Source organism: Curcuma longa, unplaced genomic scaffold (assembly GCF_044706935.1).
Source record: "Curcuma longa cultivar G26 ecotype Majalengka, Jawa Barat unplaced genomic scaffold, ITB_CL_G26_1.1 contig_994, whole genome shotgun sequence".
Lineage (NCBI taxonomy): Eukaryota > Viridiplantae > Streptophyta > Magnoliopsida > Zingiberales > Zingiberaceae > Curcuma > Curcuma longa.
The window spans coordinates 1-59909 of NW_027435578.1; the positions used below are offsets into that span (position 1 = coordinate 1).

Genomic DNA, 59909 nt, shown 5'->3' on the forward strand with positions numbered 1-59909 from the left:
GAGATCAGAATCCAACCTCAAGTGCATCTTGGCTAGATATCTAGAAAGCAAATTATAACCACTAATCTATCTAAAGCCGTTCTTGGTAATTTTTTGGCACAAACTAGCAAACAAGTGGTCATTAGGTAATTTGGATCCCTATCTTCTACACCATTCCTTGAGGACAAAATTATGTTGAAGTCTAACTAGCTGAATTCCACTAAGTGTGTCCATAACATACATTTGTTAAGTAAGCATAACATGCATTTACATAAACAATCATCTTGATTTATGCACTAAAAGCAGTGATTATCAAATAAAGGAGAAAAAAAAGGTAGTGGACAAATAGAAGAATACAAACTGAAATGATGGAGAAAGACAACATGGATAAATTTCCAAAAGCAACAAGGAAGTTAGCATCAATGAACTTATTCCCACCCTAGGCATCCTCTCTTGAAGCAAAACTTCGTAAATGGAATGCATATATAAACCCATGTCTTATGATTAAGGACACATAAGCAACATTGATATTCCTAGGTAAATTTGCTGACAGCAAGTAGAGCACATTGAGAGCTCACCTAACAAGTGACTACACACGTGCAAAGAGTAGCAAAAACATTGAATCACATGAAAAGGAACTACTATTAAATCGATGCTAAAAAGAACAATTCAAAGGTTAAAGTACAAGACAATGTCATTTGCATCATGAAAAAATGGCAAGACTGAAAAGTAGTACCTTTGCAGGCAAATTGAAGAGCTCGAAGTCACTTTCGCGCAACAATTACAACAATTTAATTGAAAGGGAATACCCGAACAAGCGCAGCAGGTGATGTTCATCCCCTTATGGTGAGGGAGGAAGAAAACAGTGTTCTCTGACGTTGGTCAGAAAGAGGCTAGGCTAGGGTTATTAGCGAAGAATGAGCTCGTCGGAGGATCAAGGAGGCAGGTAGTAGGCTAGGCTAGGGTTAGGGCTCGATGCGGGGATGAATGGAAGGAAGCACTGACAGAGGTTGAGATGAATGCTAAGATTTCGCTCGACCAAAGGAAGAATACAACGAGATCACCGGGATGGCTTCGAATCATCGTCGCCGCTGTTAGAGAAGGGAGCAAGCGGAAGCAGACAGGAGAGGGCTTCACTTGCGATCAGGGATGGGAGAGGGTTTCGCTCGCGATAGGGGACGGGGAGAGGGTTTCGCTCGTGATCGGGGACGGGAGAGGAGGGTTTCGCTCGCTATTGGGGACGGGAGCGCTCGCAGAGAGTAAGCGGACGGGTTCGAGGGTTAATTTTGTAAAGAAAATTACTTTAACCCCGGAATCAAGAAAAACCTAAGGGGGCGTTTGGTTTGGAAAATTTTTTCTATTTTTTATTTTTTATTTTCTATTTCTATTTTTAATTTTCTGATCTAGTTTTTAGAAAACAGAAAATACGTTTGGTATGATATACTATTTTCTATTTTCTAAAAAATAAAACTAAAAAACATGTTTGGTTTATTAATATAAAAAATTATAAATAAAATAAATTTTTTAATAAAAATATCATCTTATTATGGAAATGAAAAAATCATACAAGAAGGTAATCAACAATATCAGAAAGGAGTCAAACCTGACCTTCTAATACAGCATTACATAACTTCAAATGTACTGTGAAATCTAATTAAAATCAAATTAATTAATTTAATAAATTTTAATTTAAATATTTATAAATTTAAAAAATAAATTATTTTAAATTTTAAAAATAAAATTAATGAATTATATATATTTATTAATTTAATGAATTATTTTATTAAAATAATTATTTTAATGGAGTATTTTATTAATATATATAAATTTATTTTAAATTTTAAAAAATAAAATTAATAAATTATATTTATTAATTTAATGAATTATTTTATTAAAATAATTATTTTTAATGAACTATTTTATTAAAATAAAATTATTAAAATATATTTATTATTTCAATGAATTATTTTATTAAAATAAATATAAATTTAAAAAAATAAAATTAAAGAATTATATTTATTAATTTAATTAAAAAATAATTAATTTATTAATATATATAAATTTATTATAAATTTTAAAAAATTAACAAATTATATTTATTAATTTAAATAAATTATTTTATTAAAATAAAATTATCAAATTATATTTATTAATTTAACTAATTATTTTATTAAAATAATTATTTTAATAAACTATTTTATTAAAATAAATATAAATTTGCTTTAAATTTAAAAAAATAAAATTAAGGAATTATATTTATTAATTTAATGAATTATTTTATTGAAATAATTATTTTTATAAATTATTTTATTAAAATATATAAATTTATTTTAAATTTTAAAAGATAAAATTTAAAAATTATATTTATTAATTTAATAAATTATTTTATTAAAATAATCGTGCGATCAGGAGGTGGACGGTATTATAGCCACCTTTTCTCATTTTCTATTTTTCGGTCACAGTTTTCATTCTCTATAGAAAATGATATTTTATCATTTTATGTTTTCTTAGAAAATGACTTCTAATTTTCTAGAAAATAAGATTGGAAAACACAAAGCAAACAGTAACTTCTAGAAAATAAGAAAATGAAAATAGAAAATAACCAAACCAAACGCCCCTAAGTTTTCCTTGGTTTTCCAATTCTGGGTTAGATGCCCTCTTTTACTGACGTATGCTGACGTGTCAGGCATGAAGCATTACTTGGAAATCATCGATTACCTAAATCAAACAAGGTTTTGATTGATAACTTTGGATGGATAACTAAGGTAATCACATATTACCTCCAACCAAATGCACCTTTATGATTAACAAGGATGTCCTAAGAGAGTGTCTAGTTGAGGAGGAGAGTATTCTTGAAAGACCTGATTTTCAATAGACCTTTTGAAAAACCTTTTAATTTTTTTTTGAAAACTCATGTTTTATAAAGTATTTTGAATATTATTCTTTTGACTTGGAACACCCCCTAAGACACATTGGGAGATTGTCTTATAGTTAACAAGGAGCCCTAAAGGAGTGTAAGAATTAGGGGAGTCCAAACTTAAAAATTCAATTAAAAAATCATATTTTGAAAGTTTTTGAAAAATCACAAGTTATTTACTCTATTGATTTAGATTAACCTCTAAGACACTTAGGAAGTTTGTCTTATGATTAACAAGAAGCCTTAAGGAAGTGTCAGATTTAGGGGAGGTACAAATTGAAAGAGCAAAACTATTTTAAAATTATTTTTTATAAACCCTTTAAAATTAGTTTTTTAAAACATATTTTAACATCATATTTCAAAACTATTTCAAAATCATATTTTAAAATTATTTTAAATATTATCCATTATCCTTTTGATTTGGGTCATACTCTAAAATACGTAGGGAGATTGTTTTATGATTAACAAAGAGCCCTAAAGACGTGTCAAGTTAAAGGGAGAGATTCTGATTTAAAAGGATAATAACTAGTTTTTCAAAACCATCTATTTTGGAACTAACTTTAAAAAAAAATATTTCAAAATCTGTTTTAAAAATTCTCCTGCAAAACTATTATGAAATATTTTGATATTTTAAAACTTATGTTTGAAAAACTCTTTCAAAAAAATTCTTTCAGAACTCATTTGAAAATCCTTTGAAAAATTAATTTAAAAAATTTTGTTGCAAACTTATTTTGAAAATCTTTTTTTTTAACTTGTGTTGAAAAATTCTTTGAAAAAGTATTTTAAAATCATTTTGAAAACTATTGTGGTCTTTCATGAACTGTCCAGACTAAGTTGTGACCATAGAAAAACTATTATTGTTGGTGCAAAACTTAATCAATCTTTTTGATGTATGAAAAGGGGAAGAAAGACTTAAGTTAAAAATCTAGATTTCTCCCAAACTAATAAACTTTGACCTGAATTAACTTAAGAAATTGTCAAACATCAAAAAGAAAGAGATTGTTGGTGCAAGGAGCACTAGGTCTGACTCTAGAGTTTCAGTATTTGACAATACACCTAGGTCTGGTTTGTTTAATTAAGAGTTGATCTAAACAGAATCTAATATTTGGATATGAGTGAAGTCTAGTCAGGTCAGTTTGACCAAAAGACTGGTGAGACGTCCTAATTGAGGTTAGTGACGCCGGATGGGATAGTGATTATCCCGAGGACAATATTAAATTTGTTGGTTCGACTGCGAACGTCAAAAATAATCTTCTAAAACTTATTATTCAGAAGAATAATAGGAGATAGGAAAATAAACGACATTGCTGAAATTATTATTAAACCAAAACTTCTTCTTCTAAAATATCAATTCATAAGATGTTTATATAGACACAAACTCTAAGAAAGATTTCTCATAAAAAGAAATTTTTTTTAACAAACTCTAAAAGAAAGATTCCTCATAAAAAAGGAAAATTTCTTAACAAACTCAATCCTAAAAATCCTAAATGGATTTAAAAAATTCTAAAATAAAAAAATAGAACTTTTCAAATAAATACCAAAAACTCTAAAAATAAAAATTATCAAAATTAATAATAAAAATCTTTGGATGCTCCTGCATCAGTCGCCCCAGGTTGAAAGAAACTCATCCTCGAGTTTAGAGTAGTGTCAGGTGGTTGCCCAGGAAGAAGATCATCTTGTACCAAATCAATAAAATTCATTAGTAATTGCTAGGCTTTAGAAATTCTCGTCGATCCGCTGACGAATATAACATCAGGAGGTCACGGGTTGATCATCTTCCTTGTTGGTAGCCTCAATCGTCCTTCTTCAAAGCCCGAAAGAGAGATTGATAGACTCGATTTCTTCTCATTATAGCTCAAAGGGGAATATAGTTGTATCGGAAGACATAAACTAATCATGTTGCTAGATGCTTCTGCATCAGATGCCCCGGATTGAAAAAAACTCGTCCTCGAGTTTAGAATAATATCATGTGGTCGTCCAAGAGGAAGATCCTCTGACATCAATTCGAGAGAATCTTCTAATAGTTGTTACACTTTAGGAATTTTCGTCGATCCGCTAATAAGCATGACATCGTGGATGCTGCTCTTGTCCATCTTCGCAATCCCCAAGCACTTCTTTTCCTTACAAATTGCTTCTGACTGTGATGATACCAATTTGTTCTTTTTAATTTTAATGGGATCCGCAATGCCCCCAAACATGATTGTCCAAGGAGGCTCCAGTGGATCACAAAAAAACTCTTCTATGATGATAACCTTGGTGCTGTCATAAGACAATGACCATTTTGGAGAACTTCACATATGCTGAAACGATGTTCTTGTGAACTTAAATCTATTTCAAAAGAAGCTCCAATTGACTATGATAAAAAATGTTAGAGAAGTCTACGAAATTTGTATTATTTTCCAGAGCTATGGAGATAGTTTCAACCCAATTAATTGTCCTGTAAAGATCTATGTTAAGATCTGGATCCTATGAAGTTTGTAGTTGTTCCTTTTCCTTTTCAAGTTGATGATCAAAGGTTTGTTTCATGACTGCTTGCTTTCTCAAGTCAAGATCTTTCTAGTCATACTTCAAGATGTGATGCTCATCTTTCATCACTGCAATCTCCGCACGTTTTTTCTCCGTCTTATCTTTGTTCACCTTTAGCCCCAGTTCAATGTTTGGGTCACGTAGATTGTGATAGGGGTTAAAGACATTAAAGTCATCCCTCTCCAGAGATAGCTTTCTAGGATGGAGAGCCATAAGATCAAACTTGAACTTTTCGTCGATGTCATCAATATCAAAATCTTGACGCTCATCCATATCAGCATCTTTAGTTTGTTGTGCTTCTTCCTGAATTTGAAGATCCACACCAACTTTATTGACAACTTCATCCACTTCATCATCATTTTGAACAAAACTTGAACATAGAAGCTCTTTTCCAACAACGGTGCCTCCATTAAGGGAATTCTCAGTGTTCAAAACCTGCAACACATAGTCACCATCTTCATTGATAAATTTATCATCATAAAGTAACTCATCATATATTGGACCTCCAATTAACTCAGTCTTATTTTCTTCATGCTGAATGAATTGGGATGCCGAATCAATGCAAGTTGAGGCAATGGAGATTTGGACTTCATCGATAGATGAACCATGCTGTTGATTGTCGTCGGACAAAGTGAGCTTCTGATCTTCGATCAACACTTCGTCCAGGTCTATCTCTTCTTCGTTAGCATCGTCATAAACTGGATCACTAAATATTTCGATCTTATCATCATTTTCGTTGCCTCCTGTGATCGGACGATCGAGAGAGTAGGACTGATCATACTTGATGTTGTTGAGGTCCTCATCTTCATGGTTGTTCTCATCGTCGTAGGAGGAAGGAGGAACATAGAGGTGTTGTAGAGCCGGTGTTCTTTTGAAGTTGTAGGTGGTGGGGTGGTTGATCCCAAATCCTTCAATCAACTGGTAAAACTCCTTCGTGGGATCATTGACTGATCTTGCATTCTGCCTCAACGTCTAATATCGTTGAAACATCGTCTGAGTATAGTCGAAAGGAAGAAAATAACTCTTCATCTTCTTCTTCATTTTCTCCCAGTTGGTGATCTTGGTTTTGCCTCGTTTCTCTCATGAGCGCCATAGTTGTTTCCACCAAGTGGATGCTCGGCCCTTGAGTTAGATGACAACCAACTTTACTTTCATTCGATCAGATACCTTATTGTAATCAAAAATACTTTCTATTTCGTTGAGCCAATCAACGAATTCTTCTACTTGAAAAGTTCCTGAAAACTCAGGTAGATCAATTTGAAAACTGAAGTCTACATACCGTTATTCTCGACCTCGACGATCCGTGACCTTATCGGGGTGGTGGTAAGGATTGCCAAAGGTAGATGCGGAATTAGAAGCACGGTCATAGCTCCTTCAATCTTCAAAACCCTGCGTTACCAGACACTGGGTTAATTCTATGACTTGCCTCTGTAAATCCTCAATCGTCTTCTCTTGCATGGTACGAGCTTCCTCTATCAGAACCTGATGGATGCGATCGCAACTGCCACATCCACGATCACGACGACCCTCCATCGGATTTGATGCGCTCTGATACCAACTGACATCAGGCGAGATAGCGATTATTCCGGGGGCAATATTGAATCCGTTGCTTCGACTGTGAACGTCGAAAATAATCTTCTAAAACCTATTAATTCAGAAAAATAACAGGAGATAGGGAAATAAACGACATTGCTGAAATTATTATTAAACCAAAACTTCTCCTAAAACATCAACTCATAAGATGTTTATATAGACCTAAACTCTAAGAAAGATTTCTGATAAAAAGAAAAATTTATTAACAAACTCTAAAAGAAAGATTCCTCATAAAAAAAGAAAATTTCTTAACAAACTCAATCCTAAAAATCCTAAATGGATTTAAAAAATTCTAAAATAAAAAATAGAACTTTTCAAAACTGCTCTAAATACCAAAAACTCTAAAAATAAAAATTATCAAAATTAATAATAAAAATATCTGGATGCTCTTGCATCAGTTAGGCAAGGAGAAGTCCTAGTTGGAGGCTAGGCAAGGAAAGCCCTAGTTGGAGGCTAGGCAAGGAAAGTCTTAGTTGGAGGCTAGGCACTACAAAAATACAGGCCATTTGGGACGAATTTTGCGACGAAAAAACTAAATATTTTCGTCGCAAAAATAATTAGCGACGAATTTGGCGACGAAACCATTTCTGTTGCAAATAGGTCGTCGCAACATTTTGCGACGAAAATTTCCTAATTCGTCGCAAATTTTGCGACAAATTTTGAAATTGGCGTCGCAAAGATTGGCGACAAAAAATAATTGCCGTCCCAAAATTTGGCGACGAATTATTTTTTCGTCGCAAACTTGGCAACGAAAATAATTTTTTCGTCGCCAACGGGGACGAGGCAGCCAGCAAAGAGGGATGCAGTGGCTGGCCAACTTTGCGACGAAAAAAGTAAATTCGTCGCCAAAATATCTCTTTTTTGCGACGAAACACAAATATTTGTCGGAAGCTTTTGCGACGAAAACTCAAATTTCGTCGCCAAGTATAACTAATTAAACTAGAATAATCACTACGATACGTTGGCGACGAAAACCCATTTTTCGTCGCAAATTGGCGACGAAAATTGGGATTTCGTCGCAAATTGGCGACGAAAAATGGGTTTTCGTCGCAAATTGGCGACGAAAAAGGGGTTTTCGTCGCCAACGAGCAAACGAACAGTGTTTTTCGATAATTTTGCGACGAAAACAGGTTTCGTCGCAAAAGTCGTCGCAATTTAAAAAAAAATTTGACAGCTTCATTCTGTTTTTGTTAATATGAAACCTGTTTACATATATATCGCATCCACATACATCCAAAAATAAACATACTCACATCCACACACAACAAACATCTAAAATATCACATATAACAAACTTCATTAAAAGATAACAAGCTACCAACATTCATATACAAGCAAAGAACATCCATATCCAAAAACAAACAGTATCAAACAAACTCTAAAAGTTTCATATCCAAACAACTAACATCCATATCGAAGCAACATAAAAAAGTATCAAACAAACCAACATCCATATCCAATCTCCATCAACTCCATAAATAAATACATCCATGATAAAGTATCTAAAGACCAGAAAAAAATATATGCAAAAATATCACCGTCCACGGCGGCCTCGGGTGATACTTTCTGCGTCACTGATCGCTTCTTCATCAAAATTGTTTTTTCTTTTCCTACATTAGCAAACAAAAATATTAGAAATATTAGAAAATTTATTTTTTACAAATAAAGTATAAAATATAAAAATTTACTTTTTCGCCGTCCTTGGATGAACCCCTGTTGAAAATAAAATAAAAATATTAATTAGTAAACAATTAAATAGTTACAAAAACACAAAACTAAAAGTAATATTAAATGCGAGGAAAATTAAAATAATACACAACTAGGCTATGAAGAAGCGTCGTCATCACCGGCATCATGGGGAGGCTGATCAGGCAACTGACTCGGAGCGGAGTCTAACTGAAAATGCGCGAAAAGCAAATCCTGTCGTCTGCGCATTTCTCTCATTTCTTCATCCCTTTGCAAAATTATTCCTTTTAAATGAGAGACTTCTTCAGTTAGACTGTTTATTTGTGCCCTCATTGCTGGTTGGCTGGAAGAAGAAGAGGTGGTAGGAACTCGATGAGTTCTGCTCAGAGAACCCAATCCCAATATCCTCCCTCCCTTCGATCCTCCAGTCACCTCCAACCAAATATTCAGGTCATTTCCTACGGAGGGCTCAGATCCATCAGCAGTACTAGCACTTGAACTTCTCTGTGCTAGCTCGAGCTCATCATATTTTTCCTGTATTGAAATATAAATACATTTAATAAGTTAAAGAAGATACATAACTTTTAAAATTCATTTAAGTTAAATATTAAAATTTAAACCTTTAGTGTTCTAGCTCTTTCCCCGCTCCAAGTCTTATCTTTTTTCTGGAAAGTGCGGGTAAATGTCTCCATAAATACTGGCTCCTTTCCCATCTCCTGAGTCTAAAAAAGCATTGTTAGAAATAGAGAAATAAAGTAAATTTAATTAATAACATAGTGTGTAAAAAATTTTACTAATCTGCGCGCGTGTTCCTCTACGTTGATGGAGCCTCCCGCATATGTAGCAGATGATTCACCAGAATTAACTTTTTGGTTTGCCTTATTTTTTTCACTTTTTTGTTTGCTTTCCTCGGTTTGCCAAACAGCGAGGATCTTTGTCCAATTTTCATCAGTAATGCACGGTGGTTTTTTATTTCTGGTCTTGGCATGATTGAGCGTATGCCGAATATGATCCCCACATTTTTTTAAAAAAATTCTCTTGATTTCCAATTCATGTGCGGGATCCCATGTAAATGCACGCTGAAATAAAAAAATCATAAATACTTAGATATATTCAATTTGATTTGATATAACAATTAAATTAAGAAAACATATACCTTGAATTCACTCCACCATAAATCCTTTGTGGAGTCTGGAGTGCTGGTATAAGTGAATGAAGCTCCTCCCCAATGATTATTGACGATTCTATTAACTTTGCGAATAATTGATACTGAATTTTGGAAACTATAAAAAATTTCAAACAAACATTATTAGTAAAAAAAAAAATTTAATCTAAAATTAACAAAATTGATATATACTTACGAATCGCCCTCAGGAACTACAACCTCGCGAGGTTGGTTTGTAGTGGACTGTACCGGAGAAGGGTTTGGAGACTGTAACGTCGACGGCTGTGGTGGCGAAGGTGTATGGGAAGGTCCTGCAGCAATGGGCGGTGAAGGTGCAGCAATGGGCGGTGAAGGTGCAGCAATGGGAGGTGAAGGTGCAGCACTGGACGGTGAAGGTGCAGCACTAGGGGAAGCAGACTGTCGAGGTGCTGAAGCTGACTGGTCAGCAGGACTACTACGTCTATGTCCACCTCGACGAAACTGTGAAACAAAATTGTTATAAGATCAAATAATAAATAATGTTAACAATAAAAGGAATATGAAAAAACTTACCATATGTGCTAGGTATGAGATCAGTAGATATCAAACAGCTAGAAAATATAAATACTCTGACCTGTAAGAACATATAAGAAAAAATACAGTGCATCAATAGTGTATAAACAAGTAAAGAAGCAACAAGTTATATAAATATGCCGAATAAAACTAAATAACTCATAACAAATTTTCTTACCATTTATAAAAAAGCTTGTTTTTTATATAAAATCAAAATCCTCATTTTCATTGTCATTATCATCGTCGTTGTCGTCTTCGTCGTCGTCGTCGTCGTCGTCGTCGTCGTCGTCGTCATCGTCGTTCTCAGCGTCTTCATTAATATTATCATTAATTTCACTTGCATCAACATTAATTACAATTCCGCTGGGATCTCGTAATGTTGAAATAACATGTTCTTCAGTCTCAAATGTGTTTCTAACTTCTTCTTGTTGATATGCAATGTCTTCCCAACGTTCCTCAATTTTTGTCCGTGCTTTAGTTTTACATACAACCCACCAATCAATTTTGTCACGTCTCAAACTAGGATACGAAGCATAGAAAACCTGAATAGCTTGTTGTGCCAACACAAATGGTTCATATCGTCTATAAAACTTCTTATGATTTATTTCAACCAACTTGTATTGTGGATGCACCTTCATTCCTCTGATTGGGTCAAACCAGCGACACATAAACAAAATAACTCGCATTTCAGGTCCCGGGTATTCTACCTCTATAATTTCATCGAGCAAACCATAAAAATCATTACTTGCACTACCTCTATCATTTTCTGATGACTGAACGCATACCCCACTATTCATTGTACTTTTTCCCATTCCATATTCCTGAGTATGAAAAATATATCCATTTATGAAATATGCTGGCCATGTGCGTACTAATGCTTTCGGACCCCAAGAAAGATAAAATAGAAATTCCTGCTCAAGGTGAGCTTGATTGTCATGAACCTAAAATCCAAAAAACATGTTTAAAAATTTTCATATGTATATATATAACTGATAGTATAAGTTAGATTGACTAATACTTACATATGATTTGAACCACGGTGCAAATTCTTCATCACAATATCGATCAAAGTCTTGAGCCGACATTTCAGAATATAATTGTTGAAAAATCCTTCAAAAAAATTAAATGACAATCACACATGTGCCAAAATATAAGAGATTACCAACATAAAAATTATATACTTACTCAAAATATGGCGCGACTTCTGGACAATTCAGTAAAATATATGTCTGAGCTGCACGCCATTCTTGACCAGTTAAATATCTCTCCTTACATTGTCCACTTGGTCGACCAAGATAGTTAAAAATTGAAAATGACTTTAAATTTTGATCAATAGGACCTTCATCATTTCTTCCTGGTCTCTGCCTTTTGCTTTTAACGTGAGGCTCAAAATAATATGATGCAAAAGTTGTTACTTCCTCTACGATATATGCATTGACAATAGAGGCTTCAACATGTGCTTTATTTTTAACCTTTCTCTTCAAATGATATAAAAATCTGCTTATCATATAAGAAATCATATTATAAACCAAAATATATAATAATTAAGATCAATCACTATTTTGTCATTAATCGAAATTCAAAATTGTACCTTTCAAATGGATACATCCATCGATAATGGACAGGACCACCAACTTTAGCTTCATATGGCAAATGAACCAAAAGATGTTCCATGGAGTCAAAAAATGACGGTGGAAAAATCCTTTCTAAATTGCACAAAATGATTGGAATATTTTTCTCTAAAGTCTCCATGTGTGAATGTCTCAAAACTGTTGAGCAAAGATCGTGAAGAAAAATACTTAACTCTGAAATTGCACCCCAGACAAAATTTGGTAACAGCTCCTTAAATGCAATAGGAATAAGTCTTTCCATGAATATATGACAATCATGACTTTTCAAACCAATTAATTTGTATTCTTTCAAATCAACACATCTTCCAATATTAGAGACATAACCATCTGGAAATTTCAAAGATTTTAGCCATTCACAAACAATACGTCTCTGCTCTCTATTTAATGTATAAATTGCCTTTGGCTTTGGCCCTCTACTATTTTCATCGACATCAAGACTGGGTCTTTTACAAATCAGTCGCATATCTTTTCTTGCATTCAAATTATCTTTTGTTTTTCCAGGGATATCCATGACTGTATTTATCAGATTATCAAAAATATTTTTCTCAATATGCATCACATCTAGATTATGATTTAGTAAATGACTGTACCAGTACGGTAGCTCCCAAAATATACTCCGTTTAGTCCATTTATGTGTGCTCCCATATTCATAAGGTGTACCATGTGGATCTTCAATAACAGAAGGAAAGTTATAAACTCTGTACCAAAGCTGTTGACCTGATAATCTCATTGGTGGAGGTGTTCTTTCAACTCTATTTTTAGTGAATTCATCTTTATTCCTTCTGAATTTATGATTTGCTGGTAAAAATTGTCTATGACAATCAAAATAGCTGGCTTTCCTTCCATGTTTCAATCTGAATGATTTGGATCTTTCCATACATATTGGGCATCCTAAAATTCCTGCAGTACTCCATCCTGATAACATGCCATAAGCTGGAAAATCATTTATCGTCCAAAGCAGTGCAGCCTTCATTACAAACGTCTGATTAGTATGAATATCATATGTAGGGAAACCATCATTCCATAATTGTTTCAGCTCTGCAATCAGTGGTTGCATGTAAACATCAATTAACTTTTTCGGATTTTGAGGGCCAGGCACAACCAATGTTAAAAACATATACGGTGTTTTCATACACATCCCAGGTGGCAGATTATACGGAGTTAATATAACTGGCCAACAAGAATAATTTCTTCCTGATTTACCAAATGGAGCAAATCCATCAGCACATAGACCCAATCTTATATTCCGAATTTCCTTCGCAAAATCAGGATATGTTCTATCAAAATTTTTCCATGCCTCTGCATCTGATGGATGACACATTAGATCATGTTCTGTTTGATGATTAGCATGCCAAGTCATATGTTCAGCAGTGGCTTCTGATGCATACAATCTTTGTAACCTAGGAGTCAAAGGCAAATAAAATAGCTGACTGTATGCTTTACGTCGTTGTTGAGGCTTATTGGTTCTCTTGTACCTAGCTTGATTACAGAATTTGCAAATATCTGCATTTTGATCTTCTCCCCAATATATCATACAACCATCTCTACAAGCATCAATCCTTTCCACCGGAAGACCTAAGTCTTTCACAAGTTTTTTCATACTATAAAAATCAGTAGGCAAGTTGTGATCACGCGGAAGTGCCTCTCCCATAACTTGAACAAAATCATTAAAACAATTTTCAGACACATTATGCTCTGCTTTTACATTCAATAATCTTGCAGTGAGAGATAATTTAGTATGAGTGTCACAACCAGCCCACACAGGTTCATCTGCAGCACTTAGCATTTCTTGAAATTGTTCATATGTCTGATTATTTAAATTCTCATAAACATTTTGTTCTTGTACCCCCTCAAATGGTGATGTATGAGCAGAAAATATTTGTTCATCGGTTGGAGGACAACTAGAGCTTGCAAAACTCGGATCAGAAAATAAATTATGACCTCCTGGACTCTGATATGGATTGAATTGATTATAAGTACTTTGATCACCACTCATTGACGCTTGTATATTTTGTCCATAATATTCCTCGTCAGGTATAAATGGTTCACCATGGCATGTCCAATTATAATAATTCGGAGTAAAACCAAATCTACACAGATGTTCCTGAACTTTGTCACATTTTAAAAATTTACCATTGTGACATTTTCTACACGGACATCGTATCTTTTCTCCATCCATAAATTCAACATGAGAGGTTGCAAATTCTAAAAACTGTTGCATTCCAACAATATACTCATCAGTTAAACCTTGACGGTTAGGTTTGTTCTTTCTATACATCCAACCCCTTTGGTTCTGCATTTTTAATTTCCTGTTTTCAATTTAATAAATTAATAAACTAAACTATAACATATAAAACATAAACCTAATTACATAAAAAACAACTATGACATATAAAACATAAAGCTAACATATCATAAGACATACAAAACATTTCATAATTAATCTCTATAACAATCATAAAATATATAAAATTATACGAAATAGTCCATAATTACTTGATCTATTTAACTACAGTGATCGGAAATTACATGGCATTTTTTTTTGCACAATAAAAAATATCATGTAATTCCGATCACTATAGTTAAATAGAAATGATAGTAATCATGGATATATATCAATTAATAATAAAAAATTTATACTTACAACACGTGAGCGCAGGAGTATGCGTAGGACCTTCACACCTCAAAGTAGGACCTGCACAATAAAATAATAACAATGTTATATTATATAACCAAGATAATTACTTAAAAGATATTAAAAATAATTAAATTAAGATACACTAACCCTAACCCTAAACCCTAATCCTATTCAATAACCCAAACCCTAAACATCAATCACTAATCCTAACTTTAAACCCTAATGTTATTCAATAACTCTAACCCTAAACATCGATCACAAACCCTAATTAACCCAAAATCCTAATGCTATTCAATAACCTTATCTTTAACCCTAATTTTAAAATTAACCACTAATCCTAATCCTAAAAACATAGTCTAACCCTAACTCTAACCCTAAACCCTAACCCTAAACTCTAATCCTAATCAATAACCTTAATTTTACAATTAACCACTAATCCTAAAAACATATTTTAACCCTAACCCTAACCCTAACCCTAATCAAACATAGATATAACCCTAAAACCCCCCACACTGCCAACTCCAACAATGGCCGGGCCAGCACCCACCCAGCACCCCATCAGTGGATGGCCGGCCGGCCAACACACCACCAGTGGTCGGCCGGCCGGCAAACAACCCTAGATCTGCCGGCCACCCACCTCCACCAACCTCCGCGCGCCAACAGACCGCAGCCAACGGGCCGCCGCCACACCAACGCCCGGCCAACCAACCGACGGCGGCCGACCACCATTTCCAGCCCTACTGCAAAGAAATAACCGGAAAACACCAAAAAAAATCAAGATCTTACCCTAAAATACGCCCTTCGCCGGCCGGTGTCGTCGCCGTTGCAGTCGGAGGGCCGATCGGAGAGGAAGGAACAGGCGGGAGCAGCAGAGGTCGCGAATCGCAGCGGAGAAGCGGAGAAAGGGGAGAAAATGGCGAGGAAGAAGAAAAGGGATCGGGGCGGAAAGATAAGTTAGGGCATTTTGCGACGAATTTAATTCGTCGCAAATATTGTCGCCAATTTGCGACAAATAAGGTTTTTCGTCGCCAAATTGGCGACGACTTTACTTTTTCGTCGCCAAATGCATTAAGTTAACAGGGCCCACCGAGGCGCACGCGGGTTTTTAGGCGATTTAGGCGCCAAATTGGCGACGAAAATGGAAATTCGTCGCCAAATGCATTAAGCGACGTCCACCGTGGCCACTTTTTCGTCAGGGCCCATTTGGCGACGAAAATGGGTTTTTAGGCAATTTGGCGACGAAAATGGATATTCGTCGCCAAAGTTTTTTGGCGACGAAAATGGACGAATTTGTTTTTCGTCGCCAATTTGGCGACGAATTTCCATTTTCGTCGCCAATTTGGCGACGAATATCCATTTTCGTCGCCAACTGACATAAGTTTACAAGGGTCGGGCGTGGCCACGTGGCTATTTTTGTCACATTTGGCGACAAATTTCGGTTTTGTCGCAAAATTTGCGACGAATAATATTATTTGTCGCAAAAATTGCAACGAATTAATTTATTTGTCGCAGATTAGCGACGAATTTGGCGACAATAAATTTTTCATTCCAAATTGGCAACAAAAAATTATCTGTCGCCAAATTTGTCGCTAATCTGCAACAAATACAGTTTTCGTCGCAAAATTTGTCCCTAATTTGCGACGAATTTATTTCGTCGCTAAATTGCGTCGCAAATAGGCAGTATTTTTGTAGTGTCTTGTTGCAAAAGTCACTGATTCAGGATGGCCATCGACTACACGATTACTTGATTTAGCCTGCTTCCCTTTATTTTTTATTATTTTAAGTAATTTTTCACACTTACATTCAACTGCATGTTCTCCAATATTAGCTCCTAATTCGATTGCTAGAATGATGCAAATAAGACATTCATTATTACTTTGGCATCCAACTTCTATGCCATTTGTGATGTCTCCAATGGACGTGAAGTATCATCAACAAATCAAGTTTCTCAAGTAATGTAATTTCATATTGGGTAAGGATTAGTTCGATAATAACCTATCAAATTATAAAAATAAATCTTAGAAACTAGATATTAACCTAAGTTAGGCTACAGTCTTCGATATTTACCTCTTCAGGTGAAACTTAGTCGAACAAGGTTTTCATCTTACTAATATGTGAAGAAATATTCCTCAACTTATTTATTCGTACTCTTTCATTATTGTATGGTTTTTGAATTGGAACATGCTCTATAAACCATGCCTAATTCATCATAAAAAGTGTTACATACTCATAAGTATATATAAAATATTATCAAATTTAACATTAAGAATAAACTCACAGCTAGAAAGACCAACAAATCCCTTCAGATAAGGGAGTGTGGTGTTGGATTGATTTGTTTGAGTAAATAAAAATAGGTGCCCAAACTTAGGTAATTATGGAACCATAAATTGATGGATGGCTTCAACCCAGTTGAATCTACTAAGATTGTCAAAATCATCTACTATATCTACCAAACCTAAATAAATCTTATATGTACTAAAAAAAATAAGACACAAACAAATATATACAAAATGTATAATTTGTAAAACACTAAAACATCATCATCTACTTCAAATATATGAGAATAAAATTTAAGCAACTCCTAGATTTTTGATTCGGTAAGTTCTTTAGTTGAATTCATAAGAACTGTAGTACCTCGATTTGCAATATCAAACAACCAAGGCATGTCTCTTCTAGTGAAGGCAACCAGTACACCTAAAAATCTAAAATGATTAGTTATCTTTTACAATATATTGTCTACTGACCAAAATGAAAAAATATTAAGTTTCTTCAACTATTTGATTTTACTAAAGTACTTACTATTTCATGCTTAAGTTTCACAATTGAAAATTGTACTTGAGAATCTAAAGGTTTCAGATGTTAATCTCAATTTTAAAATATATTAACTAATATACCATGGATGTGTTGCATATCTTGTATGCCCAAGAAAATACCAAAGGAGAGTTGTTTGATAATCACTATGTGTCTATCATGTAAACGAACAGAACTACGATGTCTTTCTTTCAATGTTGATGCTCCAAAAAAATTGTTAAAGTGACCTAACACACTATTCCAATGCAATTTCTATCCAAGATCAACTGAAGCCTATAAGTTTTTGATATTGAAATTACTAACAAATAAATACACGCCGATGGAGGTTTTCCAAATTCAAATGAACATTGTTATGAATATATCCAGTACAATAGTAATGCTATTTTGGAATCCAACGAAATTTACATCATAATTCATTAATGAAATTATAGACTTCAACAAATCAATGTATTTATTAAAAACAACGGCATCCAAACTCAGTGCAGATGAACACAAACACTAAAAATTAAATATATCCATGTTACATACCTTTGCGGATGATTGAGAACCAGAAATTGAAATATCTGTCACACCTTCTTGCGCCATTCTAAAATGAGAATATAAATGACAAATAAAATCCTAAACTCGAATGCAAAGACAATAAGGTCAGTATGTGGATTTCATCGAAAATCCTAAGTGAGTTGTCGATATTATAGGTATAGTTTATACTTTATACCCATAAAATTGGGAAGTAATAAGAATTATTTATGTGACAGATAGATTTTTAAGAAGTGGGTGAGCTAGGAATTTTATCATAGATTTAGAAGAAAAACATTTTTATTTTTTTGAAAAAATGGATGCCTTCTAATTTTCACCCCAAATTATTTTATAAATAATTGGAAGTATAATAATGGCTGTGACGACGACCAAGGAGATAATGATCCATGGGCTTACGTTATCTAACCTTATACACTTCAGCAAAACTCTACGGTTTCACCAAGGAACACATGGCGATACCCTCCAATATACCCGAATGTCTTCCTGTGTCGTTCTATTTGTGGGCTCCATTTATCGTCAAATCGCATGGTGGGTAGGAAAGGTCTTGCCTGTGAACAAGTTGCATACGCATTCGCAAGAGCATCCGTAACGCGCGTTAATAGGGTGATGTGAAAGAAAGAGGAAAGGACGTGGAAGAGTGAGAAAGGAAAGAGATATTTAACACGTTCAGCACATTGAACGTGTTAATCAGGACAGTGGATGGGTCTCACGTAGTGCGCGATTGAATTTTTATACGGAGGTCGATCAGCGAGGGTCGATCAATTGATCGACCACATGTGGTGGTGGTCAATCAGGTGGTCGACCACTACCATGTGATCGACCAGTGGTCGATCACCAAAATGACGCCCTTGCGCTAAACTGCAAAGATATTTTGGTAAGGAGCATACGTGTCACCATCCTATAGGTCGGTAATCCCCCAATTGATGCACGCAACTGGTGATTATATTGAGGCGGATGAGTGGAAGGGCGCAGAAGACGAGGGACACCGGAGCTCGATGGATCTCCTGCGGCTCTCGCTGTCTCTCCTCCTCCTCTTATCGGCGGCGATTGCCTCCTCCTCCGGCGCGGACGATGCCACAGAGGATCCGCTGATCCTGCAGGTGGTGGAGGCCGCGGAGGACGAGGCGTGGGGGCTTAGCGCGGTGGCGCACTTCGCCAGCTTCGTAAGGAGGTTCGGGAAGACCTACGCCGACGAGAACGAGCGTGCTTACCGCTTCAAGGTGTTCAAGAAGAATCTCCTCCGGGCGGCGCGGCACCAGATTCTGGACCCCACCGCCACCCATGGGGTCACCAAGTTCTCCGATCTAACTCCCGCCGAGTTCCGACGCGCCTACCTCGGCCTCCGGCGCCCATCTCTGGCTTCTTCCCCCGAGGCGCCCGTCCTTCCGACCAACGACCTGCCTACAGACTTCGATTGGAGGGACTATGGAGCCGTCGGCGCCGTTAAGAATCAGGTCCTCTTTTCAACTAATCTACATGCCAATCCCTAAATTTTCCTCTTTTTTAAAATCCCTCTTTGTATGTTGGTCTGATTTAATTTATTCCTTTTTTTTTCTTTACTTTTGTTTGTTCTACTTTAGGGGTCGTGTGGATCGTGCTGGTCCTTCAGCACCGTAGCAGCCCGGGAAGGAGCTCACTTTTTGGCCACTGGAAAATTGTAAAGTCTCAGTGAGCAGCAGTTAGTTAATTCCATTAATTATGATTTAATTATAAATTCTCTTATACTATGAATCATATTATGGATATTCAGTAATTAAATTTAAGATTCAATCAAATACATAAAAAATATACATTCAAATAGTGAATTATTATTTATCTAATAAATAGTATAATCGTAAGATAATTATTTTAAAATACTCTTTAAATCTAACAAATAACACATGCATGAATAACAAAGAAGACTGCATAGATATCAATAGACTAAGACAAGTGCAAGCGAGTAAAAGTCAACTCAAGAAATAACATAGAGTGGAGTCAAGGTAACGTAAATAACTACGAAATACATATAAAAGAATCATGCACTAAGATTAAAAGAACTGTAGAGGTTAAAAGCAAGAACCACCCACCTCAAATGTAGATCATCCTAACTGTCTTCAAGTCAGAGGGGTTTGCTTGACCATGATACTAGGATCATGTTCTAGTTGAGAGGTTGCATAACAGTGGAACACTTTCGAAGAACTAGAAATAGGGAATAGAGGACATCGTTAGATTCCTTGCAGCCTCAAAAATACAAAGGACCTTAAATGAGTCTGATGTGACTTATCTAGGTCAGGGGCGGCTCAAGCCGCCGGAAGGTCCTAGGCGAATGTTTTTTTAAATAATTATTATTTTTAATAAAAAAATTTACCTTTTTTTATTCAGATTTGAGACCGACAATGGTGGATTTAAAATTTTTTTTAAATAAATTAAAATATTAATTTTAAAAATAATTTTTTTATATAAAAATAAATTTTTTAATATAAAATTATTAATTAAATTTTTATATTCATTTCATTTGTAATTTCTTTAGTAGAAATCATAGCAGATATGAATCCATTTTCTCTATATTCATTCAAAAAAAAATAAGACTTTTTAATTGATTTAATACAACAGTAATGTTCATATCTTTATATTGTAAAAATTTATTAACAATATTAACTGCGAATAAGATTACAAGTTTACAACAGGAATCATTGATAAGAAAATAAGAAATTAACAGAAGCATTAAAAAAAAGATTTGATAGAGAAATAAGGAAGACAATACCTTTAGGTTTTAAGATTATCAAAAAATCTATAATAAAAGATCTTAATTCTGATCGTTTCTCTCCTTACACCTCTTGTGATGATCTCGAAAATGTCTTGAGAATCGAAAATTAAATAAACTATCAAATAAGTAAAATGTTTGAAGTTGAGCAAAATAGGTTATTAGGTTAATAAGGAAGGAAGGAGAGGAATATAAAGAAACTAGTAAAATTAGAGTTTTAAGAATTGAGAAATATTAAATATATTGAAATAATCATGCCAAAATCTTTATGAAATCCAATGACCATGCCAAATCTCTATAAAATCCAATGATTATGTCAAATCTCTTTAAAATCTAATAAAGATATTAATAATTTTTTATTCTCTTAATATATATATAATTAATATTTTTAAAACATGGGCCCCAATTTATTGGGGGGCCCTAGGCATAGGCCTTAGTGGTCTATGCCTAAAGCCGGCTCTGATCTAGGTCAATCAGTGGATTTTGATCCAAACCCACTGATGGACTTAGGCTATTTGAATTTCTATAAACTTGCAACTAATAGGAAGGGTTGAATATGCAGAACGTAGATATGGTGTGAAATATTAAATCTAAGCAATGTGAACTAAATTATTGTCATGTGTCATTTGACACAAACTCTGAGACAAGATAACCATTTTCAATTTAGGCTTGCCGGGATTGGTTTACATTGTTGGTATTCATTGTTTCGTGTCAATTTGGACGATTTCTATTTGGCTGGGCAATCAAGTTATTCCTGTGACCATTCAGTATATATTTCTCATATCATAGATAGCATCATCTATTACACAACCAACAGGGGCGGCTCAAGCTTCTTGGAGGCCCTAGGTGAAATTTTTTTTAAATTATTATAATTTTTTTTTAAAAAAAATTATCTTTTTTTATTCAGACTTGAGATCGACAACGGTAGATTTAAAATTTTTTAAAATAAAATAAATATTAATTTTAAAAATAAATTTTTTATATAAAATTTAACAAAAGCATAAAAAAGATTTTTCTAATGTGAACTGTTAAGATTTACAAGTTTATAATAGAAATCGTTGATAAAAAAATAAGAAATTAACAAAAGCATAAAAAAGAAGATTTGATAGGAAAATGAAGAAGCCGATACTTTTAGATTTTAAGATCATCGAAAAATCTATAATAAAGGATTTTACTTTTGATCAGTCCTCTCCTTGCACCCCTTATGATGACCTCGGAAATGTCTTAAGAAGAGAAAATAAATTATCAAACGAGTAAACTGTTTGAAGTTAGGCAAAATAGGTTATTGGATTAGTAAGGAAGGAAGAAAAGGAATATAAAGAAACTAGTAAATTAGAGTTTTGAGAGTTGAGAAATATTAAATATATTGGAATCATGTCAAAATCTTTATGAAATCCAATGACCATATCAAATCTCTACAAAATCCAAAAAAGATATTTTAATAATTTTATATTATCTCTCAAAAATATATATATATATATATATAATAATTAATATATATTAAAAAAATTGGGCCCTAATTTTATTGGGGGCCTTAGGCATAGGCCTTAATGGCCTATGCCTAAAGCCGGCCCTGACAACCAATACTACATATACTACATATATTAGGATTAAATATAATTTACGAATCGAATATGTAAAAGTAACAATTATAGATTTTCATTCCCTACCCAACTATTTTTCTTACAACACTATGAATAATTAATCTGATATTTTACAGGACATGTCTCTTAAAATTGATACTAGTACATCAATTCTAAATTTTTTCATGTCTGTTTGTTTGAAATACATCTTTAAATCATATAGTAGACATCAAATGTATTGCATCACAAAGAAGACATGATTGACACTGTAAATAACATCAACAATTTAGTATTCAATATTTAATATAGAATTTTATATTCATGCTATTTTTCCTTTACTTATCAAGCTTCTTATTGTAAACGTTTTACGGTAAGATAAACTCATTGATCTAAGGGATTATGACTTTCTAAATAAGGATGAATTACAGCAAGTATCTTACGAGTATATTATTTTAATTTCGATATTTGTAAAAATGAACAAAACTATAAAATAGACATTAATTGAATTTATACTATAATACTAACATGCACATGAATATTGGATGCTCGCTGTTGCTTTAAAATCAGAATTTAATTTGCACTTATTTGCAAGAGAATTATAATGATTGAAAGTCATTGTTTTAGTGTCAATGACCAACAAGTGAAAGTGTGCCCGATCAATAGTTAAAGGTATAAAAATATATCTAACCCCTTCATCTTTCATATTTATTTTTATCACTTGTTGCATGATAGACTTCCTTGAGGATTTTAATGTTAACTACGAATATGCAAAGACATACATACTTAACCAAAAAATAAAATATATTATAATATTATATATTCTCAAAATATTCTTACTGTGAAAAAGGTTGAACAATAAATAGATATATTATAAGACCTATAAGAGGATGCCTCCTAAACAGAATAATATAATAGATATCAATTAATTTTTCTATTGTAAAAATCTCTCCATTCACACCACATAAAAAAAATAGTTAAACCAAAAAATAGATCCTTCTAAATTATTTCAGTTATAAATATGCAAAGTAGATTAATTACTATACACATAAAATTGGGGAAGTAATAAAAATTATTTATGTGACAAAGATAGATTTTTACAAAGTGGGTGAGCTAGGAATTTTATTTTTTAAAAAAAATGGACGCCTTCTAATTTTCACCACAATTATTTTATTAATAATTGGAGGTATAATAATGGCTATGACGATGACCAAGGAGATGATGATCCATTGGCTTACGTTATCTAACCTTATACACTTCAGCAAAACTCTACGGTTTCACCAAGGAACAGATCGCCATACCCTCCAATATACCCGAAATGTCTTCCTGTGTCGTTCTATTTGTGGGCTCCATTTATCGTCAAATCGCATGGTGGGTAGGAAAGGTCTTGACTGTGAACGAGTTGCATACGCATTCGTAACTGCAAAGATATTTTGGTAAGGAGCATACGTGTCACCATCCGATAGGTCGGTAATCCCCCAATTGATGCACGCAACTGGTGATTATATTGAGGCGGATGAGTGGAAGGGCGTAGCAGACGAGGGACACCGGAGCTCGATGGATCTCCTGCGGCTCTCGCTGTCTCTCCTCCTCCTCTTCTCGGCGGCGATTGCCTCCTCCTCCGGCGCGGACGATGCCAAAGAGGATCCGCTGATCCTGCAGGTGGTGGAGGCCGCGGAGGACGAGGCGTCGGGGCTTAGCGCGGTGGCGCACTTCGCCAGCTTCGTAAGGAGGTTCGGGAAGACCTACGCCGACGAGAACGAGCGTGCTTACCGCTTCAAGGTGTTCAAGAAGAATCTCCTCCTGGCGGCGCGGCACCAGATTCTGGACCCCACCGCCACCCATGGGGTCACCAAGTTCTCCGATCTAACTCCCGCCGAGTTCCGACGCGCCTACCTCGGCCTCCGGCGCCCGTCTTTGGCTTCTTCCCCCGAGGCGCCCGTCCTTCCGACCAACGACCTGCCTACAGACTTCGATTGGAGGGACTATGGAGCCGTCGGCGCCGTTAAGAATCAGGTCCTCTTTTCAACTAATCTACATGTCAATCCCTAAATTTTCCTCTTTTTTAAAATCCCTCTTTGTATGTTGGTCTGATTTAATTTATTCCTTTTTTTTCTTTACTTTTGTTTGTTCTACTTTAGGGGTCGTGTGGATCGTGCTGGTCCTTCAGCACCGCAGCAGCCCTGGAAGGAGCTCACTTTTTGGCCACTGGAAAACTGAAAAGCCTCAGTGAGCAGCAGCTAGTTGATTGCGATCATGAGGTCTGGTCTTTTGGCTTAAAAATTCTAAAAGATAGGAGAACCTTTCCAAGAAAATTCTTGATTGTTTGAGATCATTTATTTGATTTTTTTACTGTATGTTTTTGGAATTTGTAGAACCTGTTCAAAGTAATTTACACTACTGGAAGTCTTAATTTATGAAATCTTTCGGTGAGGAAAAATACCTACTACCTAACCAAGAGTAGGAAAATGTCATTATTTGTGAATAGGAGGTTTTTACCCTATAATAATTTGATGATGCCTGGACCTTTATCTTGGAGGTTTCTTCTTGGATGCCTTATTTATTACCTTTTGCATTGTTACAACTAAGAGCCTATACGTGACTCACTTTAATAATCGATGGGACTTTTGAGTGGGGCCCTCAGGTGGAAACCCCCAGGAAAAACGACCTCCATGGAAATAATTGTGATTTGTTTGTTTATTAGGATTGCTATGACCATTCATCTGGAAGATAGAAGGATATTTCATGATAATTCTATGATAAATTGTACAGGTTGTTGAACTGGTAAAATGTTCAGGTTGGCCCGTTCTGGTTTGATAGTAAAACAATCAATTTTTTCTCTGTTACTAATGAATGTTAATGCTAGGATAGTAAACATCACTATATATTATCTACTGAATAGTACAATGCATTCATCTGTTTATTAGGAATTATTATAATTTTTATATCTATTCCAAACATTTCCTATGCCTGATCTACTAGTTCCATATGATTTCAAGCAGACTTCTCGAGTTTTGACAAATGAGCTGAAATGCATAGATCATTGACCTAATCACATGACTTTCATCTTTAACTTTTCATGCCAAATCCTTGTATTCTATTGTCTTCTGTGTCCAGAAGTCGATTCAAATGTTCAATTTTGGTATCTATTTCAGTTGCTTCTCTTTAAGTTTGATTTACTTGTGTGGAAAGGCATGAGTGAGCAAGGAAGCTAAACCTGGTCGTTTCTCTGGCACTGTTGGTTTGATCTCTAAGCTATCAGTGCTGGTCCCTCTTCACTTGCAAATTTTGGTTCTTCCTATTACACATCATAATCTAGCAATTTCTCATATTCTTGCAGTGTGATTTGGATGAACCAGATGCATGCGACCAGGGATGTAATGGTGGTTTAATGACCACTGCATTCCAGTATTTACTCAAAGCTGGTGGGCTTCAGAGCGAAGAAGATTACCCTTACACTGGATCTGACCGAAATGGCTGCAAGTTTGACAAGTCCAAAATTGTTGCTTCAGTTCAAAACTTCAGTGTCGTCTCTGTCGATGAAGATCAAATTGCTGCTAATTTAGTGAAACGTGGCCCTCTCGCAAGTAGGTGGCCCTACGCCATTGTTCTACTGATAAACCTCTAGCAACATATACCAGTTGATCTAACCTTTTTATCATCGCCTAGTTGATCATATTTCTGTTATCCCTTCTGCAGTTGGTATAAACGCCGTGTACATGCAAACCTATATCGGAGGTGTTTCGTGCCCTTATATTTGTGGACGGCATTTGGATCACGGGGTGCTCCTGGTGGGTTATGGTTCTTCCGGATACGCCCCAATCCGCCTCAAGAACAAGCCTTACTGGATAATAAAGAACTCCTGGGGAGAGAACTGGGGCGAGAAAGGGTATTACAAGATCTGCAGGGGTCGGAACGTGTGCGGGGTGGATTCCATGGTCTCCACAGTTACTGCAATTAACACTCAACAAGATCAGTGATCATTTGCTCTAGTGCCTGTATTATAGTTCCATATGCAGACTTTCTATTTGCATGGGTTGTCTTTATACTGCTTGAAAATGTTACAAGTTAAATTCCTGGTGTAGGTTTCTATGTGGCTATGCCAAATCCTAGAACAACATGATCTCTGTCTCTAGGTATGTTTTCTAGTTTGCTATGTTATCTGTATATATTAATTAATAATGATTTAATATATCAGACTAGTGCAGTTCTATGTCCTCATACAATATATTAGTTACTACTGCACTGTTCATGACAGAAAACAGATTAATTTTTCATCTAGTTCCTGAGCAAAAGATGATCCAATTCTTTCCAAACAATTTGCTTCAGGTGACTTCCGACATCTATGAATTGCTGAAACATGTGTGTTTCTCTTTTTCTTTATGTTGTCTTGCAGCATTTGGTAGCATTGAACTCTATGCCTCCTTTCTCTGTATATCCCTTAGTAACTAGTTGAGCGTTAATGTCATCCTTGTTCCATTGTCTTCCAAAGCTCGTATCTTTGTCAATATCGTTTCTCTCTATCGTGGATCTTGGACTGCAATTAAAAAAATGATGTCAACTATACATTCCTCTTCATTTCTAAGACCTCTTTCTAGTTTTATTATTATTATTATTATTATTATTATTATTATTATTATTATTATTATATATTGTGCCTCAATTATCCTTATTATTGAATTGGGACTACTAATTCAATCTCATCACCATTAAACTTATCACCACTTTTCCATCTTCTTTGGACATAACACAACTAAAGATGAAAGTCGACATTTTTCTTAAAAAGGGCATCATAAGGAAGTTTGATTAATTATGTTGTCACTCCCCTCCTTGGTATTTTATAGCAATGCTTGTTTGGAAGATTAAGGTGTGTTTATACATGATGTTTGATGTCTAATCCCATTGTTTGAGTATTATCTTTTTGTTGAAGTGGGCAAGGGTTGAATTTCGACGAAGTCAAGATAATGTACTCCTTTGTAGTAGTTAATTATAATTTACTGATTTACCTGCTCATAGATGATCATGGAATCGATTATGTGAAATTGTTGAGTGACGGATTTTACCTTTTTGTTGAAGAAGAGTATTATCTCATATTATCACTTCTAATTATTTTTATGGATGACGATTTAGTTTTAACCTTGTTACGATAAAGTGACTAGCACTACTAGGCATTTAGACTATGGTCCTCTACTTCATTAAAGAAGTAGCATGCCCTAATCATGCTTGTTACCCTATTGCATTCAATCAAATAACTCCTCAATTTGATTGGCTTCTGAACGAGCATAGGTTAGACAAATAAGCAGAAAAGATCATTTAATTTATTTTCAAGATTAAATTATATTTTTTTAAAAAAAAATCAGTCAAGGCAAAAGAGTCAAAATGATAAAGCTCACTAATCGTCAATGATGATCCATGAGCAGGCCGCTTGCATGCGCTCAGTGCTGCAGTGCTGTAATTCCTGCTCCCTCCCCGCTCCTTTCCCGCTGCTTTTTGTCGTCTGCTCTCCAAAATTCTCCTCCTGCGGCTCGGCGTTGCCATGCCCGGGCCACCACCATCAATCCATTTCAGCTCATGATCAGCTTCTTCTGCTCCAAGGCATGCAGCACGCAAACCCCCTCCAGTTCCCTGCTGCTCGCTTCCCTGCTGCCGTTCCGGAGCTTTCTCTGTGGAGATGAATCGCTTCCATCACCAGCAACTCCTTCCCGGCTGCTCTGCTTCTTCTCCGCACAAGCAAAGACGTGATGACTGGTCGTTATCTGGTTTTCTGTGTTTTTCTTCTCTCTCTCAGCTCTTTTTCTGAGATTTGATCGTCTGAAATATATTTGCAGGATCTTTTTGGATGTTCCTAGTGACGTTACGATTGAGGTAGCTGGTGTGAGATTTCAGCTTCATAAGGTTGGTCGATTCTGTAAATCGTGCATTTATGCGCTTGATTTTTCGCTAATTGGTCGGAATTCGAACAAGTGCAGTTCCCGCTGGTCGCCAAGAGTGGCAGGATCCGTCGGATTTTGTCGGAATCCAGAGACGGCGACAAGATTCAGCTGCCGGGTCTACCCGGAGGTGCAGAGACGTTCCGGCTCGCCGCCAAATTCTGCTACGGCGTCCATTTTGAGCTCACGGCAGGCAATGTCGCCGGGCTCCGCTGCGCCTCGGACTACCTCGAGATGACCGGCGACTACGCCGGCGACAACCTCGCGTCCCGGTGCGAGGCCTACCTCGAGGAAGTCGTCTGCAAGAACCTCGAGTTCTGCGTCGAGGTGCTGCGCCACTGCGAAGGTTTGCTCCCCCTGGCCGACGAGCTCGGCGTGGTGAGCCGATGCGCCGACGGCGTCGCGGCCACGGCCTGCGCGGAGCAAATCGCCGCCAGCTTCTCGCGACTGGAGTACAGCTCCGGGAGGCTCCACGTCACCAAGAAGAGTGATTCCAACTCCGGCGAGGACTGGTGGATCCAGGACCTCTCCGTCCTCCGCGTCGACCTCTACCGGCGGGTGGTGGAGGCCATCAAGGGCCGCGGAATCCGCCCGGAGAGCGTCGGAGCTTCACTCTTGGATTACGCCGAGAAGGCGTTCGGCAAAAGGCCTGCCAGAGCCGCAACCGGAGAATGCGAAGAGAAGGCGGTAGTGGAAACGATCTCCAGCCTTCTTCCGTCGGAAAAGCACGCCGTGCCCATCAATTTCCTCTTCGGTCTCCTTCGCTCCGCCATCATTCTCGACTGCTCGACGACCTGCAGGCTAATTCTCGAGACAAGAATCGGATCTCAGCTCGAAACGTCTTCCCTCGACGATCTCCTCCTGCTCTGCGCTCACAATTCCGGCGAAACAATCTTCGACGTCGACACCGTGCACAGAATCCTTCTGGTCTTTTCTCAGCAAGAGGAGAGCGACGACGACGGATCTAATTTCGAATCAGATGGCGGTCACGCGCTGGACAAAGTGGCAAAACTGGTGGACGGCTACCTCTCAGAGATCGCTCCAGACGCCAACCTCAAGCTCGCGAAGTTCATCGCCATGGCGGACACTTTGCCTGCCTACTCTCGATCATCGCACGACGGGTTGTACCGCGCCGTCGACATCTACCTCAAAGTATCAAACCTCAATAATCTTTGTGCTAGAACGCATTAGATCGAATCTCGATACCCATTCTCACTTCAATTTACCAGGCGCATGATCAGGCGCTCTCGGAAATGGAGAAGAAGAGGCTCTGCAAGCTGATCGACTTCCACAAGCTCTCGCCGGAAGCCTGCGCTCACGCCGCACAGAACGAGAGGCTCCCCGTGCAAGCGACCGTGCAGGTGCTCTACATCGAGCAGCTGAGACTCAGAAGCACCCTGTGCTGCTCCCCGCCGGATAAGCTCAGCAGCGGACCCGTGCTCGTCGCCGGGATCTCCCCCCGCGACAGCTACGCATGCCTGAGGAGGGAGAACAAGGACCTGAAGCTCGAGCTGGCGAGGATGAGGATCCGACTGAGCGACCTCGAGAAGGGCCATGCGTGCATGAAGCATGACGTGAACAAGAAATCCCACTCGCGCAAGCTCGCAGTTGCAGTGACGAAGAAGATTCGAAAGCTGAACTTGTTTAAACATGAACCATAAATTTCTATCATATCTTCAAACTTCTTCTGGCTCCAAGTTCTTTAGATTTTTCCTATCTCTACGCCATAATTCTTCGTTCGTTCTTCCTTCGATATTGCTATGGTTGACTCGTCATGCAAACTTACACATGAAATGGATTCATTTGCAATATCTATCTTTTACAGCTCAAGAACAAGGACATGGCACTAGATTTGCAACTCACAGTAAGCAAATTGGAATTGTGCAAAGAATGCAACCCTACACACTGACATTTCAAAATCACAGGGAAAAGAGAGAGGGAGAAAGAACACCTGGACGTTCTAAATAAAGTTCGGGCTGCTCTTCTCGCGAAAACTAATCAAGATGATGCTTAATTGCTGTCATGTTTGTTGTTGGTTGCTTCTTTCTGCCCTTCCACAGACTGTTGATGTTTGTAACTGACAATCTGAATGTCATCCAGTGGCCCATTGGCTTCTTTGTTGGATGTGTCTACGTTAAGGAAGAGGCAAACCACAGCGCAGTCATCAATTTTTGAATTGGGATACTTGAACTTCCAGGCGCGAACAGCCGATTCGACGAGGAAACGAGCAGCAGACGACCTTTTGTGAGCAGACACAACTATGCTTATCACTTCATTGTTGGATAAAACATCCCAGACCTGACAGAAGTTGATGAATTCATAAGGGTGTGTTTCACTTATTTGGAAAGCACAGGGAAAACAATCAGAAATCGAATTCCATCGAATCTCACCCCGTCGGTGGCCAAAACAATGAAGTCGTCTTTTTCAGTGATGAGTCTGTAAGAAACTTCAGGCACAGAAATTAAACCAAAACCCTTCAAACAGAAATCTCCGAATGCCCGTGCCATAGCCAAGCCTGGGGAATCCAGATTGGGCAGCCATACCCGGGCCACTTCTGGTTCATCTTTCAGAGCAAAGATCCGGCCTCTGCAACGCCTAATTCTTTCAGCTTCCCCTTCAAAGAACAAATGAATACATTTTGAAGAAATTAAACCTAAGGGATTTAAGATAAGAAGCAAGATCATTGGCCATCATTGAATAGCTAATTTAAGCCTCAGAACCTTTTTAGTTGCTTTTATGGTGCAGAAAGATCATTCAAAATGTGTGAGTGTGAGCGCGAGCGAGAGAAGTTGAAACATAGAAGAATTTGAAGCTAAATCATTAAAATCAAGGGCACCGATGCTGCAATTCGTACTCATTGATGCGATGTTCTATCCATAATTTTGTATTGTTCCATCATTATCTATTCAACACACAAAAAGGAATCCCACAATTGTTCGTATAGCTTCCATTTTCTTGTTACCAAAAGAAATTCGATACTGATATTGGTATCATCTTAAACAGTTGTAGAGCATCACTAGACAGACCATATGGTTCTTGGTACCTTTCCTCTACAAAAGACGGTTTAATAGACTGCAATCCTTAAATCCTAGGCCAAAGAGTGACATTTAGAGTCATCATCAATAGAAACAAAGAAAGAGAAAGGTAATACAAATCATATTAAGTAAAACTAAGAGGCGATCCCACTGTTAGTTATAGACAAATCCACACGAGCATGCCTTCCAGAATTGAGACATCTCCTAACAAACTCTAGACGTCAAACTCAAACGTGTTAGATATAGGACTTATATTGCATATGCAATCCACCAATCAAAATACAAACACAAAAAAAAAAAAAAAAAACCAGTTAAGTTAGCTCATGTGAGGACTTGCAATTGTCTTTATCAGTAAAATGTCCTTCTGTTTATCAGCAAGGATAACCTTATTGTGGAGGCAGCCAATGAATCCTAGAAATATAAAAGAAGAAAAGGTTGCAAACCGATTTGCTCCAAGAGACATGAAATGAAATGTGAAAGTATAATGACCATGTTTAACATGAAGGCACACTAGTAAGAAAGCTTAAATGTGAAGTTCTATATGATACAAATACAGAAACTCAAAATTTTAAAATACCAAAATGAGTTTGAACTGGACTGGCTCATTATTGAATGTCATGACAGAGTGCAACTCTAATGGAAGGCTTAGCAAGTTATATATAGTCTGTGGGCAATCATTCATTAATATGCAGTTTGCAAAAGGAAAATAGTGTCGTAAAAAAAACAAATTATAAGAACCTTCACTGAAAGATGATTTAAACACTTGCATGTACCATGACATGTAAAAATTTGCAAATGAAAGTTATATGTCAAACAAAGATGGATTATGAAAATGAACATGCCAGGATGACTGAATAAGCATAGATTTACATTAGCATTATCGGAAGTAAGATGAAAGGCACAGAAGAAAAAGCATACTGGGTAGGCTTGGTTTTAGATCCACAGTTAGCTGAACAGCAATCAAGGAATTATTTTCATCTCTAGTGCCCAAAACTGCTCTTGAGTCTCCAACATTTCCTATGATGAGATCTTGACCCTACAAATGAAAAAGACTATCATCAAAGAAATTACTGGATATTGTCCAAAACTAAACTACAAATGATAGTTCCAATCGGGCGAACATAGAATGGGAAGTTGCCAACCTGCTTAAACAGAGTGACTGCAGTTGTTCCACTGTAGAAGCAATCAATCTCAGGATGCAATCTCAGTTCTTTATCCACTATTCTGAAAGCCTTGAGGAACGAGTCTTTCATTGTTTTCAAGAATTTTGAACGTCCGTCCCTCTCTCGGAAGGTAGTAGAAGCTATGGGCACGTTCATGGTCGTGTTGGTATTATTCTCTTTGGATTGATCATTTCCTATAATTAGTTGCCAACTAGCTCGTAGATTCACAGGGAGAATATCTCTTACTTTCCTTGCCACCAAGTGGCCATTAGGACCATGACCATCAAAAACGCCACAAAAGACTGTATCACTCCTATCACCAAAATTCTGCATGTCAAAGATGAAGTTGTGAAAAGCAAATAAGGTTTTCTAAATTAAAACATAACATACTTGCTAACCGAGATCGGAATCAAAGATAGCAGTGGAAGGAAAAAACACAAAGCAAACATCATTTTGGAATTGATTTGTTCGAACTGAACTACATAATAATCTTCAAAATATGTTCAATTAATAGTTTTTTTAAAAAGAAAAACAGTAATTGTGTTTGCAATAACTGGAGAATGTTACAATCAAACAGAAAGAAAAGGAAACTAAGTACACCAGAACCAAGAATTGATTGGATGACCATGTTGTTGTCATAAGAAATAGATGGCAAGCATTCACAAAGATTCGAATAACCAAGTGTACAAATCACCAGAAAAGGAATCCGACAGACCTCCCAAACGATCATGGCGTCCTGGTTAGTCCCCTTCTTGCCCTGCTGAGTGAATAGCGACGCGGCGCTGGTGGAGCCATTTCGAAACTTCCTCCCCGGGATCCCGTAGAGCTCCTCCTCCACCTCCTCCTCCTCCTCCTCTGGCGATGCCCGTGGCCACCTCTTCGAGCGCCCCCGTTGCCGCCTGGCCTCTGAAGCCGGAGACGATGGGCTGGAGCCACCGCTCTGGCCGTCGGCCGACAAGCAGGACCCCATTGGCAGGGTCCTGAGCACATCCAATATGCACTCCAGAGCAGCCAGGCAGCTGGGCCAAACGAATCGAGTTGGCGGATCCGTCGAGCACCAGATTCAAAACACCACTTTTTGATCACTTCGATCCGACCAATCCGATTCCTTCACCGTTAAACTTCTCCCTCGACTCCCAAAGACGAGAAACCAATTGGAGATGGAAGGGGAAAGGGGGAAAAGACACAATCTTGAGTCTTGACGAATTGCAACAACAACAACCAAGAAAGAAATGAAGCCGGGTATATCTATCTATCTATCCATATACAAATAGCTGGATTCCAAAATGGATAACAACAAACAAAGGCAAAACTTTGATTACAAAACGGATGAGAGGAAACAAAAACAAAATCTTCAAGCAGATATCGTTAAAAAAAACTGACAAGAAGAAGACGAAGAACAACCAAATTATACTATAAAAGAAAAGAAAAGGCAACCCTTTTACTGGAAAGGAACAAGAAAAGGAAGGTATCAATCAAGACGAAGAGGGAGAAAATAAGGAAGGAAGAAAGATCTCGTTTTTAAAACAACGAACTCAGCGTCGTTAAGGATCGTGGATGAAGAACACAGGGCAAAGGAAGATTCAATCTCCATCTCCTTCTCGTCACGAATCCTTGTGTTCTTCCAAGTGCTTCGCTCCAATTCTAAATCCGTGGCTCCAATGCCTCCTTTATTTCCGTTCTTCTCTCTCTCTCTCTTCTAATTTGATTGTTTATTTTTATTTTAATCCTATATTTATCTTATTTATTCATGTACTCCTCCAAGTTTTTTTTAAAATATATATATTTGGAATTTTAAAACATTTCAAATTTTAAAAAATTGAAGTAAATTCAAGAGATGTGTTTGGATGTTTAACTTTATTAATTTTCATTTATAAATAATATTTTAAAATTATACTTTTACATAAATTACTAAAATGTATTTCTAACAATATACATTATATTCTTGCAAAAATTCTTAACTACTCAACCACCCTTACCTCTTTTTGTTTTACATGCACAAAAGTCTTTTTATTTTATTTTATTTTTTTTCAAAATAATTCAAATATTCAGATTTTTATATATCCAACTAAAGCGTATTCTAATTTATCTGATAAATTTGAAAAATACAAGTGGCTAATTTTTCATCTCATTAAAAAAAATTCTGAAGTTCATCAGAATTGAAGATTTAAATTATAAATATTTAATTAATATATTCAATGTTTTTTGCATCATATCAAAATACAAGAATTTCAGATAATACTTTCTTTATAGTGATCAATTATATATAATTTCTTAATTTATTTTTTTATATGGGGATGATTGAAATAACTCTTCATTATGTCCATTATTATGATCTGCTCCCTTAAATAAAAATTACTTGTCAAATAATTGTCATCTTCTATTGTTAAATAATTCATCATGCATTCCACGAGGGTCCTCGATCGACTATGTCAAACAATATATTGAACAAATTAAATTAATTCTCTTGTTATTTAATTTTATATAGTCGAGTTCAACGCATGATGCATATGATCTATATATTATTATTATTATAGCACAATAACTTTTTTACACCAAGAACGTGATCGTTTTGTCCATATTTGTGAATGATTACAATTATTATCGATAAAGTGAAACCATTTCTAAAAAATCAATCATATTTCTCACGTGCTTGCAAGTCTATGATTAATGTGATTCCCCAACAATTTATGCAATTGGATTTGTTAAACAATTGCGAGCATCATTTTCACCGACTACTTTACGAGCATGTTTGATTGAAGATTATTATTGATAATTTTGATTATCTATCTAAGATTATATTATTTAATCATATTTAATTTAAGTAATAAGTGATTCTCAAGTAATAGAGCATGTCCATCTTGTCAACAAATGAAATATAATTTGAAATGTGATTACTTCATAGAAGTGTGAGGTTTTATATGATTTCAGAGTTAATAAAATCATTCTTAATCGATTGCTATAATGACATAATCGATTAAAAATCATTCTATGATCATGAACAGTGATCTTAATCAATTATGACGTTGTAGCTCAGATTGACATGGGATCAAATTCTATGTGCTCGGACAATTCTCTCGAAAACTATGTTACTAGTCTTCAGAAGATCAGTAACAAAGACTAGCAACACATTATTGTTGGTCTTTAGAAGATCAGCAACAACAACAATGTGATCGAATTGTTCGATGCATCCTCCAAAAACACTCATTTTCTGTCTCTCGTGATCGGCTTCTCTGACGTGACTGACTTGCCATATCTCTTTGCACCATTGGACGGAGACGAAAGGGACGATGGAGGAAACTCATCAAGACAAAGATGAAGGAGTTTTTGTTAAACTAGGTTATACAGTACTAAAGCATCTAAACAAATAAGTTTTATTGTATTACTTAGGGTTGAACCAAACAACATTAAATTATATTGTATTCTTCATAATTTGAACCAAACTCACCATAATGATTTTGATGAACTAATGAATCTAAGCAATCGTCAGTAATACGAGGCTAGAATATCGATTCTTATTCTTTTTGAATGAAATAGTTTGATGAGTCAAGCTAGAAAAATCGATCAAATAGGCGGAGAAGGATGAACAAATCAAGTAAATTATTAAAGTGAGTGAGTTAGACTGACTAATTTAATAGGTTAATGAGTTATATACTAACTAGGTGAAGATGGTTGCGCTGATCAATAAACTAAATTCGTTGTTGAGACTAACCATGTGAACTAATTAATTAAATTAAACTAACAGGGTGGCTAATTAATTAGCTTAAACGGATTGATTTAATTTAATTTATATAAGTTCTTATTAGAGAATGGCTTAATTATCCATGTTCGAGGATGACTTTTAGATTAAGAAAATATTATTTACATATAAGAAGAATAATTTCATGTGCAAGAATTATGTCTTTAATGGATGGTAGGACAATCATATAAATAATTAATTAATTCATGAGAATTGGTACAAATTTTAAAAATACATATTTAAATTTTATTACATTTATATATTTAGTAAAAACAATGAAAATCTCTCATCTCTTGTAGCCTCCACGAATAATATGATTTATCTAATTCCTTTTCAATCTCTATCACGAAGAACAGTCTCAAAACTTTTTAAAATAAGATGATTTTCGGTGTCCCTTCCTATTATTATTAAATTATTCACCATGCATTCCACGAGGTCCTCGACCATAGATTTTTTTTAAAAAAAATAGATAATGTTAATTCTTTAGTTATTTAACATTATCAATAGTATTGTCTTACATATTTTTAATAGGGTCACAATGAAACAAAGATTGTAATCTAGGGTTAGAAAATCTTATATATAGAACACAATAATTATGTTAGATTTGACAAAGTGAACACATGATAATGTTAATTAATTCTTTAGTTATATATATGTTTGTGCATTTTTTACACCAAGAACGTGAATTTGTACACAAGCTCAAGTACTTAAATTATAATTAATTAAGTGGCCATGCATGTCGTGTGTAAATAATGATCACATTTATTAGTCATTGTTAGTTTGACCCTAATTTCGTCTGTCTCTCATTCATTCGTCCTCCATTGTTGTACTTTTGTATTTCTTGTACTTAAAAAATTGAAAGGTCCCCTTTTTTTTATTTTGTCCCTATTATATTTATATAAAAGATAATAATTTAAAAAATAAATTAATAATTATCAAATTCGATTAAAAAGATACAACTATTTTATTTTTATTTCATAACCAGTTATTAAATTAAATGAATAAGTCTAAATGTATGTGTTAAACTAAAGATTATGAATGATTCATGAACCATATTTACGAATAAATATTAGATTTATAATAGATAAATATGCTCTCAAAATAAACTTATAATATTAAATTTACTGATCAATTAAATAAATTTAAAAGTATAAAAAAAGTTAAACAATCAAATAATTTCAAATTGAAATTTCATAATATCTAAATGAACTATGCTCAAATCAAGCTTAAACCAAACTCAAATTTGTTGGTGCAATTGACTCCTGGTTAAGGTTGACTAATCTCAAGTTGACTTGATTTGAGATTTTAATGTTTAATCAATATGTTAGTTAGTCGAGCGAGATGTCAAGTAAGTCAAAGTTCAATATGTTAAGTTGGTTGAGCGAAGAGTCAAGTAGGTCAAGGTTGACTGAATACTTGATAAGATACGAAAAGTTCAAGTGGGTTATAGTTGACAAGACATTTGATGATCTAAAGTCCAACATGGAATTGACACGAGACGGAAAGTCCAAGTGAATCATGGTTAACCGGACATTTAGTAATCGGAAGTCTAACAGGAAGTTGGCACGAGAAGTGAAGTCCAGGTGGATCATGAAAGAATGAACACTTGACATATATAGATGAAGTCTTGGCAGGTCAAGGGTGCTCGGATACTAGGTAATGATGAAGCCCTGACAGGTCAAGATTGATCGGATGTTCGGCAATGGAAAGTCCTGGTAGATTGAGGTCAACCAGATACTAGGCAATGACGAAGTTTTGACACGTTAATGTTGACCAAATGTTGAACAACGGAAAGTCCTAGTAGGTCGATGATAAGCAATAATGAAATCCGACAGATCAAGGGGGACTGAATATTAGACAACGAAAAGTTTTATCAAGTCAAGGGTGATCAAATGTTAAGTGAAAAAAGGCAAAGTAAGTTGAGGTCAATCGGATACTAAGCAAGACCAATTTTTAGCTTTAGAATAGGTAAAAATAAGACAACAGTCGACTGATACAGATACAGATGTATCAATCGACTAAAAATAGAAGAATGGATTCTGTTGTAAGTTGAGATTTATAAAATATAAGTATCAGTCAACTGATGATGGAAATCAATCAACTGATGTCGATCAAGAATCGAACAGAAGCATATCGATTAGACTGATGGCATCAGTCGACTAATGATGGATATCAATCAACTGATGTCGATAAAAAATCGAACAAAAGTCCATTGATTCGACTGTGAGATTCAACTGATTAAGCAATAGTTGATTAATAATAATGAGCAGTTAACTGATATTGAGTGAATGCGAGTTGTTAAACTGATAAGTCAAAATAATGTTCGAATCTACAGTAGAATAATTGATTAATAGATAAGATCAGTTAATTGATTGATAGAAATCAACCCCGATCTAAAAGTTATAAAAGAAGACTTTCGAAGAGATTTTCAAGGCACATTCTTGGAAGTTCTAAACCGAAGTGCTGATGCATTTTCAGATCAACAAGAGATAAATTTCAAGAGATAAATTCCAATCAACAAGAAAACACTTAAAGTAAAATTCATATAAAATAATTTACTCTCAATGTATTTGCATTCAAGAAACAAAACAATCGAAATTATTCTCTCCCTCTAGCTTGCATGAATCTTAACAAGATTCATAAAAAAAGAAAGTTGAACAATCATTAATGATATATTTAATTTATTTTAAGTTGGATTTGGTAGTAATATACATCACTAAAGATGGTCACTTAATTAGTTTAATTATTTGATTATTGAAATTGAATTCCTTCTAGATCTATTATATATATATATATTATATTTTAGATAATTAGTCTTTATTCGTGAAAGCGATTAGCACTCACGAACATTCAATGTACGTAAGTGACCATGCATATTGTGTGTGAATGATCACATTTATTAGTCTTTGTTGGCTTGACTTTTTAATTTGTCCATTGCTATAAAATTAAGCATATTAAAAAAAACATTAATCGCATTGCTCACGTTTTTCTGCAAGGCATCATGACCAATCTCTCAAAGACATTGATGAGATAGTTACGGTGGAGTGATTAGGTTCTCCAATAAATAATTAAATATTTAAATTTTAATTTAAATTATAGGAGATTTTTTTTCTCTAATAAAAAGAGAGTTTAAGAACGTTGATTATGATTTGGATGGATTTTCACGAGTATTTTTTGATTTTTTTTAATAATCGTAAAAATTAAATATTTGATTTAATTAGATCGTAAAAATTAAATATTTAAATTATTAATATATATATTAATGATTTGATAGATATTGTAATCGGCGTGAAAAATATGAAAAAATAAATCAATAATTATCAGATGACTAAAAAGATAATGACAATTCAGGTTGTTTAATTAATTTGATTCAGGTACTTTTGGCCAATAGATTTCCACGCAGTCATATATGTTGATTGGAATAGGACAATTCAGGTACTTTTTTAATTTGAAGAAGAATAAAAACACAAATAAATTCATTTCCAACTGCATTCTAGAAAAGTCTAAACTGTGATAATAATTATTCTGTAAAAGTTAAAATCCGCTATCCCAGCGGTTCTTACATGATCATTCTATGACCATTTGTAAAGAAATAAATCAAGAAATTATAATTGATCATTATAAAGAAGGATATTGCTCGGCTTCATCGAGATTCAAATCCTTGTCCTCTTCTACAATTATGCTCCGTCGTAATCAATTCAGTTATGTCTCGGAGGCAATTATGATAATAACTATCTAGTCAATATACATCACTAAAGATGATCACTTAGCTTAATTATTTGATATTATATTTATTATATTTCAGATAATTAGTCTTTGACTCATGAAATTAAATCTTTGTTGAAAAAGTAAATATAAAAAGAAATTGATGTAAATTTAGTTTCACCTTGAGAGTTTGGACAATAAACTTGGCGTATATTAAATCATAATATATATATATATATATATATAGAGGAATGATATGCCGCGCGACAAACGCCGCGCGACAGCCTCCGCGACAGCCGACCTCTCCTCGTTCATCGTCGACGTTCGTCGCCGTCCGATCATCGTTGGCCGCAATTTCGGACTCGTTGGAATCGCAACTCGACGGCGCACACATTGGCATCGGATTCCGGCCGGATTGTGGTATATATATATATATATATATATATATATATATGATAGGAGAGATGAATAGCATATTTGATAAATTTTATATGTAAGGGAATACAAATTAAATAAATTTATAATTAAATAAACACTAAGTCGATGGAATCAATACTAAAATCAATATTCAATGAAATTAATATTAAGTCAATTTTTAATGGAATCAATACTAAGTAAACTTGTAGAAAAATAATTACTTAGTAAATTTGATTCAATTATTTGGAATAATAATAAAAATAAAATAATAATACCACACAAGTACACAGAATTTAACGTGGTTCAACTTACCTCCAGTATTCCTACATCCACGTATGGCATATGATCCGTCAAGTGGATCACTTCCGAATTACTTATAAAAGATTTTTTTGTAGAAAATTTTTAGAAGTAGAGAAACCTCCTACAAGAGTTAATAAATCAAATAAAATATGAACAAAGTTAGACAACAATATAATGAAATAAAAATTAACGAATGGAGTTGTTGATTGAGCTTCGAGAGAGCTTGCAGACAACGTAACAACCGAATCACAAGGAAGCAGTCAAGTATCATGGTTTATGAATGTTGAAACATATACCTCAACTCTCCTTTTATGAAGTCCTCTCAACTACTAGCATAACACTTGTCCTGTCACCTAAAAGTCCTTTTGGTCACTTGAAAGTCCTTCTAGAATTGACACTGCTGACTTGGCTGTCAATGTGATCCACTTCAACTCTGGATCTAGATGACTCAAAGGCCTCCAATCATTTGGACTCCCTCTAGATGCTTGGAACAAGGTCAACTGTTATCTTTGATCGTCTCCTCTCAGTGGCGAATGTATTGAGGGGCCGGGGGGGGCCATGGCCCCCCCGGCCCACGTACGGGTTAGTAGAATAGTAATTTTTTTTTTTTTTTTGCCGTTGCCGATTAGGATGAAAAAAAAAACCTAAACCCTTGGCTTCCTCCCTCGCTCGTCCGTCCGCCGAAGTGCCGAACTTTTTCCATCTCCGAAAGACCGAAACCTTTTCCTTCTTCCTCCTCTGCGCTCGCCGCCCGCCGACCACGTTCTTCCTCCTCTTTTGCACTGCCGCTGCCGCCGCCGCATCTTCCTTTTCCTTCTCCTCTGCTCTTCTGCGACTGCCGCCGCCGCCGCATCTGCTTTCCTCCTTCTCTCCGTCGCCGCCGCATCTGCTTTCCTCCTTCTCTCCGTCGCCGTCGCTGGGGCAGTAGATATCATCAATTGATCTTGTTGATGCCAGGTGATAAAACATTTCTAATTGATTTGTTCACCTCTGAAATCATATTGTTGATTTGTTCAGTCTTTTGCATTATTGAATTTCCCAAAAAGTGATTATTGATGTCACTGTTTACTTAAAGATTTTAAGAACTCCATTTAATTGATTAGACTGGTATATGCTGCAACAAATGGAGTTTGATCCATGGCATTGTTGATAAGAAATGTGAAAAGACTCAACAGATTCTAAATGCTATTATCTGGATAGTTATGTATGTACGCCCATTTTATCATATTTTTATTTGAATTGTTAAATAATGGATTATTAAGTGGGAGATCTTTCAAAGATAACAATAGCCCAGTAAGGTCTGATTATCTGTTATCTGTGTTTGACAATCTTTTGAAATCTTTATTGCTTAAAGCATTTTGATTCAGTATCTTGCATTTTAGTCTGTTAATTTATTTTTCCTGCTTTTTGTGTCGAGTTATGAACAATAGCACACTTTGAACAATAGCACACTTTGACTGTTATTAATTATTATTCACCTATTTGAAATAATTTCAGCTTTTCAGTATTAAAGGTTTCAAATGGGGAAAACCAAAACGATTGATAAATTTTTTCAAAGGAAGAGAGCAAATGAACTTGATCCAGCGGCTCTTATAACTTCATCAACAAGATCAAATAACAATAATCTTCCACCTGAAATTCTTCCTAAAAGATTCAAAAATACAGAAGTTGAAGTGGTTGATCTCAATTCTTTAGAGCGTGATCCAGGATTGCGTCAACAAATATGGGAATATCATCCTAATCAACATGAGGAAATTCGTCGAGCATATTTGAATATGAAGGCATATCAACCTATTCTTCGAGAATATCCCTTAAATAAAAATATCAAGCACCCTCGAAGATTTCAATCTACTTGGTATGAACAATTCCCTTGGTTGGAGTATTCACCAGCTAAAGATAAAGCATATTGTTTTCCATGTTTTATCTTCAACAAGCCATCAGGATGCTCAAATCAAACTGCATTTACTGTTGATGGATTTGATAATTGGAAGAAAGTTCGAAATGGAAAAGCTTGTGCTTTCCTAGGCCATATAGGGAAAGATAATGTATCTTCACCCCATCGTAATGCTGAAAAGGCATGTGAGGATCTGATGAATCAACCACAACATATATCAAGGAGATTCGATAATTTTAATGATGAACAAGTAGCAACTAATCGTCTTCGGTTAAAGGCTCACATACATGTGGTGTTGTTTCTTGCACTTCAAGGAATTCCATTTAGAGGGCATGATGAGAAAGCAAGTTCATCTAATCGTGGTAATTTTCTTGAATTTTTGGATGTGTTAACCAAGTACAATGACGAACTCTCACTGGCAATTGAGAAAGCTCCAAAAAATGCCAAATATACAAGTCACGATATTCAGAAACAAATACTTCATGTGCTTTCGGTGAGAGTGAAAAATGCAATTCGTGAAGAAATTGGAGTTGCCAAGTATTGTATAATTGTTGATGAAGCCCGAGATGAGTCAAAAAGAGAGCAAATGTCTATAGTATTGAGGTTCGTGGATACTAATGGATTCATTCAAGAACGTTTTTTTGGGCTTGTTCATGTATCTGATACCACGGCTTTGACTTTAAAGGATGCTATATATTCTGCTTTGGCTCACTACAATTTGGATGTTCAAAATATTAGAGGTCAAGGCTATGATGGCGCTAGTAATATGAGGGGTGAGTTTAATGGATTGCAAGCTTTGATTACAAATGATTGTAGAAGTGCTTATTATGTTCATTGTTTTGCTCATCGGTTACAATTGGCATTAGTAGCAGCATCAAAAAATGTGATACCTATTCATCAATTTTTTGACAAATTAACTTTTATAGTTAATATTGTTGGTTCTTCATGTAAGCGTAATGATGAATTAAGGAATGCTCATGCTGATGATATTGCACATTTGATTGCTATTAATGAACTTGATACAGGACGTGGACTTAATCAGATAGGTACTTTACAACGAGCTGCCGATACACGTTGGAGTTCTCATTTAAGATCGTTGAAAGGCCTAATTAAAATGTTTAGTGCATCATGCATGGTATTGCTTAAGGTTATGGATGATGGGCTTCCTTCTCAACGAGCAGATGCAACATCTGTTTATGATGAAATGACTACTTTTGATTTTGTATTCATCTTGCATCTTATGAAAGAGATTATGGAGATCACAGATATTCTTTGTCAGGCTTTACAAAGTAAGTCTCAGGATATTATAAATGCAATGGAGCTTGTATTATCTACCAAGAATTTACTTCAACAAATGAGGGATAACAAGTGGAATGATTTACTTGCAAAAGTGAAATCTTTTTGTGAACTTCGAAATATTGATATTCCTGATTTCAATGCTCCGTATATTAACAGACGAGGTCGAGCTCGTGCTCGTCAAGATAATTTCACCATTGAGCATCATTATCAGGTGGACCTCTTTTATGCTTCAATAGATTCACAATTGCAAGAAATTAATGGGCGCTTTAATGATGATGCTATGGAATTGCTCATTCTTAGTAATGCCTTGAATCCTAAAAATGCAGTGGAGTCTTTCAGAATTGAGGATATATGTAAATTAGTTGAAAAATTTTATGTCCAAGATTTTACAAGTGATGAAAAAGAGCAATTGGAGATACAATTGAAGCATTATGAGTATAATGTAGTCAAAGGGCCCGACTACAAAAATTTATCAACAATTCCAGAATTATGTCAATGGTTGGTGAAGACTAACAAGTCAGTTACATATAACCTTGTTTTTAGAGTGATCATACTTGTGCTTACTCTTCCGGTTTCCACTGCTACTACTGAACGATCATTTTCTGCGATGAATATCGTGAAAACAAGACTTCGGAGCAAAATGGAGGATGCTTTTCTCTCAGATACGTTAATGGTATATATTGAGAGGGAAATTGCTAAAAATGTGAGCATAGAAGCTATCATTGAAGACTTTGAAAATTTAAAAGAACGTCGAATTCCTTTTAGTTAGAGGTAAATGAAGAACATTATTTTTACATCCTCGGACTATTTGATGTATTTAACACCGTTGTGCATTTTGAACTCTTTGCACTAATCATTTTATTGCTTCGTGTGTATTTTATATGGAACAGGTAATTATCGGCGGCGGAGGTGGAAAATGTCTCTCCCTAATACGTGGTCCTAGGCAGATTACTAATTCCACCGAACTTATTGGTGCAAATCTTTTAGAGATCTGTAGCAAATTAATTTCTGCTATCAAAATCATCAGTAGAGTTGATGGGTAACTGAACTTTTTACTGTGATGTTTTCTTATTACTTCATCTTGTTGCTAAGACTGAATGGTATATGTGGATAGAGGACACTGAATCTTCCAGTAAATGTTGTTTTCGTCTAAAAACTTTATTCTACCAAACCATTTTGGTTGCTAAGTTCAAACTTGGCCTTCGGGTTGTTGGTACTTTTAGTGCTCGTGCCTATACTTACAGATAGAAAATTGACTTTATCATACTGTGCCCATCTACCTTGTTTTGTTTTTCAAACTTTTGTAATGGCATTGACTTAATGGGTGGACCAATGAGAAGATTTAATAATTTGATCATTCAGTTGATGGTAATTATCGGCGGCGGAGGTGGTGGTGCATTCATCGGCGGTGGTAATTATCGGCCCCCCCCCCCCACTATGAAATCCTGGATCCGCCCCTGTGGGTAACTCCGGTCGCAAGAGTCTTGGTGCATCCTCAATAGCAAACTAAGTTTTTTATTTTAAATCATAGATGCGAACTTTGTGTATTATAAGATGGTTCTATTTTTTTTTTACCAGTACTTGTTTGATGAAATGCGAAGACATAATTGGTTAGATGACCATCGATCCAGACATATAGGAAGAACAACTTCCAGTTAAGGAAGGTGGAGATGGAGGCGGACAACTTCCAGTTAAGGAAGGTGGAGATGGAGGCGGACGATGCCTAATTGATCGCAAAGGTTAACATGAATGAGACTCCTTACTTGAGGAAGATTGATTGCAAGATTTATAAAGGTAGAAGGAGCTCAAGGAGGCTTGGGACAGTATGTTCAAATATTTTTTCCTAGGTAAGTAAGCACGACTTAATTGTTATTACCATTATAGATTGATATGTATTTGTGTTTCTCAATAATTATTATTGTAAATTATTGATTTTCATATCTTTTGCAGGAAAAGTATTAGGAAAAGAAGGTTACAATGGATGTGATGGTGATTTGATGTTGGTTAGAGATGTTCTTTTGGAGTGAGTGTCATACACTAACTTGTGTGTTTGCGAAACTATTCCTTTTTTTGTATAGGAATATCTTTAATTATTATTTGTAGATTATTTATCTCTTCTTGTAAAAAATTAAGGATAATGAAATTAAGGATATGAAGTAAGAAGTTTGAAATCAAGATAGTAAAAAGTCAATCAGTCATACAAAGAGATACAAATGGAACTTGAGCATTACTTTATAAAACTAGTTGTTTCTTCTAAGTTTATAGACGCCAAATAGAAAAAGGAAAACTTAGAAGTGGATTTTGAATCACCTTATCATTCTTATACAGATAAGGTATTTATGGTATCGGTCAATAAGTATGATTGTTGTGATCTTTATAATGAGCTTTTGATATCTTTTTTCATATTTAAATCAAGTTGAAAAAATTACTGCACTCAACATAGTGTATCACATTGATTTTTGAAAGCATATATATATTCAGGAGCATTAGACGAGTACTAAGTCTTCGTTTGAAATTATTCCGAGTTCTGTAAGTCCATCGTCCACTTTTGGACAAAACCGACTAATGGACCTTCACCATTTAAAAAATAAAAAAATTTTATATTTTCAAAAAGAAAAGAGTCAGATCTCATTTGTGATGTTAGTTAGTAAGTATGGTCATTGTAACATTTATAAAAAGTTTTCGATGTCATTTCTCATGTCCGAATCAAGTGAACAAATTTCTACTTTCAATATAGTATATCATAATGATATTTGAGGACACAGATATAATTATAAGAACTAGACGAGTACAAAGAACATGATTGCATGTTATTTTGAGCTTTCTAGGTATATCAATTAATTTTGAATGAAATCGACTGATGAACTTTCACCATTCTAATTCCACGAGCCGAGATCAATCAGAATCTCAAAGAAGCAGTGCAAGAGAACAAATAGGCAACAGAGACATCAAAATATAATAATACCTTGCAAGTTTTTTTACTCATCCTTTCGCATGCTTGCTTACTTTCCTTCGCCTTGCTGATTGTGCTGATTGGCGCGTTGCCAAAGAGGGGGCACTAAGCAATTCATATGGCACTATCAATCCATCTCAAGCAAGTTGGACTTTAGAGCCTATTTCAATCAACTTGAGCTTAAATTAGTTTCCATGAAACTTTCCGTTGTGTTTATCTACATGCGAGCAATATAATGAATCTGTAGTTTATGCTAAAATGATGATTTCAGAGCAAAGCTTCAAACAATTTCTGGGTGATGAGAACAAAAAATATAAAATTCTTGTTTGCTTGTCATCAATTACGTAACTTAGAGGGCATCGCATTAAACAACACTAATTAGCTTTCATGACTACTATATATTAGAAAAACAAACTCAACAAGGTGCCACTGGTGGACAAATTCTCCATTAGATTATCGTGCCATTTCTTTGACAATTTGCAAGGTTCCGCATTCAGAGCGTATTTATGCCATTAATATTAAGCTTTTAAAATATTAAATTAATCAATAACAGCTATATATTAATTTTTAAATAAATTATTTTATATTAATATATTTAATTATGCATCAAAGTTAAAATGTCTAATATCAATTTAATTTATATTTCCATTCATTATATTTTAAATAAAATTTTTTAAAAATATGTTTAATATTATAATTAATTAGGGAGAACTTTAATAGGCTGTCTAAAATAGAAAGGATGGATCGTAAGATATTTATTTATTTATTATAAAAATAATTGATGGATAAATTTTAAATTAGTTTGTGGACTATAAATTCCCCTCCTTTCTTTTTTCATTATCCCGTAGATATTTTTCCACTTTTGAATGAATGGGCTAAGGTTCATGGATAATGTTTCGATCAGATAGTATTTAAAAGTAAATATTTTATAATATATAATTGATTATTATCATATAATAAATATTAATATATTATGTTGTATGACGTATAATCTCAATCTCTTCCCCCACCTGGCCACCCACTTCATTTATACTCCCGCGTGTCCACTGCGTGCCACTTTCCAACCCTAAAATCTAAATCCAATTCCAACCAAAATAATATTTAAAGACAAATTTAAGGAATTTAACCTTTTATTTAAAAATAAATAAAAAATATTTTGCAAAATAAATATAAACTCTCAAGAAATAAATTTTTAATATTTATTTCTTGAGAGTTTATAGCTCTTTAGACATATTAGACTATAGTTGAGATGATAACTATCTATTATAGACATGGGAGACTATGACTATATATATCAATGAATCAGTTCGAGATAGAGATAGATGGTGATCACAAGATTACATACTAGATGTGGAAATAAATACCGGAGCACCAATAGATAATTTACTTTGTCATCCATTATATAGCAAACAAGGAGCCACTATATTTATATATTTTGATAATATTTGATGGTGATCATTTAGATATGGAGTTGGTTCTTACGATAATACAATTATATGTATACCATATGCATCTTAATACCTATTAAGATCTAATTTAATATTGCATCGGATAGGATATGAACACGGGCTTTTTTATCGATCATTGTATATTTTTATGGATTTTGAAATATTTATCGATCATTATTTTAAAAAAATGTAACATAAGGAACATAATTTTATTTTTTAAAGCAGAGGGATGATACTTTTAATGATCAGTTTATGGCACGTAGTTCTAAATAATATTTACATAAAAAATGTACATTTTAATAACAAATAAGAAGACGTTCTCATCTTAACGTCTCGTCTCATTCAATGAGATAACGTCGAGTCGTCCCTTTCGTGAAGGGCAAAAAAAAAAAAAAAAGGTTATGGGCATCAGACTAGCTACGGGCCATTTTCTTCTAATTCTGATAATGTATGTATGAAAATTTTATAGAATTTAACCATTATATATATAGATATTATATATATTTCATTTTCGTGGATTTATTGAATATTTTCTATTTACAGATGAAATATAAAATATCTTGATATGTGGTTCCGCAGAAGTCTTTATATATAGCAATAGAACAATCAACATGTAATAGACAAATTATTTGAGAATGGAAAAGACTTAAAAGATCAATGAAAGATCTTCGGGAAACTCTCAAATGACCACCACACGTGAAGTTTTAAAATTCTTAAAAAGTCCCCGGGGCAATGGTGCAACGGTAGGACATCCGGGTTGTAACTCAGGGACCTGCGATTCGATCCCCAGCTACGGCGTATTTGCAGAAATTTTCCTCCAAATGAGGAACGCAATCAAAGGATGCTGGGCATCTGGATTGGCTGCCGTTTGCGCTTCCCGATTTACCCTGATGGTCGGTGGGAAACTTCCGTGGGACCGGGCCGGTCACCCCCAGAGATGTGGCTACTGGGATTATCATTTTTTTTTAAATCCTTAAAAAGGCGTCCCTGGGGCAATGGTGCAATGGTAGGACATCCGGATTGTGACTCAGGGATTCACGGTTCGATCCCCAGCTACAGTGTATTTGTAAGAATTTTCTTCCAAATAGGGAACGCAATCAAAGGATATTAGACATCTAGATTGACCGCCCTATGCGCTTTCCGATTTATCCTGGTGGTCGATGGGAAACTTTCGTGGGACCAAACCGACCACCCTCAGATATTGAGCCCATGAGACTGACTAAGATTTATCATTAAAATTCTTAAAAAGACACATCAAAATTTTATTCTTTGAAAAAACTCACATAATTTTAATTTTACCCTTTTATATACATGCAACCTCTCTTTTCTTTTTTTATTCTCTCTTTTATGCATGTAACATTTCTTTTATTAAATTAAAATCAGCATCATAATATTTTAAATCATTTTAAATATTATAGAAAGGACCTTAAAATAATAAATTAATTAGGACTTATTTGGACTTAGATCACCTAATAAACATTGAATATTATAGAAAGGACTTTAAAATAATAAATTATGACTTATTTGGACTCAGATTACCTAATAAACTTATATGAGTTAGAATGAATCCGATCGAAACTTTCTATATATATCAATGGATAACAAAAATCCATTGATGATGGATCTAGACGACTTGGATATCTGAAATTTTACAATGAGAAGAAAGAGGTGAGCGTGTTGTAAGGAGATATATTGAGAAATCTTGATCTTAAGTCTCTTACACGAAGTTCTTGATTTGTGTTAATTAATACAAAGTCTGAAACTCTCAAAACCTTTTGAGCAATATTAAGAATTTTTTACGATGATAATAGAAGACACATTTGGACTCTTAGGCATTGTAGAAACTTACATGAATTGGTTTAAGACCCAATCAAAACTCTCTAAGTACATTAATAGATTTTAACCGAAACTTATTGATGAACTTAGGAAATTTGTATTTTTGAAAACTTATAATAAGATGACAAATGTTAGTGTGTAGGAGGTATATATGGTATCCAATCATAATCCTAAGACACGTAGACGAAGTTATTATTGCATGCTAACTAATACAGACTGTGGTGTTGATTTTCAGAAACCAACACTACAGTGTTGGTTCTTCTCACACACTGTGGTGCTAGTTTCCGAAGATCAACATCACAGTGGTATTATTCATCAAAAACCAGTACCATAGTATTTTCAAAGTGTCAAATCATTTTGAGGATTATTGGGAGGACCTTAAAATAATAAACTAAGGCTTATTTGGACTCAAGTTAACTTAATAAACTCATGGGAGTTGGATCTGATAGGATTTCTCTATGTACATCAATGGATTTTACCGAAACTCATTGATAGACTTAGACGACTTGGATTTCTAAAATTTTATAATGAGGTGGAAGAGGTGAATGTGTAGAAGGGAGATATGATGAAAAATCCTAGTCCAAAGTCTCCTACATGAAGTTATAGATCCATGTCAATTAGCATAAAGTTTGCAACTCTCTAAACCTTTTGAGCAATACTAGAAAACCTTTACGATGATAACAGAGGACACATTTGGACTCCTAGGTACTGCAGAATCGTACATGAGTGGGAATAAGCCTAATCAAAGCTCTATAAGTTCATCAATGGATTTTAACCAAAATTCATTGATGGACATACGGACTTGAATTTCTGAAAACTTGTAATGAAATGGGAGAGGTTAGGGTGTAAAAGGTATATATATGGTGCTCATGTTAGGTTATAATAAATTATGTTTATGTGCTAAATGTTTACTTTTGGATGCTATAACTTCTAAGGAAATTATAATAGGATGTTCTATGCATGTTGATGATCTACATTTGTTATTGGGTGAACTTATAATTGTTGACCCCAGTCAGATGTAAGTATGTTTTGTTGTTTGACAAAGGTTTAGTTGTAGTCGAGCCGAGTCGTTCGCCTAACCGAGCCGAGTCATTCGCCTAGCCGAGCCGAGTCGTTCGCCTAGCCGAGCCGAGAAGTAAAAGAGTAAAGAAAATCAAGAAGCTTCCTGGTCGAATGGTCGAATGGAGATATTGCATGGCTTCTTGCTTCACTTTTAATGCTTCATCTTTAATTGGATGTTGCATGGCTTTAATGCTTCGTTGCATGGTTTCTTGTTAGTGCTTCATCTTTAATTGGATATTGCATGGCTTTAATGCTTTGTTGCATGGCTACTTGCTTCATTTTTAATGTTGTATGCTTCATGAACGTTGCGTAGTCTTTTTGGCTTCATATGTTGCATGGTCGACCACATGGTCGACCATAGATCTCCTGGTCGACCACGTGGTCGACCAGGTCCTTGTGGTCGACCATGTGGTCGACCACACTCTAAGTATTAACCGGAATTCTCCTGGCTGAATGGGGGCATGACTACCGAATGAAAACCCGGCGTGTGAGACATGGCCGAATAGAGCCATGCCGAATGGAGTGTTGGCCGAATGAACTTGACCGAATGGAGGAGAATATGGCCGAACGGAATATGACCGAACGGAATATGACCGAATGGAGAGACGACCGAATGAATCCGACCGAGTCGAGACATGGCCGAAGGGTTTTGACGAGACGGAAGATAAAGCCGAATGGACGGTTCGGCGGTATAGCCGAATGGACAGTTCGGCGGTATGTCCGAATGGAGTATGGAGTCTTTGACCGAATGGAGAACTTGTTGAATAGAGTTCAGCCGAATGAAAACCCGACCGATTGAAAATACGGCCGAATGGCCGAATGGAAATCAATAGGACATGACCGAATAGACTTGGCCGAACAATGGAAACAAAGGAGTACGGCCGAATGGAGAGTCTGCCGAAACAAGAAGACCTGTCGTGCCGTGCCGTGGCGAGAGTACCTGCCGAGACGAGAGCTGATTTTACCGAGACGAGAAGCATAGGGAGACTACCTTTTGAACATACCCATTAACTTTTCAAATAGAAAATATTTGAAAATACCCATTAACTTTTCTTTCTTTTATAAAGAAAAAGGAAACTTTTAATTCCCTAATTCCACCTATTTTATAACGTGCTCTACTGTAACTTATTTCAAAACAAAAGCAAGCATTCAGGTGCTTTTGCTTTTACTTTAGAAATCGGTGCTCTTACTTCTTACTTGAGAAATCTTGGTCGACCACGTGGTCGACCATGTTATTGATGATCGACCATGTGGTCGACCAGGTCTATATTGCCGAGACTATGGATACCGAGACTAGCCGAGCCGAATGGAAATCCGGCCGGCCGAATGGAATCCTACCGAATGGGTACTTAGCCGAGCCGAATGGAAATCCGGCCGGCCGAATGGAATACTACCGAATGGGTACTTAGCCGAATGCCGAATGGATAATATGTCGAATGAAGCATGGCCGAACGGAATGGAGAGTAACGAAGGTTCCTGCCGAGAAGAGAGGTCAAGAGACATAAAGGCCGAGACGGAATCGAGAGGCTCACGGATCGACCAGCTGGTCGATCGACCAGGTCGATCAGCTCCCTGATCGACCGCTGGTTGATCAGACAGGGCTGATCGACCAACTAGTCGATCAGCCTTAAGCCGAACGGATAGAGTAGCACTTCTCCAAGTCGGTCCAGCCTTGGTGGCATAGGACCGAGATAGCTTGACTTCTGTCCACAGGAGAGTGCAAGCGCGATCTTGCCCGGGAGACGTAAGATCTTGTCCGGAAAAGTGATCTTCTGATTAGAAGAGGTGAGGCCGGGAAGTTACTGCCCTTGGCCGAGAGATAAGAAGCCTGGGTGGCTCGGGACTGTGATAGCCGGGAGCTTGGTGTTCGGAGTCGGATGAAGAGAGCTTTGGTAGCTCGTCTTCGAAGTAATCCAGGAGGAGTCTAGGTGACTCAGGACCGTAGAGCTTGGTGCTCGTGGGAGAATGGAGAAAGCTTTGGTAGCTCGTCTCCAGACTGGTCCAGGAGGAGTCTTGGTGACTCAGGACTATAGAGCTCGGTGCTCGTCGAAAGATGGAGGAAGCTTTTGTAGCTTAACTCCGGGATGGTCCAGAAGGAGCCCTTGTGGCTCAGGACCGAAGTAGCCGAGAACTTGGTGTTCGTGGGTGAATGGAGAGAGCTTTTGTAGCTCGTCTCTGGGATGGTCCGAGAGAGAGCTTTGGTAGCTCGGCTTGGGACCATGAGCTTTGATAGCTCGATTTCAGGGAGCCTTGGTGGCTCAGAACCTGAGTGGTCGGGAGCTTGGTGCGAATGGCCGGGATGGTCCGAGAGAGCTTTGGTAGCTCGGCTCGGGACTGTGAGTTTTGGTAGCTCGATCATCAGGGAGTCTTTGTGACTCAGAACCTGATAAGTCCGAGAATGCTTTGGTAGCTAAGCTCGGACATGACTGTTACATTGCTTTCTTTTATATTGCCCTAATATTGGAATGTTTTAATGCTGCTTTTGAGTGTGCAGGTATACAGGACAGGTATGGAGAAGTATTTCAAACGAACAGTGGAAGTTTCAAGGCGATCTTCGATCAGTCTTTTCTGCAAAAAGGATTACAGGTAAACGGCGCACGCAAAGCTGGTAGCAGTACCTGCGGTTGGCGGGGAAGGGTGGCTGCAGCTTTTGGCAGAAGTCCATTGGGCACTGTAATCGAGGATGCAGGTCTATAAAAGATGTTGAAAAGGCGCTGAGGAAAAGAACTCTAACAACTTTTGAACGTTCATTCTTTGTAAGCGCTGTTCAGAAACCTTGAGCTCAATCTGCAAGTCGAAGCTAGAGGAAGAAAAAGAGCAACGTCCTGATTTTTGGAGAGATAGGCCTGAGTTGCAGGCGGTCTTTGTTGTTCTTCTCATCCTTAGTCTTTGACGCATTCTAGTTCTACTTTGTCTTGTGCTTTATTTTCATATCTGTTAAGACAAAGCTGTGGAGAGGTTTCTCCACAGAGAAGGAGAAAGAATATAGCCGGTGATACCGGGGTCTGATCTGCCGAAAGATCAAGGGATCGTCCACCTTACGGACACGCCGAGGAGTAGGAGCAAGTTATCTCCGAACCTCGTAAATCCTCGTCTTAGCTTGCTGATCTTCATCTGCCTCTGATTAAGGTGTTATTTCCGCTGCATAACCAAAGATTAAGCAAGTAAAACGAAAAGTGTGGACGGCTATTCACACCCCCCTCTCTAATCTAGATGAGTTGGATATTTAAAATTTTACAATGAGATGGAAAAGGTGAGTGTATAGAAGGAAGATATGGTGAGAAATTCTAATTTTGAGTATTCTATATGAAATTATAGCCCCATGCTAATTGATATAAAATCTGAAATTCTCTAAACCTTTTGAGCAATATTGAAAATCTTCTACGATGATAATGGAGGGCATATTTAGATTCCTTAGCACTACAAAAACCTATATCAGTTGGAATGAGCTCGATTAAAGCTCTTTAAATCCATCAATGTGTTTTGATTGAAATCCATTGATGGATTTAGGGGATACAAATTTTTGAAAACTTATAATGAGACGGGAGAGGTTAGTGTGTAAAAGGTATATATGGTATTTATGTTTGATTCTAATGTTCCCACGATAAGTTATGTGTATGTGTCAAATGTTTATTTATAGAAGTTATAACTTTTGACTCAGATATCAGAATAGGACGTCGTTCTATGCATCAAATCAAAATTCGTTCAAAAATCTACATTTGTTATTGGGTACCTGTAACGACTCATATTTCGAGCCTAAAAAATATCGTTTAAGGGCTTTTCAGAGGTTCAAAAAAATTTTATTTTATTTTATTAATTTTTATTCATAACTTATCGTAGGGATGTCAAAACTAATAATGGACATCATAAATACTTTCACTGCGATACTCTTCCATTTCATGGTAACTTTTTAGAAATTCAAAACTCCTAAATCTCCATCAATTAGTTTCAATCAAAATTCATTGATGAACGTAAAAAACTCCGATTGCACCCATTTCAACTCCTATGGGTTTTTGTAATGTTCCGGAGTCCAAATATGCCAGTCTTTACTTTTTTTAAAAAACAATCAATACTGCAACAGTGCTGGTGTTTAAGTCATGGTGATGACATTTAAACACCAGCACCACTATGCTGCTATATTTTAAAAATCAACATCATAGTGGTGTTGGTGTTTAAGCTGTGGTGTTGGTGTTTAAAAATTAACACCATATTGATTCTATTTTTTAAATATCAACACGACAACGATATTAATATTTAAGTTGTGATGTTAATTTTTAAAATCCAATACCAACACTAACACTTTCTAGGTCTTGAGAAATAAGAACCAAAGTTATTTTTATTTTATTTATTTTATTATTTTTATTAATAAAATCAGTTATCTTATCAATTTTATTTTATTATTTTATTATTAAATATTAAAAATAGAAGATATTAAAAAGTAAAAAATTAAATTTTTTATTAACTTATTTTTATAATTTTTATTGAAGTTTTAAAATTAAAATTAAATAAATTGATAGGATTATTTATTAAAATTTAAATGATATTTAAATTAATTTATTTTAATTTAAAAGAAAAGAGAATGAAAAAAAAAAGAAGAGAAATTGTATGCATACAAAGGAGAGAGAAAAGAGAATAGAGATTGTATGTATATAAGGGTAAAATTAAAATTAGATATGTCTTTTTGAAAGAATAAAATCTCGATGCGTCTTTTTTAAAAATGTTGAAACTTTCATTTGTACCCTTTGTAAATTTACCGAATTTTCTTTCACATTTCTAATAAAAATACGGTAAAAACATGTAATTTTTTATCGGTAAAAACATGTATTTTTTTTTAAAAATATAAATGGTGCTATAGTTGACGTGACTTTCCCGCAATAGTAGTGTATCTAATCAAACTGCTTCCTTTGAATATTGCTGCATATTGTCACGGCACACATCCACTGCCTCTTTAACTGAAAGAAACACCCTCTCTTTCCCTATTAGATCAATATACTTGGACACCTTCAACTTTTCCCCAACTCCTATCCTTGGATTTGTTAAAACAATCTGCAAGCCAAAGTGCATGTATACATACTAAAAGCTTCCGCGCAAGTAGAACTGGGAACAAACAACATGATTCTTTAATTTGATTCCTTACCTTGATGCCTCTTCTTTCTACATGTTTGTGGACTTCTACTAGCATGCCGATCCCGTCACTGTCAATGGAAGTCACTCCTGTGTTCAAAAGTGCATAAAACTGGTCATTTTATTATTTTCCTTTGATATCCTCTGAACCTCATAATAATTTTTTCTAACAAGAAAGAAGGCTTACCGCTCATGTCAAGAATCAGATACTGCAGTACTGTTTCTTCCTCCTCTATCCACCTCATGATTCTTTTGGTTAATTTGATAGTAAATCGATGTGGTTTAGTACTCCAGCAGCAATAGTAATACTTTGCTAATCACTGCGGTGATATGATTAATTAAATACCTTACCTTTCTCTAAGGTAGCCAGAGCTGGCAAAATAGATTGGGGAACCCAGTTTCAATATCAAAATGTCAGGGTAAGAGATTGAGTTTGGATATTGCTGCACGTCACAATGCATTTCAGTTCCTGCTATGTTTCCGACCCTGCAAATGGATGGACGAGCCACAGACAGCAGTGCTCTCAGGGTTGACAAACCTACCTGTGACGTTGATTAAATCAAAGAATAATGATTTTGATGGCAAATAAATGTACGTGATCAGTTAGAAATATTGATACCGAAGCGAGCAGTCCGACAGTCATGCTGAACATGATGACGCCGAAGAAGGCGGCGATGCAAACGAGGAAGTCAAACTTGTCCACCTTCCAAAGCCGGAGAGCTTTCTGGTAGTCGATGAGGCGGAGCATGGCCACCATGATGATGGCAGAGAGAGCCACCAAAGGAGTGTATTGAAACAGAGGAGCCAAGAAAAGCAGCACCACCATGATGGCCAAAGACATCACCACGTTGGAAAACGGTGTCTTGGAACCAGCATGGAAATTAACAGCGGACTTGGAAAAGGGGCCTGTCCATGAATTTGATCAACTAAAGAATTTATTTGGATTTCAGAGTTAAGAGTTAGAGTCGATGAAGGAGAGACCAGTTGTGAGGTAGCATGAAAAGCAAGCGCCAACTACGTTCATAAGCCCGAAAGCAATCATCTCCTTGTTCCCATCTATTTGCTCATTTTTCATGGCTGCCAGGCTCCTTCCCACGGCTATTCCTTCCTGAATGAGACAAAACATTATAGGAATCAAAAATTTAATCATTCGAAAAAAATTGGAAAAAGCCAGAGCAAAGGGAAAAAAAAACAGAAGCAGTGATTTCTGTTCTCCTCTTACTGATAACGCTAGGAAGCCGGAGATGAAGGCTGATTTGAGGAGAAGCTTAAAATACTTGGACTCGAAATTTAAAAGTGATACAGAAAGAGGATTCAGTCCCTTGTTTAAGGTTCCAACCTGCAAGAATCACGCACAATCCGAGTCATGTTTTCTGGGTCGACAATGGAAGAGGCTGGTTTTTTGCTCAAATAATTATATTATCGTATTGATTCTTGTGTTGTAGCTAGAGAAGACAATTCTTACTGTAAGAATTCCATGCTCCTCAGCATGGACAACATATGCAAAAAGCCCTCCCAGTACGACTACAAGCAAAGGGGCAAGCACTGGCAACCAGAACAATCTCCGCAGTTTTGTGCTCTGCAGCGATCAATAAACTAGTTACTCGCGATCAGAGGTTCAAAGACTACTCCGGAGTCTCGGTTTAAGTTTAATTATGACTGACCACATGACTATTGAGAAGCAAAATGGTAATCAAGCATGTCCCAAGAGCAGCACTCTCCCATCTCCACTGAAACTTTAAACTATCAGCAGTAGCAGTCCCAGATTGTGAATTTGCAAGTAATAATTAAGTATCAACCTCATGTCTGTGGGAGTTGATAGAGCGCATGATAGAGACGAGATCAGTGTTTGTGGTAAAATGCTTCAATCCCAGCATCCCTTTGAGTTGTTGCATGATGACGATGATCGCTGTGCCTCCCATGAAACCGGTGATCGTCGAATGTGAGAAGAACTCCACCAGTATCCCCAGCCTACATATTCACGTATTCATCCATCTATACAGCTTAAGAACACACACATATATGTGTATATCATATATATATAATAATTAAATACAATTATATATATTATAATTAAATAAAATTAGTGAAAACATTATCGACTTTTTTGCAGCTTACACTACAATCAAATTAACGCACTTTAATTCTCATCAGGCGAGGGAAAACTATTAATAAGTAGCAACTCTTCGTGGTCAATTATTACCTGAAGATGCCGAGCGCCGCTTGAAAGAGTCCCGTGAAGAAGGCGGCGGTGAAGAGCAAATGCGTGTACAACTCCGGGTGGTCAACCGGCGATACTTCTGCCCCGATGTCCGAAGCAAGAAACAGCGAGACGGCGGCGGTGTTCCCCACCGCCACGTTGGTGGAGCTACCAAATATCGCATAGATTAACGGCGGGATGAAACTCGAATCTGAAACAGGGACAATTGATTAATTACATAATTAATTAAACATGGAATTGATTCCGAATTAAGTAGATCATAGATACAGAGGCCGATGACGGGGTGAAGGTAGGCGAGGCGGGCGTAGCTAATGCCTTGCGGGACGGCGAGGACGGCGACGGTGAATCCGGCTAGGAGATCGCACTGGAACTTGGCGAGGTTATATTTTGGCCCCCACTTCAGAATGGGTACCAAGTACGTGAGCATTAGCGTTGATCTCGAGGAGTAGTGGTGACACTCTGCCTCATCCGGACGCCTCCGAAATGGATCCTCCGGCAAGAACGTCTCCCTCAGATCCTCTCTCAAAGACGTGAAGAAGGACCCTTTCCTGCTTAGGTTCACCTCCATGCGATCAAGCACATATCTACCTGCAACTAACGTCGCCATAGAAATTGATGTATTGATGCGAGATCGATCATCTCACCTATATATATCTCAAGGGCAAGTACTATGGACTTGCAATTTTGGAATTTGACATGCATACTAATTAAATTATTCAAATTTGTTGTTTTGTGAGGGAGGCCACGAGTTGGGGGCATGCAACTGAAACACGCAAGCACTAGGAAAACTACAGGCCACTCTATGCACCATCCATATATATGCATATCAATCCATTCTTTCTCCTCCAAATTGGCACCATCAATCACCATCAATTACTCTATGCACCATCCATAAGCAATATCAATCCATTCATTCTCCTCCAAACTGGCACCATCCAATCAAATTTGTTTTTGAGTTTTGCTCCTTTTTTCCCCCTTTTTCCTTTGATTACGTTGTTCAAATTTCTTTTTGCTGAAAGACCATTAATTTGTTTCCTCTTCAGTCCATTTCTGAATTTTAATTAAAATTTATTGTAATTAAATGTCAATAATAAAAGAAAAAAACATTAAGGCAATAACCTTATTATTATTATTATTTAAAGTTTATAATATAATTTTTAAATATTATATATAATATTTACTTGACAAAATTTTCATAAAAAATATAATAGGATTTAAGTGTTAAATTAAAATCATTGTACACAAACTGAAGTAGTCATATAATATGCGTCATTTAATTTATTTATGATGTATCCTAAAAAAATATTTTTGAGGATTGATGATATATCTTATGTAGGTAGAAGGCGGAGACACTAAAGCTTTGGTTCTTTAGAGATGTGATGATCAACCTGTTGGGTTTTTCGGACAGCAAAAATAACTTTTTGC

At 35.9% G+C, this 59909-nt stretch overlaps 8 protein-coding genes across 8 annotated transcripts; 4 read left to right on the plus strand and 4 right to left on the minus strand.

Annotated features, from left to right (window-relative positions):
* Positions 1 to 8839: 8839 nt before the first annotated feature.
* LOC141819641 (uncharacterized) lies at positions 8840 to 10491 on the minus strand. Its single transcript, XM_074706883.1, has 6 exons — positions 10480 to 10491; positions 10063 to 10346; positions 9858 to 9984; positions 9496 to 9780; positions 9322 to 9423; positions 8840 to 9235 (listed from the first exon to the last, which is right to left on the minus strand). Exons 1-6 carry the CDS (start codon positions 10489 to 10491, stop codon positions 8840 to 8842), a joined length of 1206 nt encoding a protein of 401 aa, XP_074562984.1.
* Positions 10492 to 10618: 127 nt separating this feature from the next.
* On the minus strand, positions 10619 to 14348 carry LOC141819644 (uncharacterized). Its single transcript, XM_074706887.1, has 4 exons — positions 12010 to 14348; positions 11604 to 11915; positions 11441 to 11528; positions 10619 to 11359 (listed from the first exon to the last, which is right to left on the minus strand). The coding sequence occupies exons 1-4, from the start codon at positions 14346 to 14348 to the stop codon at positions 10619 to 10621; spliced, it is 3480 nt and encodes a 1159-aa protein (XP_074562988.1).
* Positions 14349 to 19012: 4664 nt separating this feature from the next.
* Positions 19013 to 19746, plus strand: LOC141819638 (cysteine proteinase 1-like). The gene is made up of 2 exons (XM_074706881.1): positions 19013 to 19489; positions 19616 to 19746. The coding sequence occupies exons 1-2, from the start codon at positions 19031 to 19033 to the stop codon at positions 19694 to 19696; spliced, it is 540 nt and encodes a 179-aa protein (XP_074562982.1). The 5' UTR covers positions 19013 to 19030; the 3' UTR covers positions 19697 to 19746.
* A 4138-nt stretch (positions 19747 to 23884) lies between these two features.
* Positions 23885 to 26571, plus strand: LOC141819637 (cysteine proteinase 1-like). The gene is made up of 4 exons (XM_074706880.1): positions 23885 to 24374; positions 24500 to 24619; positions 25699 to 25945; positions 26058 to 26571. The coding sequence occupies exons 1-4, from the start codon at positions 23916 to 23918 to the stop codon at positions 26336 to 26338; spliced, it is 1107 nt and encodes a 368-aa protein (XP_074562981.1). The 5' UTR covers positions 23885 to 23915; the 3' UTR covers positions 26339 to 26571.
* Positions 26571 to 30071, plus strand: LOC141819640 (BTB/POZ domain-containing protein At5g48800-like). The gene is given in 6 exon segments (XM_074706882.1): positions 26571 to 26687; positions 27779 to 27882; positions 27884 to 28096; positions 28187 to 28253; positions 28328 to 29440; positions 29518 to 30071. Coding segments are annotated over 6 exon segments (2046 nt in total). The 3' UTR covers positions 29950 to 30071.
* On the minus strand, positions 30066 to 34133 carry LOC141819636 (putative protein phosphatase 2C 33). Its single transcript, XM_074706879.1, has 5 exons — positions 33202 to 34133; positions 32466 to 32813; positions 32242 to 32359; positions 30679 to 30902; positions 30066 to 30586 (listed from the first exon to the last, which is right to left on the minus strand). Exons 1-5 carry the CDS (start codon positions 33454 to 33456, stop codon positions 30299 to 30301), a joined length of 1233 nt encoding a protein of 410 aa, XP_074562980.1. The 5' UTR covers positions 33457 to 34133; the 3' UTR covers positions 30066 to 30298.
* An 8289-nt stretch (positions 34134 to 42422) lies between these two features.
* Positions 42423 to 54032, plus strand: LOC141819642 (uncharacterized). The gene is made up of 5 exons (XM_074706884.1): positions 42423 to 43314; positions 43468 to 44543; positions 44731 to 44833; positions 53634 to 53828; positions 53911 to 54032. Exons 1-5 carry the CDS (start codon positions 42423 to 42425, stop codon positions 54030 to 54032), a joined length of 2388 nt encoding a protein of 795 aa, XP_074562985.1.
* A 1940-nt stretch (positions 54033 to 55972) lies between these two features.
* Positions 55973 to 59091, minus strand: LOC141819643 (putative sulfate transporter 3.5). The gene is made up of 12 exons (XM_074706886.1): positions 58752 to 59091; positions 58467 to 58674; positions 58063 to 58234; positions 57928 to 57993; positions 57729 to 57842; positions 57486 to 57602; positions 57245 to 57371; positions 56883 to 57169; positions 56615 to 56805; positions 56451 to 56512; positions 56277 to 56353; positions 55973 to 56185 (listed from the first exon to the last, which is right to left on the minus strand). Exons 1-12 carry the CDS (start codon positions 59089 to 59091, stop codon positions 56030 to 56032), a joined length of 1917 nt encoding a protein of 638 aa, XP_074562987.1. The 3' UTR covers positions 55973 to 56029.
* Between the last annotated feature and the right edge of the window lie 818 nt (positions 59092 to 59909).

Coding starts and splice junctions, on each gene's coding strand:
- LOC141819642 (XM_074706884.1), top strand. CDS start 42,423: ATGAAGGCATATCAACCTATTCTTCGAGAATATCCCTTAAATAAAAAT. Junction 44,544..44,730: donor AGAGGGAAATTGCTAAAAAT/GTGAGCATAGAA, acceptor TATATGGAACAG/GTAATTATCGGCGGCGGAGG. Junction 44,834..53,633: donor TGCAAATCTTTTAGAGATCT/GTAGCAAATTAA, acceptor TTGAGTGTGCAG/GTATACAGGACAGGTATGGA.
- LOC141819644 (XM_074706887.1), bottom strand. CDS start 14,348: ATGCAGAACCAAAGGGGTTGGATGTATAGAAAGAACAAACCTAACCGT. Junction 11,916..12,009: donor TGGATGTATCCATTTGAAAG/GTACAATTTTGA, acceptor TATGATAAGCAG/ATTTTTATATCATTTGAAGA. Junction 11,529..11,603: donor GAAGTCGCGCCATATTTTGA/GTAAGTATATAA, acceptor ATTTTTTTGAAG/GATTTTTCAACAATTATATT.
- LOC141819638 (XM_074706881.1), top strand. CDS start 19,031: ATGGATCTCCTGCGGCTCTCGCTGTCTCTCCTCCTCCTCTTATCGGCG. Junction 19,490..19,615: donor TCGGCGCCGTTAAGAATCAG/GTCCTCTTTTCA, acceptor GTTCTACTTTAG/GGGTCGTGTGGATCGTGCTG.
- LOC141819641 (XM_074706883.1), bottom strand. Junction 9,985..10,062: donor GTAGTTCCTGAGGGCGATTC/GTAAGTATATAT, acceptor AATTTTTTATAG/TTTCCAAAATTCAGTATCAA. Junction 9,236..9,321: donor AAAGAGCTAGAACACTAAAG/GTTTAAATTTTA, acceptor ATTTCAATACAG/GAAAAATATGATGAGCTCGA.
- LOC141819637 (XM_074706880.1), top strand. CDS start 23,916: ATGGATCTCCTGCGGCTCTCGCTGTCTCTCCTCCTCCTCTTCTCGGCG. Junction 24,620..25,698: donor TAGTTGATTGCGATCATGAG/GTCTGGTCTTTT, acceptor ATATTCTTGCAG/TGTGATTTGGATGAACCAGA. Junction 25,946..26,057: donor GAAACGTGGCCCTCTCGCAA/GTAGGTGGCCCT, acceptor TCCCTTCTGCAG/TTGGTATAAACGCCGTGTAC.
- LOC141819636 (XM_074706879.1), bottom strand. CDS start 33,456: ATGGGGTCCTGCTTGTCGGCCGACGGCCAGAGCGGTGGCTCCAGCCCA. Junction 32,360..32,465: donor CAGTCACTCTGTTTAAGCAG/GTTGGCAACTTC, acceptor TTTCATTTGTAG/GGTCAAGATCTCATCATAGG. Junction 30,903..32,241: donor TCTAAAACCAAGCCTACCCA/GTATGCTTTTTC, acceptor TGTTCTTTGAAG/GGGAAGCTGAAAGAATTAGG.
- LOC141819643 (XM_074706886.1), bottom strand. CDS start 59,091: ATGGCGACGTTAGTTGCAGGTAGATATGTGCTTGATCGCATGGAGGTG. Junction 57,372..57,485: donor CCGGCTTCCTAGCGTTATCA/GTAAGAGGAGAA, acceptor TGTCTCATTCAG/GAAGGAATAGCCGTGGGAAG. Junction 56,354..56,450: donor TCTGATTCTTGACATGAGCG/GTAAGCCTTCTT, acceptor TTTTGAACACAG/GAGTGACTTCCATTGACAGT.